Raw genomic sequence first — 66369 nt, forward strand, 5'->3', positions numbered from 1 at the left:
TTCACTTCTTAATGTTGGCATTCGTAATGTAATAGAATAATGGTCCTTATGTCTTTGCATGATTGGATTTCAAATGTTGCATAAAAAGTTTTGTTCCAAAGGGTTCTATGTCGAAAAGGGCCGTAACTTTCGTACGTAACCGGATCGCCTCGATATGCTCGATATGCTCGAGAGAGAGAGAGAGAGAGAGAGAGAGAGATAGATGACTCTAACTTTCATAGTGCTGTGGGCCTGATTGGTTTGATACTTCGCCCGTGGGCCCCCGAGACTTTCCTTTGTGTAGTTCTAACGACTTTGAAAGAACTTAGCATGACTATCGTCTTAACCCTCTAGCGTCGATTGCTTACCTATCGAGTCGGTAATGACGATTATGTTCTTGATTTCCATAAGCTACTTCATATGGTTTTGATACGTATCTATGATTTCTAAAGTTCTATTTGATATGTTCCCAAGTGATATTCTGGGAAACTTGGTTTGACTATTCTTCGGTTTTAAATGATAGTTCGTTTTGACTATTCTCGGAGTTTTTGAAAATGTTTTAAACCGCATATAGTTCCTCATGCCACTCGCTTTCGTGCATATGGTTGTTACATCTTTCGCCGAGTCCCAAGCCGGTTATGTTATCGTGCGCACTATGTTATATTCCGGAAAGACGACGTGTTACATGTGTTCGCCGAGCGTCTCGCTATAGTGTCGGTTCCGTATATATTGCGGTGTTATCGTGTTATGGCGTTATGACGTGTTACGGGATGTGTCGGTTACGAGATATGAAATCTTCTGGTATTATGCTATGTTATGGCGCCATTGACGGGTGGGCGACCATATTCCCTGAGCCCCATGCATGATTTGTGTTTTAAAAGTAAGCAATTTGATATTCTGGGTATTGAACTTATTTTTTTTGTACTTCTTGTTCTGATTATGATCCTGTTTTCTGTATTTCATGCTTTGCATACTTAGTACATATTTCGTACTGACCCCCTTTCTTCGGGGGTCGTATTTTCATGCCCGGCAGTGCGCACACCCACTTTGGTGATCCGTCGCCAGGATATCTCTGCTCGCCATTTTGGAGCGCTCCTTGTTCGAGCTATATATTTTGGTGCAGACACTTCCACTGTATATATGTGTATATGTATATGTCTATTTAGGGGTACGGCGGGCCCCGTCCCGTCATATGATTCCGTTGTTACCTAGAAGTCCGTGTACATACGCGTGGGCCGTGTAATCACCGGCCGCGTGTCTCGTGTGATTCGGAGATCCGGACGTCCCCCCTATATCGTGATAGCCTCACGTCGCTTATGCGCGATATCATCCGGGCCGACAAAGGTGGTTGATATGCATATATGTATTGGATGTATTTTCGGGGCGACGTCTTCACTTCTTTCGTATGTATAAGATCCGGTTATGCCACCATGATCCGACGTCCGACCTTTGTATATGTATAAGCCTTTTTGTACGTCGATTATGGTTAACAAGGTATACGGGTGCTCACTTCGAAACACTAGTCGCGGCCACGGGTCGGGTCGTGATAGTGCAAGTGATAGAATAGTTGAACGGAAAGGTGTGTAAGGCTAACCCTTCTCTCATACGGTTCTTTGGCCAAATATTTATCCTTCCATGAGCCTACGATATTCTCCAATGATCCCATCTCTAAAAGCTACTAAGCTTAAGATTCTCGATATGATATAATTGTACAAAGTTCCTTATACGACGAGTAATCCTCTAAGGATAGAATGTAATGAATGACGATAGTAAAAAGGCTAAAGATGCACACGAGCTTATATGTATACGTGCCCATGCGACACATATTGCGAAACCCCGAGCTTATATGGCCGGTAGAATATAGTAGATATGTATATATGAAACGCGCGAGCACCATTGCAGTTGAATGATTTTATGGATAACACCGAGCCTTGGTAGTAAGTATATATGACATCGAGCCTTATAGGCTGTGTATGTGAAACACCGAACCTTCGTGGTCGGGTATGCTATATAAATGCTATGTATATGACATCAATATGAGTCCGAATATGCTAAGTATATGTAAATGTTATGTAAAGGCTATGTATACGCAATGCATATGAGATGTAAATGATATGCATATGATTATGAATGGAAATATGAATACGAATACGAATGCGAAAATGGATACGAAAGGTAAATGAGTACGGATATGGATGTATGTACACGGATACGCAATAGAAACGGAATGTCCCTATGGAAAGCAAGTAAGTGCAAGGCGACGATGATACTATTATCTCCCATCCTATATTATTTCATATGTTGTCCGTCGTGCTTTCATATTGATATTGATCATGCTTTACATACTCGACATTCTTCGTACCGACGTCCTTTTGTTTGCGGACGCCGTGTCATGCCCGCAGTGGTCAGGAGATGTGCTTGATCCATAGCTATATTTCTAGACTACATAGCGAGCTCCATTTCATTCGGAGCCATAGCTTTTGGTATAGATTCTTTTTGTGTACATACTTATGGGCACGGCGGGGGTCCCGTCCCGCCTATACGATATGACACGTTCTTTTGTGAGGCTCGTAGACATGTGTATATGGGTAGATGTGTTTGGCCTTGTCGGCCTATATTCTGGATATTATTTTGTTAGCCTCGTCGGCTTACGTACATTTATACGGGCATAGTTGTTAATGATGATATAGATGTGTTGTCGCCTAATGGGATTAATACGAATGATTAATGAGAGTATAATTTAGCTACGTGGCTCACCTAGATGTGATGTAAGAGTATGTTAAGAGGTGCCCGGGTGGGTTAGCACCGGGTGCCCGTCGCGGCCCTCCGGTTGGGTCGTGACAGTTACAGACCTGTATAGCTTTCTCAGATGGTCCAAGTTCATTAAATCAAGTGCCATTATCAGAATGCTTTAGGCAGAGAGCAAATTCTACATTCATATTGTGAAAGTTTTGGCTTTAATCACTCGTGAAACGCAATAGGAAAGCCGTTGATGTTGCCTATAATTTGTGGCTACTAGACTTGCTCTAATTTCCATATAGGTAAGGTAACTTTTGATACCGTAGCATGTATGTTTACACTTTCAGATTTAAGTACTTCATAAAATTGTACTATTCTTAGCTATTATGCTTTATATGTGAATTAAAGCTCAATTTTATAGCACACTGTACTATTACCAAGATATATTTTGTTATGTGAGTTTATCTACTAAGATTGAGGAAAACCAAAACAAGGATGGTTTCGCATGATTATTATGGAGTGTATTTGGTAGCTACAACATGGTATAACTTTGTTTTTTTCTTTACTTATGTGTCTTTGTAATTGAATATGATGTATTACAGATTGATGCATTTATAAGAAAAGATGCAAATTTATGTAAAAGCAATGCCAAGAACAAACTAAAAGTTTGAGAAAGGAAAACATGTTACCTAGGTTGAGTGCATTTCAAACATGAGTTACTCTTGCAGACGGATGTACAAAAAATGGTCATTAATGTTGCTAGGCTGATGAAGAATTAGAAGTTCATTGATAACTTCTGATTAAAAGGTTCCAAATTAAGCACCATGTTGAGCCAAGTATATCGTATGTCTGATTATATCAATCGTCATTAATGTTGCTAGGCTGATCAAGCATTAGAAGTTCATTGATAACTTACGTCTGATTATATATTCTCCAGTATTTCGGGAGAATTCTAAATTGTTTTTATTTGTTGATTTTGGTAGAAACTAATATTCATCAAGGAGAAGTTCAAAAAGAGCCCCATGATTGAGGTATGTATTGGGTCTTTAGCACTACCAGTTCACTGAACATATCCAGATATCAAGAATGTGCTATGTTGCAATAACGTCCTGAAAAGTTTGTACTCAAATTAAACTACATATTTGGTTAGTGTTATGTGATAAATACAATTAATAAATAATTTTATTAGTAATTACCCCAACAAAAAGAACTTTATTACAGTTTTGCAACAAAGAAGAAACTCTCTAATTAAGGTTTAGGAAAAAAGTGAAAAAAGCAAAGTCTCATTTTCAATTTTCAATTTGTGACGATTAATCATAAAATTTATTATTTGACAAAGTCCCACACTATCCTCTCTACCCCATAGAGGTAGGTGAAAGGTCTGCGTACATCTTACCTAACCCAGACTCCACTTGTGGGATTACACTGGGTTTTTGTCGTTGTTATCCCACACTAAGATAATGTTGTGATGATGTAAAAGAAATGTCAATATTAGCTCATATTTATTCTTTTAGTGATGTCATGAATTTTTTCTATGTATCTACTTCATTATCATGTATTTTCTTTATAACTAAAGCACTTTCTACGTCATTTGGTGGTCATATGATTGAACTTATTTCTTTTTTCTACTTGAGGGCAAGTAAAATCTTCCATTAAATTTTTGGCATATCCATATAGTTGTCACTTGTCCGCATTGTCTTATCAGAGAAAAAACTAGGCTTAGCATTTCTTCGATTTTTTATAATTATTAACTGGTTTATTCTTAAAGATAGGGGTTCCTATATTGTTTTGAGAAAGAATTCTATTTGTGATGCATATTTAGATTGTAGTAACGGTGGTTGGCCTTTTGCTGACTTTGTGTGCCCCCCTCTTCAAAGGGGTATAACTCGACTCTTGAGTAAATTAGTTTTTTTCTATTTTTTGCGCAAATCCTTGATTTGTGTATATGCTCTCCCTCTCACACACGCACCCCTCTTTATACCATAGTGTTTTCTAAATATTGCTATGAGACTTTTAGCAATTTAATGTTTTCTATTTCAAAATGTTTAATTTCTTAATCTCTTTTTGGAATAGGGCAAGAAGCTCTTTGAAGAACATACGAAGGAGTGGATGTTTCCGGCAATGCCCCATTTTTGCCATACTCTATATGACTCTTAATTGGACTATGTGATTTCTGCATTCATGCTGCATTAAAGTGCAAACATTGATAGCACCGTGATACATCTGTTTGATCTTGTGGCATAAGATGGTGCGTAGGCAAAGAGCAAACGAACATATGCTTAGGTTTGATGTTGCAAGTGTATTAAAGGAAGTACTGGAAAAGAAAATATTTCAACTCTAGATAAGTGTGGAGAGGTAAATTACAATGTTCTTTATCAAGGATATTGTTAATTAGTCTTTCAGTCATATGTGAATGCAAGGTTACACACAAGCAAATGACATCATTTTCAGATTGTTGGGCCCGTGCATCTAGTTGAAGGTATAAGCCATGTGGAAGTTTAGCTGGAACTAAAAGTTTTAGTTTTAGTTTATGATTTTGGATTGTAATGTTCCATCAAAAATTTTGTTGGATTGAGTAATAACTTTAGTAGAATGAGTAAGATTACAAGTCAGTACAATAATCTAGTAAAGTTTATAATCTAAGTTGTATTTTAATTGGTCTTTATAACTTTTAGTGTCTGTGTGGTGTTCTTATGTCACGACCCAAATCACTAGTCGTGGGGGTACCTACCCTTTCCTACCTGGTAGGCGAACCCGTCTCTTAACCATTTGTCCAAAATATAATATAATAAATAAAAGTAATAGAAGTCTAAATCATACATAGATACAAGTTTGGAATCTAAATACAACCCCCATATCTAGTCTGAATCATACAAGAGCATCTACGTAAAATGTCCAGAAATAGAAGTCCAACAGTGAAAATCTATGTCTAAATTGAAGTAAATAAAGACAGAAGATAGACGAGTCTCCGAGCAGGGGGCTCGCCGGATGCTCACCCTGGACACTCGAACACTGGTCCTGGGGATCACTCGCCAGGGGTAGTGTGGAGCCTGTCACGAACTCTGCACTCTAATCAAAAAAGTACAAAGAAGGTAGTATCAGTACAAACACTATGTAATAGTAGGTATCATAGGCCGACAACAGTTAGATAACATATATAAAGAAAGGAACTGAAGATAGACATGCTGACAATCAAGTACAAGCACAACACAGTCCAAGAATCAAGTAACACAAGTGAGAGGAATATCAAAATAGAATGAATGTAATGTATGAATGAAGTAATGAGTGCATATGCAATGCAATGATATGCACTTGCCAAATGTCTGTCTCCGTACACACAGGCTACGGACGGATAGCCTCCATGTCTCGATAGTCATGACCTATAGGAGACCCGCGAAGTCTATGTGTCACACCCCCAACAAGGAATATGACGGGCTCTGACCCGTAGGCCGAAAACTACCTGACTTAACAGTTACTTTGAACATCATATACCATAACTCAAAGAACACCTGCACGCAGAAATGGCCCAACATAGAAATATCCGATCATTCAACACATATGTATATATGCAGACCGATAAGGTCGCCACAACATAACATATATCATAAAGCCAGCAAGGCTAACAAGAAAGAATCGTGCTGCACCAAAACAATGCCAACATGACGATATACCATGCTTACATACCCCCACTATGTCTATAAGCCTCTAAGAGTGTACATATGAACATATATTACACTAGCAGAAAAGTACCAAAAGATAGAAAGTCCGGAGTAGTGGCACTTGCTAACACCACTGAGCTGGAAAATCCCATCGCGGTCGCTCCTCAATAACCCTCGTTAGAGCTCATAAAGACGAAATGCAAAGCCGTCCCCAGCAATGGGACGTCAATACAGATAAAAGTACTGAGTATGTAAGGCTGGAAGTAATAACATAAGTGGGATGGAAATATAAATAGAGTAAAGGTAACCTGTCAACTGAGAACATACAATATGCCATGCATGAATCTTCAAAATCATATATAAGTAAGCACATATGTGTATATGTATATCATATAAGTATTAGTGTTGCGGAACGTGCAGCATGACCCATGTATGTTAGTGCCGAGGAACGTACGACCCGATCCATAAATATAATATGTTAGTAACATACGACCCGATCCATAAATATAATATGTTAGTGCCGGGGAACTTACGGGCTGATCCATAAATATAATATGTTAGTACCGAGGAACGTTCGGCCCGATCCATAAATATGTTATGTTAGTGCCGAGGAACATATGGCTAAATCCATAAATATAATATATTTGGTGCCAAGGAACGTCGGGGCTTGATAAGCAACTAAAATTTTATCTCATTATATAGCGACGGATTAGCAACGAACACCTGAATTTCGTCACTAATGATTAGCGCGAAATTTTGGCGCCTTAGATTTCACTCAAAATCCTCACTTTTATGTGATTTAGCATATGTTTGATGATATTTGTAGAGAATTTGGGAAATTTTTGTGAAGAAAAAAGGCGCGACAAATTTTATTTTTATGTAGCGACGGATTCAGCAACGCAAAATCCGTCGCTAGTCCTTTTTATTTTTCTAAAAAATATATATATATTTGCAGCAACGGAAAAATTTGTCGCAATATTAATCATTAAAAGAAATCAATGTATTATTTAGCGACGGAATATAAAATCCGTCGCTATTCCGTCGTTAAGTGTTAAAAAAAAAGATATATCCCAGTGCACACATTTATTTCATTTCACTTCAAACACACCCAACACAGATATAGAGAGAGAGAGTATGCGAAATTGCTAACATAGAGAGAGAGAGAGCACAACATAGATCAAAATAATGTGAATCTAGGGTTTCTATTGTGTTTTTCTCTTCTTGTGCTGCATCTTTTATCTAAAGGAACGGTATGTTTTGATTTTTCTATGTTTTATGAGCAGTTTCTTTCTTCTTTATCTCCTTCTTTGTGTTTTCTGACATTAAATCTAAAATAGAAATTAAGAAATCTGTGTTTTTTTGCTTATTATCTAAAGGACAGAGCGTCTTTAAGTGTTTTTTTGGCTAAAATCGAAGTTGGGTGTCTTGAAAACTGTTGGGTTTATAATTTATTTGAAGGTTAAGTGTTGGGAATCTCTATTTGGGCCAAAATCTGATGAAAATGGAAATTCGACCTTTGTTTGTGCTAAACCTTGTAGGATAATATTATTTGGTGGTTAAAGTTTGTTTTAATTCATTGCATGAAGAACTCAACATTCTTTATATTCTGTGATTTGAAATCAGTGTTAGTGAACTGGGTTTCTTACTCGATTTTTTTTGTATTCTGTGATTTGAAATTAGTGTTAGTGAACTGGGTTTGTTACTCAATTTTTTTTGTTTCTGTTTCAGTTTCAGTTTTGTTTCAATTTGTCATTTTTTTTTAACTAAAAGGTGAATGATATGTTCTGTTTCACTAAGTTATTTCAGCTTGTTCTTCCATTTAGAGGTCATTCGGTTGTATTAATGATATAAAGACAGAACATTAATTTGATTGCTTTGTTTATGTCAACATTAATAGGAACATGAATAATCTAGAGCGTGATTGGATGTACGATAGGTTGGATGGCCGAGGGGGTATAAACTCTAGCTTTGTAACCGGTGTAGATAATTTTATCCAATTTGCACTTTCTCAACGAAATTACATGAGCGGTAACAAGGTTAGATGTCCATGTAAAAAATGTCACAACATTAAATACATGGATGTTGAAATCGTTGAATATCACCTTTTTAATTTTGGATTTGTTGAGGACTATTTTGTTTGGGAGTATCAAGGGGAAAAAGATGTGATCGGTGAGATAGCTTCTGGTAATGATTTGCACGGTGGTTCTCAACCTGAATCGGGATTCGATAATCCATACCGACAAATGGTCTTGGATGCAGCTGGTCCCAACTTTGGTCAGGGTTCGAGTTCGCAATCTTATAGCAATATTGAAGTTGATTCTTCTCATCCTTATGAATCTTCAATGGAGGAGGAGCCTAATCCTTCAATGGAGGAGGAGCCTAATCCCGAGTCCCAAAGATTTTACAATTTGCTACAAGCTGCTGATGAAAAATTATATCCCGGTTCTTCTCTCTCTCAACTTGCAGTAGTCTCCAGAATGTTAAATATTAAAATGGAGAATACTTTGTCACAGAGAGGTTATAACCAAATGATACAATTGTTGAAAGAGGCTTTACCTGAAGATAACAAAGTGCTTGATAGCTATTATCAGACTAAGAAACTAGTGCGTAGTTTGGGTTTGCCAATTGAAAATATTAATTGTTGTGATTCAAGATGTATGTTGTATTGGGGTGATGATGAACACCTTACATCTTGTAAATTCTCGTGGTAACCAGAGGTATAAGCGTCGTGTCGGCTCGCGTAAGAGGAAATTGGTCCCTTACAAGAAAATGTATTATTTTCCTTTGATTCCTAGATTGCAAAGATTATATGCATCCCATGCTACGGTACCGCCGACACGAGATGGCACCATGAGCATACACAAGAGGATGGGGTAATGCGTCATCCATCGACTCGAGGCTTGGAAGAACTTCAATGAAACTCATTCTTTTTTTTTCTTTGAACCAAGGAATGTAAGGTTGGGGTTATGTACTGATGGTTTCCAACCGTTTAGTCAATCTGGGAGGAAATACTCTTCGTGGCCAGTGATTGTCACCCCATACAATTTGCCTCCAGGAATGTGCATGAAAGAGGCATATATGTTCCTAACTGTCATTGTTCCTGGGCCAAACAATCCCAAGCATAAAATTGATGTTTATCTGCAACCTCTAATAAAGGAATTGACCTTGTTGTGGGAGACAGGTGTAGAAGCATTTGACATCTCGAAAAAGCAAAACTTTCAACTGAGGGCAGCTTTGATGTGGACAATCATTGACTTCCCAGCATATTCTATGTTATCAGGATGGAGTACTGCGGGCAAGTTAGCATGTCCTTATTGTATGGAGGAAACACAATCCTTTAGATTACAACATGGCAGGAAAACATCTTGGTTTGATAGTCACAGAATGTTCCTTGACCAACATCATCCTTTTAGGAGAGATCGTAAAAACTTTCTCAAAGGTAAGACTGTCAAAAGACTATCACCACCCTATAGAACAAAGAGAGGAAATTTTGAACCAAATTTTTGACTTGGGGATAAGGAAAGTAACGAGAGTTAGATGCACAGAAGTTAATCAGAGAATATGTAAGTCTTGTGGGTGGAAAAAGCGAAGCATATTTTGGGATTTGCCTTATTGGAGTTCTAACATGATTCGACATAATCTTGACGTCATGCATATTGAAAAAAATGTCTTTGATAATGTATTTAATACAGTTCTTAATATTGATAACAAAACCAAAGACAATCTACAATCACGTCAAGATATGATAAATTACTGCGATCGACCGCAGTTGGCAAAGGACACTAGTGGAAAATATCCAAAAGCTATATATACAATGGATAAGGAAGAAAGAGCTATCTTGTTCAATTGGGTGAAGGGTTTGAAGTTTCCAGATGGGTATGTTTCGAATTTGGGTAGATGTCCAGACACAAACGCGAAAAGATTATTTGGCATGAAAAGTCATGATTGCCATGTGTTCATGCAACGACTAATGCCTATTGCTTTTCGTGAACTGCTTCCTAGTAATGTGTGGCAAGCACTTACAGAATTGAGCTTATTTTTTAAAGATCTTACTTCGACCACTCTACGAGTGGATGACATGGAAAGATTAGAGGCAGACATCCCGCAAATCTTGTGTAAGTTAGAACGTATATTTCCCCCTGGGTTCTTCGACTCAATGGAACATCTGCCGTGCACCGCCATATGAAGCAAAGATTGCTTGGACCCGTACAATATCGATGGATGTATCCTTTTGAAAGGTAAATTTGAAACTTTATGTTCAAATTGTGACAAGTATGCTAAACATAACTTTTCTAATATAACGGTCCATCCATTTATGTATTTAGGTACCTCGGAACTCTTAAAAGAATGATTGGGAATAAAGCTAGTGTTGAGGGTTCCATTTGTGAAGCATACTTGATGAAGGAGTCAACACATTTGTTTTCTCATTATTTTGAACCTCATGTCATGACACGTAATCACGATGTGGACCGTAATGATGATGGTGGTGCAGTAGAAGACCTTGAAGGAAATTTATCAATATTCACCCATCCCGGTCGACTATGGGGAGAAGCAAAAAAAAGGAATTTATCCCTTGAAGAAATCAAGGCTGCCCAAACTTACATTTTACTAAATTGTAAAGAGGTTGAACCGTTTGTGAGGTAGCATTTGAATGTTAAACTCTCTTATTATTATAAATATATCCATATATATCATGACTTTCTATTGAACTTATTTTGTTGCAATGAAGTATGTACGTGCAACGTTTGCAAGGAGAATTCCCGAATCTATCTCAAGGTCAAATAGATGAGAGCCTTGAAGCATATTTCTCTATATGGTTCAAGGAATATGTAAGTTTCAACAATCATTAATTTTTATACAAGATGTTATTAAATTCTCAAAATTTAACTAAGTCTTACATTTTTCCAAATAGGTCCGCTGCAACCATATTGAGAATAAATTCTTGCGTAGTCTTGCTCATGGACCACTAATAGGCGCTACATGTCATTCTGTGTATTTTACTAATGGATACAAATTTCACACAGACAGTCATGGTAGCGCAAGATCAACAATGAACAGTGGAGTTTGTATCTCGGATCCAAATTTTGGTGATTACTATGGGCGGATAAAAGAGATTATACAAGTGGAATTTCGTGAAGAGCCTTTAAAGCAACCGTGTTATTCAAGCGTGAATGGTTTGATCCAACTATGGATGTTGGTGTTAAAAAGCATAATCAGTACAAATTGGTTGATGTTAATCATCGTCGCCGATATAAAAAATATGAACCTTTTATTCTTGCGATGCAAGCAACTCAAGTGTGTTATGTGTCGTATCCTAGCAAGAAAAAGGATAAGGATGATTGGGGCCTGTGTTGAAGGTCAAACCTCGGAATGTTGTTGAATTACCCGATGAGGAAGTAATGGTGACAGCTCCAGATTTGAATGTTCCATTCCAAGTTGAAGAAGTTGAAGTCCACGAGATAGATATGAATGTTTCGATTGATGAAAATATACTCTTATATGATCCAAACGGGAATGCAATTGAAATGGATGAACCCATCGATGATAGGTTATTGCCAGAGCATCATGAAATCCAAGATGAATCTACAGAAGAAGAGTATGAAAGGCGAAGAAGAGTATGAAACAGAGGAAACTACGGAGGATGAAGAAGAGTTCGAAGAGGGAACAGATAGTGACTAATGCTTAGTAACATGTGTTGTTGTATCTTTATTGTATTTTGCTTAAGATTTGGGTGTAAAAATTTCTGATGGATGGTTGAGTGTTTTGATTTGCACCACAGTTTTTCTTTATCGTTTTCTTTAACCTATTTTACCACTTTCATCATTACTTACTGAATCTTGTAGTGTACTATGCGACTATGTTGTTTGATATATGCCTTCTTATTTATTGGCTACTTATTTGGGGTTACGTGCTTAAGTTCGTAGCCAAAATACTTGCTTGGGATAAAGTAACATGTAACTAAAACCATTAAATCCTCTATTAGACTTTTATATTCCATTATAGTTTTAGTTCAACCTTTGATAGAATCCTCCTGATGTTATTTATATTACAGATACGTAGTGGACAGCTGGTCAGAATTCATTGACGTGCTACTCATTGAAGGTTCTGTATTTTAGCTGCTGTTGTTGAGGTATTGTTGCCTGCTATTGAAGTTCTTCTAACTTAAGTTTATTCATCTCCTCTCTCTCTGTACAATAACTTGACTATTGATTTGTATAAAATGATAAATAGCAGTTGTTGACGACAAAGAACTGCTACATTTTTTCTACAACTAATGAGCAAGTATGGCCAAAATTGAATTTGATGAAAACTACTGCTTGTGTTGTCATGTATTCTGCATTTTCTGAAATTCTGCAAACTGTTAACTGATCATGTGTGTCATACCATGTATAATTTTCCCTTTTATTAGAATTCAACAATGTTTCTTGTAATTACTAATACATAGAAGAGGCTTGGAAGTAGTTGGCTGTTATCTTGCCGGCTTGCCGACCAAGGCCTACTTTTGTAATTTCAATCTTAATTTTGGTCTTCGTGTCTAACACGTGTTGACTCAGATAATAGTTGTTGCACATGCGCAGTCCTAAATTGCCCTTCAGCTATGTTGACGATGAAGTGGCCGCTTCAAATTGTGTGTAATTTGTGTGCTTTAACTCTCTTTTCTTTTTCTGCTCTGCTGTTTCCGGATAATCTACCTTTGTTTGGTTGTTTGATTTCTGAGCTTCTTCATCTGAGGTGATGAGCAATCTGTTACCGCTAATTTCTGCACAATTATTGGGTCCTTTTCCGCTATAATTTTGATTCTCTTATTCTTCTTTGTACTTATAATCTTTCGCAAGTTTCTGCAGTTCGTTGGTGTTGAACGTCTTTTCTTTTTCCAGTTCGTTTGAAAGCTCTGTTGAAGATTGCTGATCACCACGACAAGGAGATTGCCTACGCTTTTAGTACCAATTTTGAGGATAAAAGGTAGTTTTCCAGATCTACGTTTAAAAGTTTTGTTTGCTTTTTAGTTGAAATAAATTAGTGGTTGGTCGATATCATACATGAATCAGTTTACAACTTGTATTATGAGCAGTTATTTTTCTTTATTTTGATTAATTACAGCTTGTTCATGGCTGAAGAAATTCTTAATGTGCCCCATGCATACTTGCTTGCATTTTTCTTCGTCCACCCTTAATAGTTAGTATAACAGTGTATTACATATAAAGAGCTTGAGAGGTTGTTAATAACTATCAAGGATTAGAGAACTTAAAGAGGTGGCTAATAAAATGGAATCTAGTTTACCAACTGTTAGTGCAAACAAACAAACTAAACAAAGCAACGAATAAGCAAAAGAGTTGGTTGTTCTCTATAATTTGTTGGATTTTAATAATGTTATGACTATTCCAGTTAGTAGAGGAAGTGTCGTAGTCTGCTAAATTAGCTTCTCACTGGTGTGTCGAAACCACGTTCACTATACTTTTCAGCTGACTTGCCAAAACTTGTACTCAAACAATTAACCGTTGTAGCTACAATACTGAAATTTTAAGAATAAAGTGTTAGTTTCACTTCAAACTATCTTTGCATGTTTCACAATGTAACAAGAGGACGATAATGCAGGATTTGTTTGCTATAGCAACTGATCAACCATTCCATTTCCCTTCAACCTTTACATTTGTGATCAGGGCATTTTCCACGCTAGAAGGTGCTCTCTCTCTCTCTCTCTCTCTCTCTCTCTCTCTCTCACATTCTGAAAAGCAAGGAAACTTACATTAGTTAAATATACATGTCAAGATCCTTGACTTTTTACAGTCTAGATATGATGTTATATCTTCTTACAGGTCACTGAACTGAATGTTTCCATCTCTTGTACATACTTTGAAGTGTAACTCTCTTTGTATGTTTGTATAACTTTGTACATGTAAAAATCATTGTCCATGTGAAGCTTCTACAAACTATTCAAATTCTACAGATTTCTAAGGTAAGAAAAAATAGCATGACGTTGCTGCCTGAAACAAAAAGCGTCGGTCCTTGGCAGAAACAAACTCTAAAATCAAGCTCAAGAGAGCTAATTTATATAAACAGTTGTTCACTTTCTGTAAAAACATGGTTTAGTGGCATTAATTTCTACGGTATTGGTGGTTGTTTGTCTTAAATTTATTGAGTTAGTGGCATTTATTATGGTAGGTATCAAAATGTGGTTTTTACTTATATTTTCCTATGGTCATTCATCATTAACTTCAGGGAAATTCACATTAGTCAATGTGGGACCTGGGACAACCTACCGATTTAGCTGTTCAATGAGTATTTTTGTTTTCCTTGAGCTTGCTTTCGGTTATACCTCTGTTCATAGAGTTTGAGTCGTTATGATGTCAATTCCACTAACTTTTGCTTCCTAAATCGAGAGGGCTTAGACGAATTCGTGATAACAAAAAACTCGTGTTTCTTCTACATCTGTCTACAAATGAATAATTGTTTATATCATTTGTTGTTTTGTATTGCCTGAAACCCAAAAAATAGAAGAGCACTCCTTGTTAGTAGTTGTTTAAGTTGTCATGGGCAACTGAAACGAAATACCTCGTAAGCCCGCTACTGCATAATGTAGCTACTCATTTACCACATTTTCGATCTCTTTATTTGGTGTTTAATGATGCGTACAGAGAGTTTTAACATTCATGGTTGGCAGGGAGACAAAAGGTTTAGGAGGTGGTACCGTTGTGTCTCTGCTTTTGTTTTTCCAGTTGCACATAGATTTCTGCTGCTTCAAGTATCAGAATAACCTCACATAATTCTACGAAAATAGAATAGTTCTATTGGCCAAAAAATATCTTACTATATGTAACTTTAGTTTTTATGTAGCTAATTTTAGATGGAGCAGGGATTACCCGAAAAAAAGATGGAAGTAGTTGCAGAAAAATGAAGATAAAATATGTGGTTGATTAGATTTAGATTGCTGTGCAGGGGAAAAAAAATATATTCCTTCTTTTCCCGTATAGCTGCTGTCTTGTACTGCATAAGTTTTCCTGCTATGCTAAAGACTCATTACCAACTTGGGGACCAAATGCTAAATTATGCAATACGCGTAGTATAAAAAGCTCTTTACTAGCAGCCTGCTTGCATTTTACTGGTTACTTTTTTACTGATGGTTGCTTTAATTTCCTCATGTCCACATTTTTTTGTAGATATGGCTCGAGGCAGAGGTCGAGGTAGCGGAGGTCGTGTAGGAAAGTCCTCATTTAGGGGTGATTCTACTGGTCGTGCAAACATGCCTACCATTCCCATTCCCACCACAGTTAGTCCTCAACAAGGTGGTACGAGTTTCATAGGTGGGCCAGATCCTATAAACCAAGTTCAAACTTTAGGTACACCACCGGTTCCAGCCTCAGGTCTGTTTATTGATCCTTGTGACTTTTTCTTTCTTCTTGGCTGTGGTGACAAAAGTGTTCCTGCAAGATGGGTGGGGAAGGGGTAGTTTTTCTAGTTAATTTGGTTCTTAAGGATAGAGAGTGACAATAATAATAAAAGATCATAAAAGGGGGCACTGAGTTCAGCCCACTCTAATGCAAAATGATATTAAGGATAGATATGATATGATAGTAATAATGTAATGCACCATAGATCTTACGCCCGGTCAAGTAAAAGGATATCGAACCTGCGAGTTTAGGAGTAGAGACAAGTCTTATATGGTAGGTTGAAGGGCTATCTCTCATCCAGCCAAATAAGCTATAGACCACCTCAAGACCATCCCCATGCTTTTCAACAAATTCTGAAGTACTGTTGTAAACAAGCAACTAGCCTTATCATTACCAGAGGGACAAACCAAAACATACTTTACAAAGAATTCATTAAAAACTGTCACCTCTTTGCAGAATCTGATGACACCAAAAAATTTCGACTCAGCCATTTGTATGAAACCTGCAGCCCAGTAAATATAGAACTTAAGATGATTACTCTATCTTGTTACCCGTCACTGCCTCGATTTCAGGGAAGAAGTTGGAAATATTTTCTTCATCTGTACGGCTGAGTTGGCCCATCTCTAAGTCCCTTTCTGTTTCAAGATCCAAATGGGCTTGTTTTTTCAGTTCAACATAACTTAAGAACGATTTTTTCAGATTTTGTAAATCATGATTAGTCATATTTGTAGAGTCACAAACAGCTTGTATAAAAACCTCTTTACTAGCAGCCTACTTGCATGTTACTAGTTACCTTTTTTTTACTGATGGTTGCTTTAATTTCCTCACGTCCACATTTTTTTTGTAGATATCGCTCGAGGAAAAGGTCGAGATAGCGGAGGTCGTGTAGGAAAGTCCTCATTTAGGGGTGATTCTACTGGTCGTGCAAACATGCCTACCATTCCCATTCCCACCACAGTTAGTCCTCAACAAGGTGGTACGAGTTTCATAGGTGGGCCAGATCCTATAAACCAAGTTCAAACTTTAGGTACACCACCGGTTCCAGCCTCAGGTCTGTTTATTGATCCTCGTGACTTTTTCTTTCTTCTTGGCTGTGGTGACAAAAGTGTTCCTGCAAGATGGGTGGGGAAGGGGTAGTTTTTCTAGTTAATTTGGTTCTTGCAGGATCAATAGACTCAAAGCTACTTAGGGCTCTAGATGTATCAGAATGCTGATATTCTCATTAGCATGAGCTGAAACCAAGTACGAAGCTTCTCAATGTCAAATATTTCTTTCACTGTAACTAATCAAGGTGAATAAGAACGCGGTTATATTAAAGAGAAATCTTAGCTTGCATGTAATGTTACATGAGCTATGTTTCTCTATGGAGAAAACCTTATTTAATTAAAATAACTAACAGAGATTTTTAGTATGAAACAGAGAAGGCACCGAGAAGATACATATTAGTCTTTAGACATATGGCAAAACAATGAAGCAACTAACGGGAATTTTGTTATAGTTAGGATACCCCCAATACTGGCTTGAGAAAGTTTTGAAGTTGATAGATGAGGAACATCCTCCATATGATTCCAACTACAGTGCTAAAATGGTCAGAGAGTGACAATAATAATAAAAGATCATAAAAGGGGGCACTGAGTTCAGCCCACTCTAATGCAAAATGATATTAAGGATAGATATGATATGATAGTAATAATGTAATGCACCATAGATCTTACGCCGGTCAAGTAAAAGGATATCGAACTGCGAGTTTAGGAGTAGAGACAAGTCTTATATGGTAGGTTGAAGGGCTATATCTCATCCGGCCCGGACAAGCTATAGACCACCTCAAGACCATCCCCATGCTTTTCAACAAATTCTGAAGCGATTTGTTGTAAACAAGCAACTAGCCTTATCATTACCGGAGGGACAAACCAAAACATACTTTACGAAGAATTCATTAAAAGCTGTCACCTCTTTGCGAGAACCGATGACACCAAAAAATTTCGACTTACCATTTGTATGAAAACCTACCCAAGTAAATATAGAACTTAAGATGATTACTCTATCTTGTTACCCGTCACTGCCTCGATTTTAGGGAAGAAGTTGGAAAGATTTTCTTTATCTGTACGGCTGAGTTGGCCCGTCTCTAAGTCCCTTTCTGTTTCAAGATCCAAATGGGCTTGTTTTTTCAGTTCAACATAACTTAAGAACGATTTTTTCAGATTTTGTAAATCATGATTAGTCATATTTGTAGAGTCACAAACTAATGTATAAAAACCTCTTTACTAGCAGCCTACTTGCATGTTACTAGTTACCTTTTTTTTACTGATGGTTGCTTTAATTTCCTCACGTCCACATTTTTTTTGTAGATATCGCTCGAGGAAAAGGTCGAGGTAGCGAAGGTCGTGTAGGAAAGTCCTCACTTAGGGGTGATTCTGCTCGTCATGCAAACATGCCTACCATTCCTATTCCTACCACAGTTAGTCCTCAACAAGGTGGTACGAGTTCCATAGGTGGGCCAGATCCTATAAACCATGTTCAAACTTTAGGTACGCCACCGGTTCAAGCGTCAGATCACGGTAGTAACCCAAGCATCCCTGAATTATCTCCCATTACACCTGATCTGAGCAGCCCAATAGATGAGGGTACATCAAACCAGAGCAACACTATCAGCGAAGAAGAGTCCAGTAGTCGTCGTAGGCAGCGGACACTTACACTTGTTACTCTTACTCCTGCAGGGTTAGTCCATGCTTGTATTTTTTTTTCTTCTTTAAATATATAATTTGTGGTAGGCCTTGAAATAATATTTTCAAATTTATGCAGGTTGGAACCTTCTAAAGAATGCTCTAATACCATATCCGCATCTTTCAAAAATCAACTTGATCCTAATGGAATCAATTGGAAAGGTGTCTCAGAAGATACTAGAGATTTTTATTTTGGGGAATTTAAGGTATAACTTTCATCATAATTCGTTTTATAAGTGTATTAGCTTTTATAGTTAGGATACTAATAATATTAGTTTGCAAACTGTTTTCAGAAGACATACCATTGGGACTCTTCGATTCCTGAGAGTGTAATCAGAAAACATTGGAATACTAAGGCAGCAACAAAGTATAGGAATTTCATTAGCAAAATTAAACAAAAAAGGATTAAGCCGGATTATGTGTCTGATAATGTGTGGGAACGTTGGTTGCAACTTTGGGCGGATCCTAAGTGTGTTGAAAAGTCAGAAATAAATGCAAAGAATCGTTGTGGAGGGAAAGAAGTTGCTGCCGGGACTCACACAGGTGGCTCGATCTGCATTGGGGAGCATCGCAAGAGACTTGTAAGTATATATTTTTTCATACACTCTTAAATTTTTTATATTGACTACTTGAAAAATACTACTTGAAAATTGGTATTTCAAGGTGTTTTTTGCAGTTCTTGATTCTGGTTTACCTAGGTATATATATTGCTATTTTCTTGATTACTATGTTGTTGTCTTTCTTGAATTATTTAGGTTTTTCTATTGTTGGTTATACTGCTATTGTTCTTGGTGTAATTTTCTGAAATGAGTAACTTTTGCATAGGCTGTTGCAAAGGGTCGAGATCCAACACTGTGTGTGAGGTACATTTGCACGTCCATACACATGATCATGATGGAGAATCTTTTGTTGATGAGCGTGCCCGAGCTGTCCATGTAAGTTCAAAATTTTATAATTTCAGAACTAAACTAATGAAAAACTTAAGCCTTATATGATGACTTTAGTAAATAGCCCGGTTGCAAATATGCAGACAGTATTTTCTGGTACTGTGCCCTCAGCTTGAGATAACACTCTTTAGCAACTTACTGCAAGGAAATCCTTAGTAAAACCAATTGAACTTCACTTTATAGTTAGATCATTAACACAGCTGATTATTTTTGTGATAGTATAATCCATGCATTGCTTGCGTTTTTACCTAGGTACCGTATGCCTTGAGCGGTGTTTTTAAGCAGCAAGATCGCCCATTCTTTATCTGATCTGCACAAATGATGCACTGATTCCTCCATACTAGTGTGTTTAGACGAAAGTCGAATATTGTTGGCTGGTAGGAATGGTGTAAATGAATTGATTGTCTCTTGTAGATAACAGTTGGTGTAAACATGTAGTGTCATGCTGATTCAGTTTGTTTTCTGGTTCTAGTCCTCCAGAAGTGGGGCTTTACTTAACAACTGAGTATTATACGAAAGTGAAGTTTTATACAAAATATGTTGTGAGTAGTACCTATTGAGCAATAGCATAAGTGCATAACTAGTGTTGGTTTTTTATCCCCTTTATTTTGAAAGTTTCATGCCATGTTGGTAAAGGGTTGAGAAATCAAGTAGAGCTACAAATTAATCCTGATCATACTTTCAAGTAAATAAAGAAAATGAGAAGATTATATATATATATATATATATATCAATATTGTGTTTTAATATATATATATATATGATTGAGAACTCTTGGGCCCTTTAGCATTTTCCATGCATAGGATCTTGACCGTACCAAAGTATGCCATTAATAGACACATAACTAAAAGTATGCCCGTGTGGTGCGGTGGAAAGTAGAAAAGTGACTATCTCCATGCCAATGTATCTTTCCATTTGCTGTATATTGATCATTTATACTTGAAAAACCAGTTTGTCACCTCAACTTGCATTATTTCCCATGTCATTGTAAAAAAAAAATAGCTGCTTCCTAAACGTTGTTTTGATTCCGCCTTCCATGCAGACTAAGTACCTGCTGTCCATTGATATTTCCTCTGTGCATTTGACCTAAGATCAGTGATACCTGCAAAAAAGAAAACTTTATTAGTGAATAAAAGTATCACCATGTTCTCCTCCAAAAAGACTTGAACATGATGATATTATGTCTTTTTCAGTCCAACACCAACAAACTTGTTGTTTAGCAATGAATATCCTCCTGGTCTTCATATGAGCCAGTTCTAATCAATCTCCACCTCTTCAAACCAAACCAGTCCCACAATATACACCTGCCTTGAATATAGTACCCTCCTCCTGCTTAGTGTCAAGCTTTCAGACTAGTATGTCAATAAGCTTTTAAGCATACCACTTCCATCTGAACATGACACCACTCCTTGCAGTCTATATTTCATGATATGCACTGTAAAAATTGTTCTTATATCACATCCTGTGCACCTAGGATCAAGAGAACAAAGACAGAAATCCACCATGAACCACCCTTGCACCAGCAAAAAAAAAAAACTGATACAAGCAGTAGACTTTATCTGCGCTGGTTTTCCTATCACACCAGCAATTTCAGCAGACACCAGCAATTTCACCAAAAGCTAACCTCCAAGCCTAAATCCTTATTTCTCCATGGATCAGTAATATCAAGCTTCTGGTGTTTATTCCTTGCTGCAAACCAGCAAACACCTCCAACCTTGTCTGCACAGTTTTTTTTTTAATCCTTGTGTTCCCCTCCTGACTCACAGCAGCAGCAACTAGTGTTGCATTTATGCAACCTTGTGCCTGTTAGTCTCTACAACTTGTACACCAACATCAACCAACCAGTTCCCAATTTTACTTTTTATTTATGAAGCTGCATATCCTATTGATGTTGGTCAATTTACTTTTGCTTGATATAAACAGTCTACTAGACAGGAAGAACTGAAAAGTAGTATCAGTAATGACTTAAATCAGTAGGAAATAGCCTGAAATTGTCCTTCTATTTGTTGTTTAGGAACTCTAATTGTCTTTGTTTTCATGTTCTGTTACTTGACTATGAGATAGTGTATATGATCATTTATATCCAAGTTGTATGAAACTCTTTTTTGTTGGTCATTATGAGACTTCAATTCCAACGAAAAATGGATAAATATCTGCTCCCTTATCTTTGGAATTCATTTCTCTTTTTATTTGTTAAAATTGAATGGTTAGTATTCTTGATGTTTTAATTTCACTACTTATTACAGGAACGATATCAAGAAATATTACGGGAAAAATCACAGTCTCAGTCTGATATTGATCAATGTGAAGCATATTACGAAGCCGGGGGAACAAGGAAGAGAAGAATATATGGTCTTGGATCTCAAGCACAAAGTTATTATGGGCCAAATCTTTGCGTCAATTCGGCTTTAATGCTTCAAAGATCAAAAAGCACCTTCAACTTCTCAATCAACACCGATAGAAAATATGGAGGAGTTAGTGATGCGATTGATTCCTACACTGACTGATCGCTTGCTTCCTTTATTTATTGAGAAGGCACGCGGAGTGATTTCTTCACCATCACATCATCCAAATACTCCTATCGACATAGTGCCTCCTCCTGCTACTGCTAACGTTGACGATGTTGATCCTTTAGTTTCTGATGATGATCGTAGTCCTTCACCCATGCATTAGTTTTTTATGTTTTCTACTTTTTGTTGGAAAGAACAAAATTATGCACTAACAATACTTGATGGATGTGTGGGTTCTTTTGGTAGTTGATAGCTTGGTGTTGTCGGTGTTTTGGACTTAACGATTAGGATTCCGCTATCTATTTTGAATCTTTTTTGTAAATATTATTTTATGTGAATGTCAGTTATTTTTAAGGGTATTTATTAATTTGTATTTAGTATGTTTCAACAGGTGTATTTATAATTAAAAAAAAATAAAAAATGCAAAGAAAAATATTTGTGACAGATTTGCGACGGATTTTGGTCGTTGCTAGAGGGAAAACAGTAGGCTACAAACTGCGACAAACATTTTATTGTCGCTAAATGCAGGCACAAATAATTCAAATATTTTGCGACGGATTAGCGACAATGGTTTTCGTCGCTAATTTACTAAAACGACGAAATGAAATATGAAATTAGTCACGGAATTCATAATAATAGCAACAAATTATTCCGTTGCTATAATGTGGAACGGATCTCATACGTCGCTACTCTGTCGCTAAGTTTGCTACGGATTTCATTTTTCCGTCGCTAATAGGTTAGCAACGCGGAAAATCGTAAGTGGTTAGAGCTCTTTTTTTCACTCCATCACGACATTCCGTCGCTAATCCGTTGCAACACATGTTTAGCAACCGATATAGAAAATGAGATCGATTAGCGAGGGGTGAGAGAGAATACGTCTGGACCAACTCCACCTTTGAGTATCGAGTGGCGAATCCAATTTTTTGAGTTAGTGTTGACAAGATCCGTATTTGGTAAAGGTATAATTATATAATATACAATTCAAATACAATATGTACTTATAATTGTTAAAGGTATATCTTCCATGCGTATGGTTGGTGGAAAAGGGAGAGAAATTGGTGAGAGAAAGTTGAAGCCAATTTAGGACAACTCCTAAGAAAAATGTGGCCACAGAATCAGACTCCAACAAGGAAAAACAAAACTGTTTATAAAAAAGTATTTAAATAGTATATATTGACAGTGTAAAGTTTCTTCTTTTTAGATTAACAATTAATTCTATATGTGATAGTGAATTATCAATTAGTATTTGTGATAACAAGTTTATCAATTAATATTTATTGTAGATTATTATTTATAATTTTATAATCAATTTAATTATATTTTTAATCTTTTACACCATTAATACATAGAACACAACTTAAAATAATATGGGAATAAAATCATATGGGAGAGATCAGAATTTGAGTGCTAAGAAGTTAGCCAACCAGAAAGCACTTACAGCACCCCTTAATTCGTCTCATTATTCTTTCCACAATATTTTGGTACAACTAAGGAAGAAAGCCAACCTTAACACTACTAATTTAATGCAAAGCCGTTTTAATTTCTTCCCTTTTATCTTCATTAATTAAACTAAATCATCATCGGGTTGTTACTTATTGGGACCTAATTAAACACAAACTCCAACCATGCATCCACTCCCAACCCCATCTCATCTCTGGGTATATAGTTAAGGGTGTGTATATATATAGTTAAATCTAGATGCAATATTGATATTGTAAAAAATATTATACAATTAGATCACTTATAAAATAATTAAGGATAAATTTTTAATATGACTTTATCTTTTATTTTGTTTAATAATGTGAGTGTCGCTTTTTCCAGTCTCAAAATCTCATGCCCCCTATCTGAATTACCAAATACTTTGTGGCTGCTGATAAATTAGACCCTCTCCCGAAATCTTTCCTAGATTGATCTCTTCAATTGGCCTTAATTCATGTCACCGGCTAGCACATCATGTTTATTCTCTGCGGCGATTTTTCTTTCTTTCTAGAAGATCAGTAGAACGGAGAGGTAAGTCCCTCATCTTTCGAAACATGACACATTAATTGATAATTCGATAAAAGTAATAATTAACTTGCTACCATATGCATGTTAAACTACACTATGTAGAACTTATTTTTACATTATTAGTGTATATAACTTTAGCGTATATAACTTATAAAATCCTACACGTATATATATATATATATGATGTGACTACAAAGGTAGCAAAGTTTAACAACTTGATTAATAGCCAATTTGATCCTTACACGCTATTATAATAAGATTAATTAACAGTGGCATATATGTGCTACCTCTTAATGGCCTATGCTCACCTAAAATGGAATTACTTATATTTCCTTGGTTTTGGTGAAGTTTATTTTAATAATTTTGGCCTTTTTCAGTGGAGTTCAACTGAGCACATTGCTTCAGCAAATTAGGTCTATGAAAATGTTGATCTCTTAGCTTAATTGGCTTATTAGTCTACATTGTCCAACTTCCAGCCCACAAGAAAGTACATTACTTTATAATATTAAGATATTAAGACTAACTAATTGATACGAACAGATGACTTATAAAGATTTTAAGGGTCTCCAAATTTCGGAGGGGTAAAATATATATATATATATATATATATATAAATCGATGATGTGGTGCGAAAATTTAAGTCAACCTACATAATATTTAGCAAGTCATAAAAGCACTTATTATAGCACTAACAATTGTGTATGTTAAAACTAAACATAAAAGACCCTCTTTCTGGAATCTTTCCAAATATATTATTGAATCCTACGAGAGAAGATTTATATCTTGAAATATTCTTGTATAGACTCATTAAAAAAGTACTAAATATCTCTTTTTTAAATTAGGCACTACAAAATCACCTTTTCATTATTTATTGTAGATCATATTAACTATAAGACTGTTTTTTGGGTACTTAAGATAGTTCTCTATCTAAACTTCAAATGTATAAAGAGGTATTGTAATTAGAAAAAATTACAAGACTTAATAATCCAAACAAAAGAAAGAAAAAAAAAAAGCAAAACATAACAAAGACACTATGGAATTCTCACCAAAATATTTACGAATAATAAAAAAGGCGTTTATATAACTTTTCCTACTAATTAATACTCTATTTGTTTCAATTTATGTGAACTTTAGTTCGAGATTCAAGTTGACTAATTTTTAAAGTTAAATTGAATTAAATCAACTCAATATTCTAAATTTAAAATTTAAATATCTAAAAATTATATGAAAATACTTTACATTGTAATTCTTCTCATGTCAATATGATTAAAAAGCACATCTAAAAATGTTGATGCAAGTTTTTAAAGTTATGAATTTTGAGAAGTAAAAAGCATCATATAAATTGAAAAAGAATTTTCTTTTTTCTTATTTAGATAGAATATTTCTCTTATTGCATTCTTGCAATAACAACACAAGAAGATGTTGACAAGATGTTTTTATAGCACAGAATACGCCCTTAACAAGGACACTTTTATATTAGTGGAGAAGCTCCATTATTTATTCAATTTTGCTTAGGAAAAAATTAATTACAAAAATTTGGAAGCCGCAAGGTTTGAATCTCTGGATAGACCACTTTGACTGGTATCGGCGTTGGATTTGTCAAGGTTGTTCATGATTCCAACCCAACATAAACGATATTTGACCTATATACCCGATAATATTAAGATGTTAATGAACACCCTCAAACTAATTGATGTGTGTGAAGGCTCGTATAAAATGTTGGAGTGCAATGGATTTTTATATTACCAATATTGAACGGAATAGAAGTGTTGAAGGGTAAATGTGTGACCATTTCTCTTAGAACTTAAGTTGCTAAATGAGAGCACAATTATATTTACTTAATTATGATTTCAATATGTTCTCTCATTCGTGAGATTGACTTTTGTTTAAGGAGCCAAACAAGTAGAAATTTTTTTTTATTTTGTTTTATAACGGATGGTGCTGAAACTCTTAACATGGGGCGACCTTCGCCTACTCTGATACCATGCGTATAGAAATGTGTGACTATCTGATAAAAAATTTCAAGTTATTTCCTGATTAGAAGAAAAGACACTTGTATGTACTTAATTATGTATCTTCAACCTGAAAGAATCTAAACGTTATCAGCATACGGTGTTTACACCTAATAAATAAATGCATGTCATGTGTTTTAATATACACTTCTAGCACTTAACCATGATTAGCTATATACATTCTCACCTTATTAAATTACTTAACTATACTATAAGTTAGTATGATTTGGTGACTATCCGACCGATAAGTATTTTCTGAAATTTAAACCGTACGTGAAAATAAAGTATGAGAGAGTACACCATTATACTGCATGACACTTATGAGCTAGATGACATGTTAGTTGAGAAATAAGTAGTAAAATTATATTGAACTATTTAGTCTAAGCATATAGGAAGTTCGCCATTTTATAAAGTTGTGGCATGCATATAGTCAACAAGAAATTTAGTGTCGATGCATTGAATTTCTCCGTTTTTTATATTTATAATATAATATAACTATATATATATACACATAACACATGGCCTTAAAAGACCATTAGTTAACAATTATTTCGTTATCACGGAAAATTACTATACTTTAATTTAGTAACTTATTCAGTCATGATAAAATAATAATATTTACAGTAATTTACTTGGATCATTTGGTTCGATTATGTTTTTGGATGAAACCGATGCATTGAATTTCTCCTTTTGCATATATAGTGGCAACAAATAATTCAAACTATTTACTATCTTAAGACGACACATCACACATGGCCTTAAAAGACCACCACTTAAGAATTATTTTGTTATCATGAATGATTACTATAACTTGATTAGTCATTTATCACTCATGATAAAATAATGAAATTTATAGTAGTAATTTTCTTGGATCATTTGGTTCGATTATATTTTCGGATGAAACCGATGCCTTGAATTTCTCCTTTCACATATACAGTAAGTATCAACAAATAATCCAAATTTTCAACAAACTTGGCCTTCTGTTAAGGAATTAACGTTATCATGTCTGATTACCATACTTTGATTTAGTAACTTATCACTCATGATAAAATAATAAAATTTATAGTAATTCACTTGGATCATTTGGTCCGATTATATTTTTGGATGAAACTAACCAAACCAACCCGTATTGTTTGAAGTAGTTTTACCTAACTAAATATGGTTATTTGATTTAATATTTTTCGAAAACTGATAATCTGAATTATAAAACTTAATTACTAGGTAAAATGCTCTTCATTGCATTATAATGAAGGAACGTTTTTAGTATTTCGAGTCTGTAAAATTGATGAGAATTAAAAATGGAACTGCTGAAGAGCTATGTGGACAATATGTGTATGGATGTTAATTTAATACGAAGTGGAAATGATCTCATAAGCACACTTACAATCTAAAAAGAGAAAATAATCTTATAAATTTTTATGTTTTATTAAGGATCTCTTGTTTATGTTTCTTTGATTATAACAAGATTTTTTTTTTAGTGTTTTAGACAGGTGTGAAATTGACGAGAATAAAGCAAAAAAAGAAGAAATAAAAAATGGAATCACAAAAGAAATATATGAACCATAAAGTATATGTTTTTTTTTTAATGTTACTTTTTTTTTTTAATGTCTACTACCTAATTGAATGTCCTATATCTCTGTTAATTTTCACATTGTTAGCAATTACATTGGAAGTCACCTAAAGCAACCAAAATTGATGCCAACTCAATTAAATTGGACTCATGTTGATTTAATAATAAATTGTGGATTCTTAAAAATTTTTTAGAAGTTGGATGTGTGAATTTAAGTGAGTTTATAATATAAATTCTAAGTAGGAATACGAAGTGAATATAACATTGGTAAAAACTTAATACTACGAAGTGGAAGACTACGGATTGACTCTTCTCTACTTCCCTTCTCTCCATTTTTACCAAGTTCTACCTTAGAACCAATTTAAATTAATGGCTAAGATTTAATTGACTAAAATGAATAACATATATTAATAACTTATCCATAAATATATTAAAATATTCTCTCTCTTCCTATTTACTTATTCTTTTTTCCTACGCAAAATTAGACTCATTATTCATTGATGATATAAAATATTACAAATTTATATATTAATTCCATTACTAATTCACATACATGATGTCACCATTATATTTTTGGATGAAACTAACCAATTTCCTCTCAATCCAAAATTAATAAGTATCTGCTTTGTAAAATCTTCTTTATCAATTCCACATTATTCAGATTCATTATACTCTAAGATAAGAGGATTCTCTAACATTTTTATAATGGTCGTCAACGTCCACATTTCTTCTCCTTTATCCGGGGCTTGGAATGGATATGCTTTGTGAAACTCTTCTATCAATTAAAACACTATGAATAAGGAGAGAGAAGACGTTTAAGGAGAAAGGGATTTTCGAGTCTGTAAAATTGATCGAAAATCAAATATATGGAACTGTCCTGAAGAGTTATATTTGGTACAAATATACTCTGCTAAAGTGTATGGATGCATTAATATTTTAATAAAATAAATATTATGTGGCATGCCACCCACTTAATGATCTCTATTACTAGCACACTTATGCCAATCTAAAACCCACCAAATAATGGGTTTTTTTTTTTTTAATAATTTTTAAAAATTAAACATCTCTTTTTAAAAAGCATGAAATATATTTTTAAAAACTATGATACAAGAATCAGCTTTTTTCAAAATGTTTTAGAATCTATGGATCAAAATTGACGACATTATATATAAAGCAAAAAAAAAAAACCAAAGAGCAAAATATGGAACGTGAAAAGATACGCTAGAGAAATATTTTCTAGATCAAAAATCAAATTAACTTCTTCAGTAGTATATAGAATGATAGAAGTAACCCGTCTTTGCGTCTTTTTAGTATAACATCATTATTATCACAACAAATTAAATTACGAAGTAGAGAAGAAGATGAAAGGGGTAGGTGTTTGGAAGAAGATAGAAAGGGAGGGGTAAAATTGGGTTTGTAATGAGGTATGGCATGCCACATAATATTTATTTATTAAAATATTAATGTCACGTAGGATTGGGGTTTTATTCTGGAGGGGTATATTTGAAAGAAGTATAATGACAGGGGTATATTTGAACCCAAAGTATAACGAAGGGTATATTTGATCCTTTTTTGATAGTTCAGGGGTATATTTGGCCCTTTTCCGTTTTGGATTTTACTGCTAGGAAACTAAAATAGGAAGAGACATAATATTTTAATATATTTATGGATAAGTTATTAATTATGTAAATCATAGTTAAAGACTTGTTTTAGTCAATTAAATCTTAGCCATTAATTCTAACCCACATCATGTGTCCCTAATCTAAGGTAGAACTTGGGGAAAGTGGAGATAATGGAAACGGAGAGGAGCCAATCCTACCTTCTTTATCTACAATTCTTTTTTCCTTTAATTTCGGATCTATGTGCATTGGATTTAAGTTATATAGTCAAATCCTCTCTATAACAATCATTATTTATAACAATATTTTACTATAACAACTAAGTCTTTTTTTAGAACCGTTTTTCATGTTATGTTATATTATATGTTCTTTATAACAATACTTAGCTGTAGCAACCACAAGATATCCAAACAAACAACGCCGTTATAAAAAGGATTGATTTTATACGCTAATCGATGAATAATTTTTTTGATGATTACTCAACTTTTTTTTATTGTAAACCGAATTAAAGTATCTTATTTTAGCATAAAAGTCATTTATCTTTCTCTGGTTATTATAGAAAATTCTCATATTTCTCCTAATGATTTTTCATGATTTTTAGATAAATCTGAGTGACTTTTTTGTTACAAAACATAATTAATTCACTGACTTTCGTTATACTGAGATAAAGTTGGGTAACTTGTTCGTCACACACAAAATTAATTCTAATGACTTTAGGTGCAATAGCATTAAAGTTAATAAAGTGATCATTCATCAAATTAACTCCAATATTGACATGATGTAAATATTTTTTACACAATCAGCGTATATAGAACTTAGACTCTAACTATATATATATATATATATATATATATATATATATATGTTGCTTGCTAGCTCATAAACCCATTCAAGTAGAAAGGAGAAAATAAGTCCTCCTCTCAACTTCCACAAGAAAAAAAAAAGGGGGGAAACCACACACATATTAAAGAGAGAAATTAACACAGTGTGTGAAAAGAAAAGAAGAGAAAATGGAATGGAGGAAATGTTATTTGGATGTGATATTAGTTCCATTAGGGTTTATGATAAGCATGGCATATCATGCTTGGTTATGGCATAAGGTTAAGACACAACCTCATTCAACTATTATTGGAACCAATGGTAGTGGCAGACGTTTATGGGTTTCTGCTATAATGAAGGTAACAAATACTTCTTCATCTTTTGTCTTTTTTCTTTTTTTAAAATAAAAATAAAAATTAGAGTTATACTATTATATAGTCCCTTATGTTAGTTTTTTCTTTTGTGTTTATGAAGATGTATCAAAAAAATGTTTTCATTGCTAGAACATTTTTTTCAAAGGTTTTATCATACATATAGGGGGAGGGGAATATGAGATTATAAGGTAAGGAAGCAAACTCTCACCGAATAACTTGAAAATTTAGGTAGTCAACCAACTACCAAGATTCACCGCTAGGACATGTTTGAAGGTGGAGGTGAAGACTTTGTTTTTCTGCTTGAATTTCATATATATATACATTAATAGTGTAAAAAAGAACTCTCACAAAAGTAATTACTTGAAAAATAAGGCAGTCGTCAATCTGCTACAACATATTGTACAGTATAGAAGTTGTATCCTCTTGTTTTCACACTTCTTAGCTCTCTGTTAAGAAGCTTTCTTACAACAAATTGGATGAGGATTAAGTTTTCTCTGGAATTATACAAAGGCTTGGTGCATAGAGGGATATATTCAAGACTGTTTAATAGGATAGTTTAAAGTTTTTGTTTACGTTATACTAGGTTCATGTCAAGTTTATTTGATGTTTTTCTCACCTAAACTTGATCATGGTTAAGTTTTTTAACCATGGTCTTGGGTATCCTAAGTTCACCATTAAAAAACGCAATTTTTTGATGAAATTTTTTTCAAAAATTTCATAACGTTAGCGTTCTGACAAAAACAAATGTTCTCATTTTTATTATTCGACATATTTTTTGTCTAAAATTGTATATTTACGTTAGCATTCTGATAAAAACGTTCGTCGGAAATTCACTTTTTTTTTTATTTAAAGTAGTGTTCTCATTTTTATTATTTAGATGGCAAAAATTTTTTCTTGAAGGACAATCCGTGCAAAAAAATGGAGCTTTTTTTTTTTTTTTATTTTTTTTGGGTCGGGGTGGTGGTGGGAGGGGTTTGAGAAGTTTCTTTGTAGTGGGCCATATATGTAGCCTTATTTTAGTGGCCATTTTGCATTCATCGCATTTGCATGTGAATGCACTTGGGAGACAACATTTGTTTTCTCAAAATCATTTTCTACCTACTTTGAGAAAGTTGATTGAAACTCAAAAAAGACAAAAGTACTATCATTTGCTCAAATCATTCTAATGAATTCCTCAAATGATAGAGAAAAAAGAAAGAAATTTATTCTAAATTGTCTGCATATGACGTTTTGATTTTATTTTCCTTTGGGAAAAGAGTGTTTGTTAGGGTTGTTACATGATATATAAAAGTATAACGTCTCTCTAATATCTTAAATGGATGAAATTAATGAAACTCTCTAAATACTCTTTGTGTGTTTTAGAAATTTTAAGTTAAACAAACACATGCTATGAACCACTTTCCTATTTTTGCATGTGCTCACTTAACAAAAGAGGAATGAGGAAAAATAGGTTTCAACTTTAGTGCACGAATCCAAAATTTGATTAGAGATACCTTCTTTACTTCCACTTACCAAATGGCTTCAATATTTCTTTTTAATTCGCCATTTCGCAAATGCAATCCAACAACCTCATTTCTGATTCACCAGTCAAACTTGTCAAAAGTCCACCTTTTCCCTCTTTGGGTATACTAATCAATTTTGGACTATTCTTTTAAAATAGATTTAATTATATATATCTTGTCTTTTACTTATCAGTACAGTTAAAAGTACAGTTAAATTTGTGATCACAGGTTTAATTTACTTATAATTACCTACACATTTGACTTAAATATGTCGATATATCACAGGTTTAATACATTTTTAGTTATTAAATAAACGAAGTTTCCTATAATTATTAAATAGGATAATGTGATATACATTGATTAAACTCATTAATAACATCACTACAAAAAAAAAAAAAAAAATTAAATTAAATTAAATGCAAATTAAATTCAACTCTAATCTATCGCTAGATAGCCTGTAGTTAACATGATTTTTGATAATCCATTGTTAAATAGGATTAGCGAGGTGTCTTTGATATTTAGTGTGTGTAATTAACTTAACTCCTTTTTTTGTAGTGCATAATTATTGAATTTTTTTTTTAAATTTTTGCAGGATAATGAAAAGAAAAACATCTTGGCTGTTCAAACATTCAGAAACACCATAATGGGAACAACCCTAATGGCCACAACCGCAATCCTTTTATGTTCTGGCCTAGCTGCTGTGATAAGTAGCACTTATAGTGTCAAGAAACCATTGAACGATGCCGTTTATGGGGGCCATGGAGAATTTATGGTGGCACTAAAATATGTGACACTATTGCTATTTTTCCTCTTCTCATTCATTTGTTATTCCATATCAATTAGGTTCATCAACCAAGTGAATTTCCTCATCAATTGTCCACCAGACCATTTGGGAATATTGAGCACTGAATATATTTCAGAGTTACTTGAAAAAGCCTTCATTTTGAATACTGTGGCTAATAGGTTGTTCTATGCTGCATTAACACTTGTACTTTGGATCTTTGGGCCTGTGTTAGTTTTCTTGAGTTCTGTTAGTCTTGTAACAGTGCTTTACAATCTTGATTTTGTGATTTCTCATGATGAAAAGGGAAAAATGATACATCATCATCATGAGAATGGAAATGGTGATGAATTTGTAATATCTGTCTGATGGAAAATAATGAGAAACTTGACTATGGAATATTATCAATAAGAATGTGGTTTATCCATTTTTTTGTACTTGAATTTAGACTTCATTGATGTACCTTTCTTTTTCTCGTATAAATCGCAAATAGAGTCGGGTTATACCTTTGTTTGATAGGGTTGGGCTATAATTTTTCGAACCTAGTTAAAATTGAGACTTTTTAACTCGGCTCAAGTAAGCCCGCAAGCCCTTGAGGCTTGATCGAGGTACCTGTGGGACAAATGATTTCTTTAGTTAAATCAAAAGTATAAAAGTCAAAAGGAAGTAATTAAGGAACTAATTAACATGACGAGAATAGGAGACCAAACTTACTTGAAATAGATTGCACGGCTTTACCAAACTCAAACTGGTAATGTTTTTATGTCAATTTAAATATTGTTAGTTCTTTAAATTAATTATTATCAGGGGCGGACCCATGTGGTGCCAAGTGAATTCAATTGAACCCACTTCGTCGGTAAATTTACTATTTATGTAAGGAAAATCATCGTTACATATCAAACCTTTTGAATCAGCTTGACACAAAGCTTGGCTCTGGTGCAGCGGTTGGGTTTAATTGCACCTTCAGAATGCGGGATCGAATCTCCTTGGACATGCTGCATGCTGTGTTTTGTTACTTTTGGCCAATTTCTCTCCAAACCAATGCCACTAGAAGAACAAAAATTGGCCAACAAAAGTCAGTTAATTTTGATTGGTAGTCAACTAGCTTGCCTTTATATTGTCTTTCTTTTTTCCTATGTCACCTTTTATATTTTGTTTTCTTACCCAAATTCAATAAAAATTAATTATATAAAATCTATTTTACTTTAAAGAAATTAAAATTTTATAAAATGAATTTGGTTACTCTCTTTTATAGTTTTTTGCTAAAAGATGCAACTATATTTGTTTAAATTATATATAGTTTGTTTTAATATAGTTAATCAGTTTATATTAGGCTTTTAGTTTACAACTTTTTTTTGTATCGTCTTTTGTTCGTAAATAACAACATTGGTCATTATAAATGAATTTTGTTAAATTACATAGAGTTAATAGATTTTTAAATTCTTGTTGAAGTAAAACTCTTTTAATTAGATAGTTTTTTCTTTTAAAAAAAAAATGTAATAGGTTCTTTGTAATTTTTTCTCAAGTTGTTTTAAAAAAAATTGAGGGTTGAGTTTAAAATAAGTCTATTTTGAGATTACATTATTAACCCAAAAAAAGGGGGGGATAGCTTGTTCTGCTTAACGCTACTTAAACTATTGGTTATCACCAATGATCCTCATTTATTGCCGAATTTTTTTTTTTGTATAAAATTTTATCCGTCACTGATTATTAGGTAATGTATAACTAATTTACATTACATATGAATTGTAGATGTAGATGAAAATGAAAATGTTAAGATAATCTTATTACAAGCGGATTCTAATGTGCTTGATGAATATGATGTGTAATAGTTGAATATATAAGTGGCGTGGAAGACTTTTTGAGGAGTTTGTTCTGGCGTTTAATGAATGAAATGTTTGTCCTCCTTTTTTTGGATAATTTAATTGTGGGCGTGAGGCTTTGCTAGCAATACTATAAAACATTGTCGTGTGAAATTTATGTTTTTACAACTTTTAGGTTAGAATTTTCATTGATTTAAAAAAAAAAAAAAATTATGAAGGGCTTATAGCAGATTTAAGCTTGATAAGGGAAATGTTATAGTTGAATATGATATAAGTGCCGTGGAAGACTTTTTGATGAGTTTGTTCTGACTTTTAATCAATGAAATGTTTGTCCTCCTTTTTTTGGATAATATAATTGTCGGCGTGAGGCTTTGTTAGCAATACTATAAAACATTGTCGTGTGAAATTTATGTTTTTACAACTTTTAGGTTAGAATTTTAATTGAATTTTTTTATTTATTTTTAATTATGAATTCGCAAGCAAGCGACAGTTTTCACCGTTTGGAAATCTGTTTCTCGCGTTCATTAATGTATTTGAAACTATGTTTTTTCCATTATTCTTAAAATTATGTTGTAGAGTGTAAAACTTGTTGTAACGGTTATATAACCATGAAAAAGCCCAAATTTTGTAACGATGGATATCATGTTAGTATTTTAGTTACCCCCACCCACCTCCAAGACTCCACCCCTAACCCCAACCCCACTCCTACCACCCCACCAATCCCTAAACCCTGTCACCCACCCCCACCATCCCACCACCACACTATACCCCCACGCCCACGCCCACCATCCGCCACCCACCACCAAACTCCCCACCCACCACCGAATCCAAACATCTACCCCTACCCCTAACCCCACCCACCACTTACTTATTTTTTAAAGTCCTATTTTATTCTTTATCTTAGTTTTATTAATATATATAATATAAACTAGTTTGTAATTAAGGGTTAAGGGTATTTTAGTAAACTTCATGTTATTATACAACACCATACAGTCACATTAAATAATAAAAATGTTATTAAACCACAAGGACATAAAAATTAAATCCAAACATCAGTATTTATTTTGAAGGGGAATCCACACAAAAAAATGAGCTGATAACTTCTTAGGGTCTAGTTGGCTTGACCATTTTAAGGCACATCTAAACGGTGTGCTAGCTCGTCCCAGCCTATCAAATCCCAAGGCCAGGGCGGGCTGGGCTAACCCAACCACATTGACAACTTTAATTGACCTCGGAGCCTAATTTTACTTGTCGAAAGCTAGGATAATGTTGCCAAAGGTTCCTAAAAAAATAGTTTTGTAACTGTATTGTCATTGTGAGTCAACCTTTGTAATCATACGTGAGATTAACTCACTACATTTGATGTAATGTATCTATTTTACTGAGTATGTTTCTTTAATTTGACTTCCATATATATATTTTATTTTTTGGTGAAAATTTCTCTACCACTTCTTGGCCACACTTTCTAATGTGGTACTAAATATCCTATATATCGCATGCTATTTAGTATTTAGCTCGTAGGCACTAGCAATTTGGCTTTAGATGCTCATATATATAACCAGGCATTGAAAATTTAACTTTCTAATCCTTTCTATTCTATGAACACTTCACAAACTGCTCAATTATTTGAATGTGACAAAAAATAATTTTATAATTATAATATTATAGTGAGTAAATGTCAGTGATAATACGTAAGATTAATCCTCACCATATCCGATGATCTATTTTATTACATTTCTTTCATTTGATTTCAGTTTTTTGTGGTGCGAATTATTTATCTAGCACTACTTTGCCACAGTTTCTAGTGGTGAGATAAATATCCAATATAAATAGTTCAAGATAGGCACTTAGCAATTTGGCTTGACTTGACCTAACAAAATATTTGGCCTTAGACAGTTGACAACCACTCACAACTGACAACTTGTACATCACTATCAAGCATATATATAGGTGACAAAATTAACCTATAATAACATGACTTGTTCAATTCACTCAAATTGACAGATTAATGAATTCTCTCATTTATTAATTCGGTCATTTTGGCCTTTTAATTTAGATCATCTAAAAGTTGGATTGATATATAGCCTAAATTGATCCATAAGAAATCTTGTAAATTCTTTTTACAAACATTCTTTTTTGTTTGATATGTTATATATAGTTATAAAGAAAAAGAAAAAGGCATTTAAACACACTATAAGAAAATAAATAAATAAATAAAGTAAAACGTGATAGAGTTGAGTGTGTTAAGTTATGACAAATTGTTTAGTCCAATTTGACTCAGTCCATTTTAGTCCAATTAACCTTTGGGTGAATTAATAAGGAAAAAAACATAATTGTGCATTATTTTAAAAATATTTACAAAAGTTTAGCAGCATTATTGAAATTACAAATCGTGTCAGCTATAATTTGATTCCCTATTATAATCCTTCTAAAAGATAAACTAGAATTATTTTATAAATATAGAATTGATTCCATTATTAAACTTTTTATAAAATTAAATACCACTTGTTAATTATGGGAGGGGGGCAGTCGTATGATTGATAGAGAATATAAGAAGAGTTTGGGGGGAAATTAGAAACCTTTAGTATATTGCAAATTTAATTATACAAATGGTATAATATATATGTGTTTATGTTTATTTATGCATTTTTATTTAGGGAAATATTCATGGTATATTTGAATGGGTAAAAACACATAAGATATATTATTTATGCATTTTTATTTAGGGAAATATTCATGGTATATTTGAATGGGTAAAAACACATAAGATATATGTCTACTTTTTATATTCTTGGTATATTTAATAGGTAAAAGTACATAAGATATATATCTACATTAAATATTCTTGGTATATTTAATAGGTAAAATGCATCAGATATATATCTACATTAAATATTCATGGTCTATTGAAAGCAAAGCAATTTTCTAGTTACAAGATGTATCGACATCAAATATTTTTTCTGGTTACACAATAAATTTTTTTCAAAAAACATTTCTTGCCTATGACACATTTATACCATGAATATACATGGTATGTTTTATATAGAAGAAACTTATATTGATACATTAGCATACAAATGTGTTTTACATGTAAGTGATTTGCAGGTAATACACACACACTATATGCAACATTACTGAAAGCTGCAGATCATTGTTGACAGGAAGATTTCAAGGAGGAGTTTGACCAACAATTTAAAATTTTATTTGTACTTGAATCTGTTACTATTCAACGTCTATTCCATGTGTGGTATTAACTTCATGTTCAACCTATTGAAAGAATTTCCCTAGTGATAGAGGATAAGTACAGATAAACTGCTTCATTGAAGAGGTTGACATCAAGAACAATGTGACTCAGTTTTTATACAGTTTTTGGCAAGTATTTCAGGCCTGATTTTGCACAGTTTCAAGTTGGAAGGATCCTTCTGTTGGCACTTGATTTCATAGCATCTGGTGAGAGCTTGAGGTGACTTGAAGTGGAATCAAACCAAGACTTCAAAATTAGATGCATATGTTAGGCTAGATAGAGTTGCTTAAACTGTTTACACTTTGCTTTAGTCACTTTTGGCCTTGTAATTTTCGCTGCTCTTTTCTTTTCTTTCTCTGTACAGAACTAATTTGATTTTATGAATTCACAGCTAGCCTAGTGCTAGCTGTTTTGATTTAAAAAAATTAGTAGATATTATTAGACTCATATAAAATTACTAGTATAATGGGTAATATATATTATACTCATAATATTACTGGTATATCAATAATATACATTTAGATATATACATGAGATCAGAAAGAACATAAAAACAAGTACCAAGATACAATAATCAATTGGGAAAAAATGAAGAATTAGGAGAAATCAAATGCAACAACTTAAGATTTAAACATGCAAACTGCGATTTCTTTTTAACTCTCCTTGCCTTCTTCCATTTCACACAAAATTCTCATTTTATCCATGTCAATGGTAAAAGCATAGAAGAATTTATGACTTCTAGGATACTTATTTTAGCGAGAGAAAAGGGTTTAGGGTGGTTGGGGAGGGATTAATTCCTTATAATTGTCGTTGTTCATAAATTTTTCTCGCCCAACCGATTAAAACTCCACCAAACTCACCATCAATTTTTATCCTACAGTATATAGAGGTAGTGGGTTTGAGGGGGAGAGAGTGAATTTGAGGATGAAAGAGAAAGTCAGCTTGAAAGCTACAAACGGTTGAATTTTGGAGTTATAGTGATGAGAGAGAAAGTATAATAAATATATTTAAGGACAAAATTAATTCATTAATTTATGGTGTTATTTTGAAGATCTTTAAAAGTTGGGCTATTTATGTGCTTAACTTTAAAAGCTTGACCTATGATGTAATTTTCTCAATTAATAATGGGTCATTGACACTTTTGTCCCTATTTTGTGCTGGTCTTTAATTTTTGCCCCTCATAACAGACAACTTTTTTGCGGGACATGAATTTATATTTTCGCATCATAATATCTCATAAGTTATGCTCCACATTATTTTTTCCCTTTTAGAACTTACACCACCCTAGGCATAATTCAATTGCTGCATAAATTAACGACTAGCCCATTTGAAGGGCAATTCGAGCAATTTCTTCATTAATAACCCATACATTTATTAAATAAATCCATTTTCACCTGTTCAACTCAACCCGTTCATTTGACCCCTAAGCATATAATCCCTCCGTGTGACCATAACGACTACTTACATTACTTCATAAATAAAATTTTGGATATTGCGTCGGCTAAAAGAGCAACAGACAAGAATAAGTGAAATATATTAGTATTAGATAAAGGCTTATAATTTTGAATTTATTATTCGATACTTTTGTTCAAACAAGTGCACATATCAAATTTACTTTGAGAAATCAAAGTTTAATGAAAATTGAAAAATCATCTTGCATGTTCACTTTAGATTGTTTTTACACGCTATTCTAAATTCCCTCAACGTACAAAAGCATATATAGACTGGTTTATTGGTGGAATGACACATAAAAGTCAATCCGGATAAAATTATGAGCACTAACATAAGAAATAAACATGTCTTGACAGGGGGATGAATTTTTCGTGATACGTATTTGACAGAATTTAATAATTTTAGTTTATATACATATTTATCTTAAAAATATTATTTTACATATACAAATTACTATAAATCTAGAATTCATTAATCGCAAAGGATTAAAATCATGACTAATAAATTTCAAATTTTAAATTTGTGTCTATGTACCTTGTCACCTCAAGTAAATCTCCTTATCTTTCTCTTTGTTACTGCTAGTGCACGGTGATGACACAGTTTAAATATATATACAACCTTCGGCAATAAGAAAAACAAAAGAAGCTAAACAAAAAAAATAAAGATCTTTTTCCTTCTCTTTTCCCCCTTTATATAACGTAACATAATTTGAAGATTGGTGCATTATTATAAAAAGGTAAATTCAGGATATAAAATTTGATTGGTTAAATTTTTAGGTTCTTACTATCAAGCCTATTACGCTTTTAAAATTATAGGTTCAAAATTAATTATTTATAAAAAAAATACTAGTGTATATATGTATATATCGAGGATGTTTGGTTTAGTTGAACTCATTGTCTATACGCTAGATCATCCATGACTACTAATTTTAATATACATATTTGGTTTAGTTGCATAAATTCTTTCGGTGCAAAAGAAAAATATTTTCAAAGTACAGATTTGAAAATTATGAAAGAATAAACTTCTTAACTTCACTCAGAATGGTGCACCCAATAACCATCACATTATAAGATACTTTCAATTTAAGTGTGTATATATGAATAATATTTAAAACACATAACAATGTTATACATAATCTAGATAAGTGAATATGGGTTCACGTGAACTCAGGAACACCCTACATACGCAACTAACGGGCAGGGCCGGCTGAAAGGGTAGGCAGGTAAGGCAATGGCCTAGGGCCCCACCTTTTGGGGGGGCCCACTTTTTTTTTTTTAAACACCCTATATGTATATATTTATTACTACTTTAAAAAAAATGTACATTGAATTGGAAGTTTGAAGAGATATTGGGAAGAAGTACAACAGTTATTTCTTCCTTTTATTATGGGGGGTGGGGTCCGTATTGGGGATATTTTTGGGGAGAGGATGGTAACTTCTTCCCTTTTATGGGGGAGTGGATACGTTGAACATAATTGGGAGAATGGGATAACTATTCTTGATAATTGTATATTTGTAGTATCCTTATTTGTTTGGATAAGTAATTTATTGTCTATATTTACTTATTTTCTTGTTCATTTCATCATTCTTGTGCTCTTATAATTCTTGAAAATTCTCAGTTCTCTTAAACACCTAAACATTTTGCTGCAAAACTTAGCACTTACGAAAAATTAAAATTTACTTTTCGGCGTCTTTTTCAAATAATCAAGCGTTGCAACAAGCAATCATTATATTGAAGCACCGCAACACTATTTCGATATCATTATATCAACTTATCAAATTCTTGAACCAGGTTTTATTGTTCTTACTTTCTCTTATATTTCATTGAATATTTGTCATTGTTGATTTCATAAGTAAATATTTTGTTTTAGTTATTATTAAAATTTATTCAATTTAAATATGTCAACTAGAAAATATGAATCCGGTTATGCAAAAAGAGAGATTGAATGGATTAGCTATATTATCAATTGAAAAAGAATGGTTAGAACAAATAGATTATAAAACAATAATTAATGAGTTTGCATCTAAAAAAGCTAGAAAAGTAAACTTTAAATAAAAATATTATTGACGATCTTTTAATTTTTTTTAAAAAAAAATTAGGACCTCTCTATGAAGTTTGGCATGAGGCTCCCAATCTTGTTGAGACGACCCTGCTAACGGGTAAATCAACCTAAAGGTAATCATTAAATTGAAGGGGAAATTTCATAAATGACTACATTTTGAGGGTTAAAAATTTGGCATAGCTACACTTTAGCTAATTACCTTTCGTAACTACAGTAGATTGTATTCACGCGCTACAGTAGCTTGTATTCACAATTCGAATTGTATTCAAAATTCAACTGAGTCAGATTTCGCTGTATTCAAGTTCAGATTTCGCTATATTCAAGTCGGATTTCGATATATTCAAGTCAGATGTATTCAAGTCAAATGTATTTAACTCAACTGTATTCATTTGTAGCTACTTTTACACTGTATTCACGTTATTATATTTAAAATCAGTTATATGCAAAAAAAAGTCCTTCAAAATACACCCCAAAACATTGAATTTTGCACTAAAACAAATAACGAATACACTTAAAAACTGAACACAAGAAATAAAATTCACTCTATTCATTTGTATACACTTCAAATTCACTATATTCATTTGTATACAAAAATATCTTCAAAATACGGGCGAAAAACATTGTATACACTGTGTGTATACAACAAATCAGTGCATTTTGTATTTTTCGGTCAAATTCAGGTCAGATCTGACTGTTTTCGGTCAGATTCTGTCCAGATCTGACTGTTTCCGTCTAGATCTGACCGTCGTCACCATCATCGTCTTCAATAACCGGATTGTATTAAAAATAGAAAGCCGCTTCCTGCCAGATCTGACTGTTTCCGTCTAGATTTGACCGGAATCTGGACAATAATGAAGTTTGTTTACCGGCTAACCTTTGACGGAAAAGAAGAAGAAATCGCCGGAGAAAGGCGGCGAGCGAACAACGCCGGCGGAAAACAATGTTGTCAATAACAACGGCGGCACAGGAAGGCGGAGCTCCTTCTTTCATGGTAGCCGGCGGCGGCGGGAGGGAGAAGTAGCATCTCAAAGCTAGCCTTAAAATTCTTAGTCAAGATAAAAATAATAAAAATAGGGTATTCTACTTTAAATATATAATGTAGTTATGATAAGTAATTCAAATACAACTTTAGCTATGGAAAGTAATTAATGCAAACTATAGCTACTAAACATAATTAGGTACTAATAGTTTGCCAAACGATGTAGATTTGTGATTTGCATAATTCAAGTCCATGGCCCTTCTTTTTGTCAAAGAGATCAAATGATTAAACTTTGAAGTATGGAATTTGGTTTTGTAGTTTACAAATGTTACTTTAATTACATATCCCTGTTCAGGAGATTAATAGGAAAAAAAAAAATAGGAGATCCTTTTATAAATAAAATATATAAGATCTTTCTAAGGTTATTTTTTCTATTCAAATTAAAAGGGGGCATAAGAAATTATTTCCTTAAATTGTTCACCACGGACTCCTATTTGAACTCACTGGGTTAAGGGTAACCCATTTATCCAGTCCACAAATTTGATCTCATTGACGGAAGTTGACTTTGACTTAAGATTAATTATGAGATTGAGTTCCATAAATAAAAGAGTGGTCAGAGTAATATTTGATCATTGCTAGTTTTCGACAACTTCACCAGTATATGAAGTAATTTTCTTATTTTATTTTCTATTGGATACACACGCATGTAAAAATACATAAACCTTGGAGATTGAGTTGTGTATTCTTCTCCACTATATATATATACACTAGTGAAAATGTCCATGCTTCTCGCGGCTATAAAAATATTAATAATTTTAAAAATAATAATTTTATTAAGTTAGTTGAGATAAAATGGATAATTTTAATTTTAGTAGATTGATTAAATAAAAAAGATGATATTTTTATTGGAGTTGGAGTTTAGATGAACTGTATTTGAGCCCGTTAGGATTAGCTGGAAAAAAGTGACTTTTAAGCATAAGTGCTTAAAGTTATTTTATAAATAAACAGTTACGTGTTTGAATAAAAGTGCTTAAAGGTTTTTTAGAAGTAAGGATAGTATTTGAATTAATAGAAAATATAAGGGATAAAAGGGTAAAGTTGTTGATTAAACCAAAATGGCTTTTAAGCCAAAAAAAATAAGTTGGGGTTGAGCAACTTCTTGGTTTTGGCTTATTTTAAGCACTTTTTAACTTAATTTAAGCTGTTTTCTATTTTACCAAACGCCCAAATAAATTAAAAATGACTTATAAGTTGGTTTGACCAACTTATAAGCCAATCCAAACGGGCTCTTTGTTTATTACCGAATTTTCTACTAAAGATAACTAATTTTAAAATTCAAATAAAAGAAACACAAATAAAAACTAACAAAACTAAAAACATAAAGAAAACAAAACAACCAACTTTTTTTATTTTTTTTTTTTTTTTTTTATATTAAGCCAATTCCACAGACTACAACTGTCTGTGGCCATTGGGGGGTTTGGCATTGACCCCTACCTTGTTAATAGCTTAGCAAAAAATATACATGGGAGGAGGGCTACACCATGACTCCCTTTTTACATTTGCGAGGGATCCCCTCTCTAATAAATCTGCATCTAGTTAACATAGAGAACACTGCTAATTAGTTATAAGCCTAATTAGTTATGTTCTCCTTACAAAAGACCCATGTACTTATGGGACATCATAACTAAAATAAGCAAAAATCCTACTCTTTTCACATTGGACTTGTAGCACATTCAAACAGAAGGTGCTACCAGTTGTCCAGCAAAAAATTGCTATCCTTTTGTACAAAAAATCACGCTCCTTGTTGATGCAGCTACTCCTTTTCTTTTTCTTTCTCTTCTTCTGCATGCAGCTTTTCCACATCATCCTATATTTCTGCTTCATGTACACCTTTTGACTCTTATTCTGAAATTTGCCATCTGGGCTTTGTCCATCTTGTATGCTCCCCTTGCTTCTCTAGGCATTTCCTGCGTAGAAGTAAACAAGTTAACAATCAAACTCTGATTTGAATTGCTTCCCAATTTGGCCAAACTATCAGCTACTGTGTTTGCTATCTGAAACAGTGTAGGATTTTAAGACTTCTCTTGTCAATGATCCTCTTCATGTGCTCCATTTACTGTAGGAATTCCCATGGTACAACATATGATTCATCGATCCATTTGATTAGCAGCATCGAATCAACTTCCACAGTCGCACCATTGATGCCTTTAAAGTCTAGCCAATTGATCCCAAAACTTGCAGCTTTGATCTCTGCACTATTATTAGAACAGAATTGTAGGGACTTAGAGAATGCCATGATGAGATTCCCTCTATAGTCCCTTGCAATTCCTCCCATACCAGCTTTATTGCACATAGCCATACTACTCCCATCAGTGTTAATTTTAATGTCATTCTCAGAAGGTTTGCTCCATACGATTGGAGTACTGATTAGCTTAGCTTTATAATCCTCCATGATGCTGCAAACTTTGCTCCAATTACTGCTTGAATCTATTCTATAACCATTCTTATTCATAATACCAATTACATGTTGATTGACCTCATAGCAGATTTTGGACATTGAGTACTTCTTATGTCCATATTTAACTGAGCTCCATGCCTTCCACACTTCCCAGCAAATAAAGATTGGAATACTTTGATAAACCACTCTCAACATAGCATTCTTTGTCTTGTGATTCCACCAGTTTAGAATTCTAGCTTGAATATTCTGATTTTGCATGCTCACTCCCATATAATATCCAAAATAATTCCAAACTTTACTGGCCACATCCCCATTTATGAAAACATGACAGATGGTTTCCTCCTCAGGGTGATCACAGCAGATGCACATAGGGTCTGCACTCCTAGCATATTTTTTTATTCTATCATACATAAGGAGCTTCATTTTTATGGCTCTCCAGATAATGAATGGCATCTTGAAAGGGATTCCTTTTTTCCAAATGCATTTCCATATAGGAATCTCAGGCTTTTTTTTTCAGGCTTTTTTTTTTCTAGGCTTTGATATGCACTGGCATAGGTGAATTCTCCTGAGGAGTTATGAGTCCAAATAGGCTGATCTTTCTTGTTTCTGGATCCAATCTCCACTCTCTGGATTATATGACAAATATCAGGAGGGAGAAGATTATTAATGTACTCCATATCCCATTTATCACCATCTATACAGTCTGCTACATTGAGATTCCCAGGATTACTGTCTGTATGATGGTATAAAGCTAGAGGTCCAATGCCTGTCCAGTTGTCCCACCAGAAGGAGATTTGGGCCTCATTGATTTTCCACAGAATATGAGGTTCACTTTCAGCTTTGATTCTCAATAGTTCTTTCCAGATAAAGGAGTGATTTCCTTGCACCTTCCTAGCCACCACATGGCCCCTTTGACAGTATTTAGCCATCATGAATTGAGACCATAGGTTGTCCCCAGTTCTCATCCTCCACCATCTTTTAGCAGCAAAGACTCTGCAAATATCCTCCACTCTTTTGAAACCTGTTCCCCCTTCATTCTGTGGGTAGCACATATTACCCCAAGAACTCCAGTGATATCTCTTTTTATTATCTGTTTGCCCCCAGAAAAAGTCAACAAAATATCCCTCTAGCTGTTTGATAATGCCTTTGGAAGGGGACATAGCAGCTAGAGTATGCAAAGCTTGTGACTGCAGGACACGCTTGATGATGACAGCTCTTCCTCCTGATGATAAAATACTCCCTTGCCAACCTTGAGCCTTATTCATGATACTCTTTGCAATATCAGCAAAATATGCTAGTCTCTTTCTACCAGGAAAAATAGGATAGCCTAGGTATTTCGTGGGGAAAAACTGATGTTTATACCCAGTGATCCTGCTGATCATCTTTCTTCTACCTTCAGAAGAGTGAGTTGCAGTAAGGAAAATACTCTTATGAGTGTTGATTTCCTGGCCAGACCATATTGCCTCAGAGTTTTATTGATCATTTTAATAGATCTCTTGTTACCAGAGGAGAAAATCACAATATCATCTGCATAGCTCAGATGATTAATCAAAGGTCCCTTTTGATTCATGTTATAACCATAATATCCCTCCTTGTTGTGAAGTAGATTCAAAGCCTTAGATAAGGTCTCAGCTGCTAACACAAATAATCCAGGAGATAGAGGGTCTCCTTGCTTAAGACCTCTTGTAGAATGGAAAAAACCATGTCTCAAGCCATTCACCATTACTGAATACCAAACCTCAGAAATAAGCCTATGAATGAGGTCAATAAAAATCTCAAAGAAGCCCATTTTCCTGATAGCCTCCTTGAGGAAGAGCCAGGAAACCTTGTCATAAGCTTTTGACATATCAAGCTTCATGACAATGTTCCCACATTTGCTCTTTTTCTTTATGTCCTGCACTAGTTCCTGAGTGAGGAGTATGTTCTCGGTAATCAATCTTCCTTTGATGAACCCTATCTGATTTTGAGAAATAAGCTTGGGCAAGATATTGGATAACCTGTTGGATATGATTTTGGACAATATCTTGTTTAAGAAATTGCTCAAATTGATAAGTCTCAGTTGAAAAATATTACTAGGAGCTTCTACTTTAGGTATCAGAATCAGGCATGTGTGAGTGTAGAACTTGGTTAGCTTTCCTCCTCTAAAGAAGTCTCTAACCATATTGTACACATCTTCTTTGATCACCTCCCAAGTTGCTTGATAAAACTTGCCATTATACCAATCAGGGCCTGGAGCACTATCAGGATCCAAGGAGATGATAGACTGATAGGTTTCCTCAACACTAGGGATTTTAGTAAGGTTCATATCCTCCTCAGTGCTGACAATTTTTTCAATATTGTTCAGGATGTTGAAATTCATTTGTTGATCAGGCTGAGAAAAAAGAGTATTGTAATGTCTAATGGCAGCTTCAGCAATTCTCTCATCCCCTTGAATCCATACTCCATTTTCATCCTTGATCATGTGCATATGAGCTTTCTTCCTCTTTTGTCCAATAATGTTGTGGAAATACCTTGTATTGCTATCACCCTCAGTTTTCCATTTAATCATGGCCTTTTGTCTAATCATAGAAGCTTCTTTGTTCATCCAATGAATTTGCTCAGCATATTTCTGATGGAGCAAACTTCTGTTAAGGTCAGTATTCTGAGAACTATATATAGCCTCAGCATTTTCAACTTGCTCTTCCAATTCCTTGATCTTGTCATACACATTGCCAATTGAATTTTTGGACCAGTGACTCAGGTTATTGCTTAATCTTTTCAACTTTTGCTGTAATATCCACATTGGATTACCTCTTACCTCAACCTTCCATGTTTCCTTTACTGTATCCATGAAATCTTCTTGCTCAATCTAAGAGTTAAGAAATTTGAAATACTTAACTTTAGGTGGATCAGCTATACCACATTTCATCAGGAGTAATCTATGGTCAGAACCTGTCCTTGGTAGGTGTCTAACATTGACAAGTTGGAACTTTTGGGACCATAGATTATTATAAAAAACTCTGTCCAATCTCATAAGGATCCTTTTCCTCTGTCTTCTAGCATTAGTCCATGTAAACTTATCACCTAAATATCCAGCATCCATCATGTTGCAATCTTCCATGCATCCCACAAATTCCAGGCTCCTGCTTAACCTGTGCTGTTTTCCACCTTGTTTTTCATCAGCTTCTAGGATAGAATTAAAATCTCCCATTATAGCCCAAGCCTTGTTAATATGACTATTGAGAGTCCTGAGATTTTCCCACAGTCTTTTCCTTTTTCTAGGAGTGGTTTTAGCATATACAATAGTCACAAAAAATGCCTCAGTACTTGTACAGTGATGAACCTCCATAGTGATCTGTTGGTTGTGATCACTGATCACTTTGCAGTTGAAATCATCTTTCCAAAACACCCAGATTTTTCCATTCTTGTTTGTCACGGCATTGTCAAAACCCAATTTCTTCTGTAATTCTGAATCTTGACTTTGTTGATAATAGCATTATGTATATAAGGTTCTTGAACAGCCACAAAAGTGACCTTATGAATTTGAGTAATTTTTTTGAGTCTGTCTAAAGCCCCTTTGGAGCTTATTCCCCTTATATTCCATATGATTGTATTAATCATAAGGAATATTCATTGATGTTTCTTTAGTCCTCTTCCCCTGCCTCTGGTAAGTATTGCAGGAGTAGAAGAGCTTGGGTTTTTATTGTTCTTTCCTTTAAGGAACTTGGTTCCTTTAGGAGACAGATTCCCTTTATGAATAACTTGTTTAATCTGATTTTCCACTTCTAAAGTTGTTTCAGGTTCTTGGATGCAGGTGTTCAACAAACTATCAGCAACTTCTTCCTCAGATAAGCTGTCCTCTTATGGTTGGTCTGCCACCCTCTCTTCTTTGGAGTGGCCTTCATCATCATCATCTTGTTTGTGATTGTTAGAGTCTGTACTAGATTTCCCTGATGAGGCTCTACCACTATTTGTATCAATTAGATCCTTCTGCATAATTAAGGCCTGATTTTCCCCTGAGACCATTTCTTCTGATATAGTATTCTCAGTGTCATGAGTTTTCCCTATATCACTCTCCAATTGCTCATCATCATTGTCAATACTTTGAAATATGTTGTGAGTCTCTATTGGAGGATTAATAGGATCACTAATATCATGAATATTATCCTCCTCATTTTCACTAGTAGTTACCACAACCAATGTTCTTTGTATTTCCTGTTGATCCTTAATGGACCTTGAGTTCTTTTCTTCTAGTCTTTCCTCCCTTTGATTATCTTCTTCCACTGAAACATTATGGTGTCCTTCAGTTCCAGCTTGAACATTCTCATTACTGGTCTGAGGGACTTCCTCATTACTCACTTGGTGAGTTTGATCATTTCCTTTCTCTGCTTGGTTCTTTTCTCCCTTTTTGCTGTTGCCGTTGCCCTTATTTCTCACCACTTTTAGAGCATTTCTCCTTCTCCTTTGTTTCCTCTTCTCCCTGTGTTTTTCTCCCTTGGTTTTAGCAGCTTGTACTTCAGCTACTTTTTCCTCAAGCTGAACATTTTCCTCCTCTTCTTCAAACTTGTCATTTTCCCCTGTGTCTTTATTTTTTTCAGGATCAGTGTCATTTTTCTCAGGATTGACTTCCTCATTTTTAGGGGCTTTTTTCTTGTTGGCAAATCGACATTGGACTAAGGAGTGTCCTAGTTTTTTGCAGTGGGTACAAAATTTTGGAACATTCTCATATTCCAATTTCTGATGGAATCCTTTGAGGGGATGAGACTCATCTTCCAATCCCACCCAAATTTTATCTGGAAATGGTCTTGTGAGATCAATATCAACTCTAACCTTAGCCATTCCTGGTCTAGTTCTACTAGCAGTAGCAACATCCATATTTAGGGGATTCCCAACAGGAGCTACTATTTGTTTGACATAGTGCCAAGCATGGCAATGAAAAGGAAGTTTAGGAAGAAGTACCCAAATTGGAACAATTGGAGAATCTTCTTCAGGCTTGAAATCTGGGTGCCACATTTGTAGCCACATCTGCATACCGTTAATCTCGACTGATCTTCTGAAATAAGTCCTTTTACAATCATCTTCATTCTTGAATTCAATGAACACAGAGTTGTGATCATTGGCCCCAATAACAGCAGTTTCCTTGAGGGTGATTTTTTCATAGAAAGCCGATCGAACAACCTCAATCTTTGGTCGACCCTTCAGAAATTTCCCAATTAGTGTGTACTTGCATTCTTTAGCCATAATTCCATAATAATCCTTTGATTTAAAAATAACAGCATGGACTCCATTGTGGTAGGTCCTTCTTGTGGTAACTGATGGACATCCAAATCGATTATCCACAGTTGGGGTTTGGGAGGGGGAGGGGGGGTGGTGCCACAATTGCATTCACATAATTAGGTTTTCGTGTAGATTCTTCCATAGATGGTGTCGCCCCTTTGTTAGGGTCATGATTCCCCACCGGACGCGTCGTATTAGGGCCGCCGGAAGGTTCCATGGAGGTTGCGCGTGGAGTTCACACGGTTAGGAGTTTGAGAGAGAAATAGTCGTCAGGAAGTTATCGTTTTACGGTATCTAACATTAAACAACGAACTTATTGTTGGTTATATTCACTCATGTCGTCAAATTTCAGTTTTTTTTTTTTTTTTTGCCAAGTAAACTATATATCCACAACTCCACATACAACTAACCTACAATTTGTGTGCTACAATTTCAAATATTTGGTTGATAAATAAAATTCAACTCAAATGCTCATTTATAGATATATGTATGAGCATTATAAATATATGTATAATATCAGTTGCTCATGGTCTTAATTTAAAAAATATATTTGTACAATATTTGAATTTCGAGTGCAGAAAAACCTTTAACGTTCAACAGAACGTCAAATGCCTCGCACCAAGTGACTATGAACCTTTTTAATTCAATTTTAAATTAAATCCTATTCAAATACTAATTCAGAGATATGTACAATAGCAGTTGCTTGCAAGCCTCATTCAAAATAGATATATGTACATTATTCGGATTTCGAGCATAAAAGAAATCTTTAACTTTAAGAAAATGCCAAAATACGTCGTATCAATTGGACTATGAACGTTAATTTGAAAGATTAGAAATGTACTGCCAATAATAGAAAATAGAAATCTATATTCAAGTGAATTTTCTCGTAGAGGTCCATAAAAGCCGCCGGAATGAATCATCCTTGATGAAAAAACTTTCCTTTCTTAACTGAACAACTTATCTTTGGACTCGTTTTCCTTTATTTCCCTAGAAAAATTACAAGCAAACATGAGTCAAAATAAACATTAGAACAACTATGGATATATTGCACTGTGGAGTAAAACACATGGTAAAAACATATATCTTATGTAACTTGATTTTTAGATGAATATTCAGAATTTAGATAAGCTTCGTCAGCCTTTTATACTCGTCATTCAAAATAGTACAATTTATGTGTCATAATTCTAACTTTTAGAATCAAAATTCTTAATTGTGACAGTAAATTCGGACATAGAATCTTAAAATTTTTGGAATAAAATTTATATATTTAAAAACTACGTAAAAGGTGCTCAAACTCACAATAATTTATAATTTAAAAGGCATTCAAGAGAATACGGTCAAAGATAAACTCGTTTAATTCTCGAAATCCGATCATCACCAAATAAATTGGGGAGGAGGGAGTATTTGCATCAAACAACACCTTCACCTAAAAATTTACAATACTATTAGTCTATTACTAACGCCATATGAAAAGTCAAACAGTTAGATAACAGAAATTAAGGAAGATAAATGAATTAAGATATAGCAAAATAAAAATTGTCAAGAAGGAAAAATTGTTATGAATTGAGAAAACAAAAAGAACAGATACTATCATGTAATCATCCTTGCGAAGCTAAGTGTAAATAATGGCATAAACAGAAAGCGCAAAATGCAGCAAATGCTTACAAGGATGTAGAAACAATTAATTCATTCCTAGCCTCTATTTATTTATAATATGGTTGCTTGGAAAATGTAGAGACCTACATAGAATATGGAACCACACATTTACAGGTTATTAAAGCATGTTTAATTTGGAATATGCATAACCTACATAGTGGAGGGAAAGTAAATTAACCACCCATATATAGGTTATTTACATCACTCATTTACAGGTTAGTTAAGAGCACTTTTAAAATATAATTTAATGAAACATTTCAGTATGATAAGCATTAAGCATATACATAACAACATTTGATGCAATATTTGATTATTAGGAAAATAAAGGTAAAATAGAGAAAAATTCAAAAAAGAAGAAAAAAGATAAATGCAATTGGTGGCTATAGAGAGGTGCCACATCACCTTGTTTATGCCTAACTTTATATTATATATAGATGTTTATCCTAAAAAAGAGAGAACAGTTAAATTTGTTTATTGGTTCAAAGGATACGTGATTTGATTTGTTATAAATAACAAAATAAAACTAATTTATAGAAATTAAATCAATAATAGACAAATCGAGTGACTAAAATAAATAATAATAAAGCTATTGAGCTTGCGCTTAGTTGATCTTGGGAGCAAATCCTTTGGTAGGTTTCCTCCGGTGGAACAGCTAAAAGCTTACACGTTCGGAAGCAAAAGAGCAATTTAAGAGAATAAATGTAAATAGATAAGCTTGCAAGAATAGTATGTAATCAGTGTTATTCGATGATCTTTTTTTAGTGCTGTTAGCTCCTTTTATAGTATAAGTACATGAACTCTTAAACCAGTAATTTAATCAGGGCAATTTGCAGGATTACCCTTCGCTGGGGGTGTTCTTTAATTTTTGGCCCTCAAAATGGTGGTCTTTAATTTTTGGCCCTCAAAATGGTGGTCTTTAGCTTTTGCCCTTCAGGCTGAATTTTTACATGGGCAGACTTTGCAAATTTCTGCCCATGCAAATTCTGCCTTGGCCAGATTTACAAAATTTTGCCTTACGATTTTTTTTTTTTTTTACTGAGCTGGGGTTTGAACCCACAATCTCGGGGTATTAGGTGAAGGGCAAAAACTTAAAGACCACCAATTTGAAGGGCAAAAATTAAAGACCACCCCAAAAAAAAAAATACTTAATCCTAATAATGAACAATAATGGGCAATGAATATTGCCTTAATACTGAATCGTAATGTTTGGTTCATATCTGGTCCAGTCTTGTAACGTTATTCCGCTATTAATTACCCGATACAATTTCCTTCGCGGATTAGGTCCGGATATTACCGGAGGCTTCCTACTCGCATTCAATGCCACAATTCTCAACGTTGCATCTTCCATTACCACATGTTTCAGTATTATTCCGAGACATGCCAAGCTGTATTTTGGCATGTGTACGATACAAACTTTTGGTAAGCATCAAAGATATATATATAAAGAGAAAATATCAATATTTTACATGATTTAGTACTTTTTTCCTATTTTAATACATGTACTACTTTCACTTTGAACATTTTACTTTAAATTTAATCGATTCTCCCTTTTAGTACATAGTTGATGTAATGTATATCAGCTTTCTATGTACATAATTGATGAAATATCTATTAGATTTCTTTCAACTTGCTCAATTAAGAATAATAGGGAGCTTCTTTTTTTTTTTTTTTTTTTTTTTTTTTTTTTGTCTAATAGTCCTATATGAGAAAGGTCGCAGTTGACCTTAGTGTAAAAAGGCCATATTTGAAACTACTTGGCCAGTACTATGTTAAGTAATTTTTAAAAATAATAATAATAAAAGAAAAAATCAAATGCACAAGTGTTTATAAAATGACATAAACCATAGAGATAAAGCTATATATCTTTATCCACTATACAAAGGGAAAAGGGTTCAAAACACACTCAAACTATGGCCAAAGTTGCCATAACACACCTGAACTTTGCGGAGGTCCTATGACCCCCCTGTACTTATTTTTTGTGTATTTTGTACGCTTTTATATGGTGACGTGTACAAGCGATTGTATCTACTCTCTTTGAGCGCGTAAGATTCCATATAAAAGTGTAAATAATACATAAAAAATAAGTCCGAGTGTCATAGGACCCCCGCAAAGTTCAGGTGTGTTATAAACTTTGGCAAAATACGTCAAAGAAATTATCGTTCATCTTCTTCATAGAGAACCGAACCGAAATTTGATCCTAATGCACTTTAAATCTCAACCAAACATCACCAAATTTCGATTCGAATTCCTCTCGACGTTTCGGTTCTTTTGATATATCACCCACTCGAAATGAAGCTCATTTGCGACAACCGAAAATTCGAGTTTGAAGCTTCAAGCTTTGTTCATGGCGTCATGGAGTCGTTCGATTTCTTCTTCACGTTCCGGACGTCTTCTAAGCTTCGAGTTCTACTTCAAACAATCGACAATCAAGAATTTTATTCATCAAATCCGAATTTGAAGACCCGGTCATCCGAAAGCTTCAAGTCGAAACTCGACGTCCCTAATGGAGTTTTTGTTTCATCGGTTCTACTATCTTAATCCACTATGATTAATCATGTTTTCAATGTCGACAATGTCACAAATCCTATATAATATCGAAAAAGACCCGTTTGATTTGGTCGTTACAATGGAGTTTTTTTGGGTTTGAAATTTTGGAAAAAATACCCAATTGAAGAATAATTAAATCTTTTAAACTCAACACAAAGGAAAGCAAAAAGGCACAAATTCTTGAACAACACAAACTCAACACAAAAGGCACGAAGCAAAAGGCACGATAATTGAAAGAAAAATTAGCTCTAATAACTTGAAAAAATTTGGTCACTATAAGTGCACTTATAACGACCGGATTTATCTCCCTTCGTTAAAAAGTGGTCGCTAAATATCAAATTTCGTAGTGGAGCGCGCGTGCATACACTCAAATGAGTTTGGGTGACTTTGTCCATTCGAAAGCATAGATAATACACAAAAAATAAGTCCGGGGGGTCATAGACCCCGCAAAGTTTAGGTGTGTTATGGCAACTTTGGCCATAGTTTAAGTGTGTTTTGAACACTTTTCCCCTATACAAACTTCTAATAAGAATCAAATAGATAAGGAAAATGACAATTGCTACATAAATTACTGTTTCATTTTTATTTCGCTTCATGTATTATTTCACTTATAAGATTTGACTTTCAATTTAACCAATGTGTCATTTTAGTCCCTGAACATCATCTTTTAAGTACGTATATATATAACTGGTGCAATATCTATTAGCTTTATTTCAACTTAATTAAGAGATAGCAATTGGCAATTACTTGTTTGCAAACACATGGTGATGGAGAGCTTGTTATTATCATATGAACCTAAACCTTTATTTTTTTATTTTTTTTTTATTTTTTTTTTGTTGTCTAATGGTCCAATAATCACGACTCTCTCTCTTTTGTTGCTTCTCGTTTTCTTATTGTTTTGTTATGCTTGTCCTTATCTGACCTTTTTTCTTGTTCTTGTTCTTGTTCTCTCTTGAGCCGAGGGTCTTTCGGAAACAGCCTCCTCACCTCAAGGTGAGGGTAAGGTCTGCGTAGACTCTATCCTCCCCAAACCCCACATTGTGGGAATTTACTGGGTATGTTGTTGTTGTTGTTGTTTAATGGTCCAATAAGAGAGGGGTCAGGGTTATAGGGGAACCTTAGTGTGAAAATACAATGTTTGATTATTGCTTAATTTCAACACCTTTGGCCAATATGTCAAGTAGTTTTCTACAAAAAAGGAAATCAAATACACACGTGTTTATAAAACGGGATCTCTACACAAATATCCAGCCAGATTCACTATTTACTTTTCCGAGGCAGTTGATAGAGATTATACACTGATTATACATAATTAGACATATACTGTACATGGATTATGCCTACATTATAATTTGTCAGTTGTTTTTAATTTAAAGAGTTGGGTGGATAGCTATTTAGGTTAATTCTTCTTGATTATTAAAATTATACGTAAACTATAGAGACTGAACTATATATTTTAATACAATATAAGGGTGTAGAATTTACCGCACAATAAGTTTGGGTTTAATTATCACAAATATTACTAGACTATAAGCCTCAAAGTGGCTGAAACAGTCAAATTTGATGATCCAGGGGAATTGAGAATCTAGACTCTCTTCACCAACACTTTTGGTAGATGATTTTTCCTAAAGTTATTATTTCGCCATAAAATATGGAGAAGATGGTGGAATTGTGTTATGATCATTGTTGCACATAATTTAGTTAGAATTTTATTTTTCTGTCATAAGTAACTTGGAAGTAATTCTTTTAGTTAGGTCGTAACTCGTAAGTAATGTTATGAAATTGTTTGGACGCTTATTTTTGTTGATGCATTGATATAATATATTGGTAAACTGATTGGTCATTTGGAGGAAAGAAATGTAAGTTTAAAAGGAGAAAATGTCGTCGAAAGTCGAACCACGCAAAACCATGCATTTTTTCATTTATGGTCTTTATTCTCAGACGAGAAAAAAAAAAAGAAAAAAAAAAAAGAAAGAGAAATTGCAGTAACCATATCTGCAACTGCAAAAGAATTAGTTAACGTTATAGGGAAAAATTATTGATGTAATATAAGATTCAACTAGAACTGCATATTTAGTTCATGAAAATATAACATGTTCAAGTCGATTAGATTTGAGCATCTTGGGTCAACCATGTACATTATTTTTTTTGCACGGATTGTCCTTCATTTGGGGTGGTCTTTAATTTTTATCCTTCAAATTGGTGGTCTTTAATTTTTGCCTTTCGCCTAATACCCCGATGTTTTGGGTTCGAACTCCAGCTCAGTAAAAAAAAAGAAGGAATTTTCGCAAAGTAGATATTTGGATTCGCAAGGCAGAGTTTTGCATTGGGAATCCAAACTCTATTTTGTGAATTTTTTTAAAATTTTTGACTGAGCAGGAGTTCGAACACGAAATCAATTTTTTTTAGCGAAGGTCAAAAAGTAAAGACCACCAATTTGAGGGACAAAAATTAAAGACCAAACCCAACGAAGGACAATCCTGCAAATAGTCATTTAGTATGGCCCAAGTTAGTGCTCATCTGAACGTTTGGACAAGTGGCTGCATGGATAGCCTGATCGTTTTTTAGCGCAGATTGGCCTTCTTTTGGGGTGGTCTTTGATTTTTTGCCCTCAAAATGGTGGTCTTTAATTTTTGTCCTTCACCTAATATTTTGAGATTCTGAATTCGAACCCCAGCTCAGTAAAAAAAAAAAAAAAAAATTACGCAAGGCAGATGTTTGGATTCACAAGGCAGAATTTTGAAGGCCTGAAGGAGGCAAAATTCTGCCTGCAGGCCTAACTTTTGCCCGAATAGGCCTAACTTTACTACAAAACTCTACGTTGTGATTTTTTTATTGACAGAACCGGGGTTCAAATCCCGAACCTCATGGTATTAGGCGAAGGGCAAAAATTAAAAACCACTAATTTAAGGGACAAAAATTAAAGACCACCCCAAAAATAGGGGCATTTAAAGACCACCCCAAAATAGGGGCAGTCCTGCGAATTTGACCCATTTTTTTAAAGGATATAAAAATGTCGATTTTTTTTTTCTGTTAGATTTATTTGATATAGTCATGATAATTAAAAACAGTACTAATTTAATATGAATACTAAACAAATTATAGAAGAACAAAGACAAATAAAAAATGATTTTGACTTGGCAAAATTGAATTGGGTATGGCTCGTTGCTTAGCCCAAAGGGATCGGTCCATCCTCGACCAAAACAAACCAGCAAACAAATGAAGAGGCCAATATATTTATTAGTGTCACTAGATACATTTTTCTTTTTGTGCGGAGGGCCCTTCAAATGCAATGTTCTTTAATTTTTTCCCCTCAAATTGGTGGTCTTTAATTTTTGTCCCTTTCGCGTAATGCCATGAGGTTTGAGGTTCGAACCTTGGCTCATTAAAAAAAAAAAAAAAAAAAAAGACAATTTCGCAAAGTAGAGTTTTGCGGCAGAGTTAGGCCTGTTCGGGTCAAAGTTAAGCCTTAAGGTAGAGTTTTGCTTTCAGGTATAAGGCAAAACTCTGCCTTAAGGAAAAGTTTTGGCATGCCTGAAGTTGCATCAAAGCAAACTCTACCTGATAAGGCAGAGTTTGGTAGCAAAATTCTGCCTGAGACAGAGTTTTGCATGCAAATCTCTGCCTTGCGAATCCAAACTCTATCTTGCGATTTTTAAAAAAAATTTTGACTCAGCGGAATTCGAACCCGAAACCAAGGGGTTTTAACGAAGGACAAAAATCAAAGACCACCAATTAAATGGCCAAAAATTAAATACCACCCCAAAATAAGGACATTCCTGCGAATTGCCCCACTAGATATGAAAAAGGCCCGTTTACGGGACAAACGGGCCCAATATTTCAATCTTAAATTGTGTTTGTACATGTTCAATTATTTAAAAACAAAAAAAACAAACTATGAGTGTCATTTATATTAACAATATTTTATACAATTAGATGAAGCAAAAAACATATCAATCTATCTCTAAATTAGTCTTGAATAAACGCAAATTTTACAAGTGTTTAACCAATAAAAATAATCATCTGCTTGATGAAAATTAAAGCAATCGAATTATTCTTTATAACACGATAAAGAATGAAAAGATAGAAAGAAACTATGGCTTTACTTCGTATTTTATACACAACAAAACCAAAAGAACGATTATCAGCAAAGAGAGATCCCAAAAGGATTTGCATATACTATGAGACAATGAACTACCACAAACAAAGAGAGTTAAAAGACACTAACAAAAATTAATTAACGTGATATAAATTGTAGAATTCATTGAGGTGGTAAAAATTATGTTTTAGATAACTCGCTCAAAATGACATATGATAAAATAATAAACATTTTAATATTACTCAGCACAAAATACATATTCTAGAGCTTTTTCAATATAAAGGAAGTATAATCTACTTACCTAATATAACCTACAAGTAAAAGTAAATTAAATAATGCATTTTAAGAAGATAAGATAACTGTTTTTTTTTATGTAAAATTATCATTTATTAATTTTCATAATGAAACAATATAGAATTACAAATATAAATTTTGAGATTTATTAATAGTTGAAAATTATTCAAGGAAGAAGGGAACAAAAAATATATATTAATGATTTTATGTCATTTAGACACTAATAATGTAAAAAAAATTGCATTATCAAAGTTTCATCTATTTACAAATCTCATTTTATATGAAAACTTACTCATAGATATCATTATGTGACATGATAATAAAAAGTTCTTTACTTGACATTGTATAATTAAATTCTCACATTAATTAAGCGTAAAAATTACAATATCATAATATAATATGATCAAAACTCATCACTTAAATTAACTTTTTAGGTTTAACAAACCATACTATTAAAATTGTAAGAGGTCAAGAGATCTTATTTCCTCCAAAGTTTTCAATTTCAAATTGCTTTCAAATAATCTGGATGGATGAATATTTTTAAATCTCTATAAATCTCTTTTTTCCGATTATATAGTAATGTTTGTACAATAATCAAGTGTGAATAAAAAGCAATTCTTGTTATAAAACTATATATATAATTGCAAATAAATAAAAGAAGCAAATCAATAACTTTGTAGAGAGAAGGGAGAGATTGTATTATCACTTTTCTTGGTGTTACAAATGAGAAGACAAAACTCCTTATTTATAGAAGAAGTTTGCCCCTCAACCTACAACATACAACTTGTGCAAGTTGATGGATTCAACTTGGTACAACTAAGCAACAACTAAGATACAACTTGCAAGTGCAAGTTGTATTTACCACTTTAAGTCAAGTGGTACAATTTGCACTTTTAGTTGTATAATCATTAATAATACATCCAAAATACAACTTGACAAATGGTTTATAACACTCCCCCTTGGATGTTTATTAATAGATAATGTGTCTCATTAAAACCTTACTAGGAAAAACCCAGTGGGAAAAATCCTAGTGAAGGACAAAGAGTACACATATCTGGTAATACGCATTTCCAGCTGCCTCATTAAAAACCTTACCAGGAAAACCTAATGGGACAAAACCTTGGTTAAGGGAAAAAGAGTACAACACGTATTTTACTCCCCCTGACGAAGACCAAAATTCAGATGTCGGAGTCTTCACATTCCAATCTTGAATAACATCTTCTCAAGAGTTGAAGTTGGCAAAGATTTGGTGAACAAATCTACAGGATTATCAATATCACCATTCTTTTGGAGATCATGTACTCCAATCTTATATACAAATGTATCATATGTCGATGTTGGTAGTGTCTTTGTGATCATATCTGTCAAATGATCATTTGATGAACTGATTGAGCATCTGCATCTTCATTCCTTAGATAGATATGTTTCATCGTCATACAATATTGTTACAATCACATCAAGTACATTCTTGACTTGGTTTATAAACCGTTGCTATCTTCTACAATTTGACTGTCATGTAAAACAACATTGTATGACTGTAATCCTTCATGGAAATAGATAACATATCTGGATAGAACTTTTATGTCGATCAGATGAATGCCATGTATATCCAAAACACTTGACAATATTTGTTAGCATAAACACATTCATGTCAGACTTTCATTTGCAGTATGCAATTAATCTTATTTCAATATCTCCATATAGGAGTAAACTATATCATGCTCGTAGTTATAGCAAGATATATAAATGCATCAATTGCATAAAGATATGGTACTTCAGGACCAATTCAATTTTCTCATTTCAACTTCTTTCAGCTGATAATGTACTGCTTTTGGAAACTCTCCAAGAGCTCCAATAATATTCAAGTCATCAATCTGATTAAATCCATATCAGGATTATGAATAAGTTTCCCAACAACTTGTATATGCTTCAGACATTCTAAATCCTTCAAAAAAATTCATATAAATTTTGTCAAGAAAGACATATAGATTGTGACAACTTCCGTTTAGTATTTAAACGATGTGACATCTTCTGATGCCTGGACTGTAGGTCTAATAAGCTTTACGCTTACCAAGATATATCATTCCACTTGGTAATTTTTTTTTCTAAGTCAACATGCTTTAAGAGACGTAAAATTCAGATCCTCACAACCTTATACAATATTACGCGCTATATTGTATCAAAGATATCGTCGACGAGATATCATTTGTATGGGTTCTCAATTCGACATAACTTACTAAGATCTCATCACTTCATTATTTTCAGGTACCTGAACCTACCATAAGGTTTCATAAAGTGTTATGTCGTAGGATCTTCAGGAACACCTTTGCGTCCTTATTATGATCCTTCAAATCATTTGATCCTCACCCTTTTCAAAGTCATTGCATTTGGAACCGATTCATATACCATGCTTCATGCATGTTGTAGACTTGTCCTTCAGGGACATTCAATAGGATCATTTGGAGCAGAAATATGAGATTAAATTTGGGTCAACAAATGCTTCCGACATTTGACTTGAATTATCTTTTGAATGAGGATCATACTGATGATAATTCACAAAATATTTCTTAGTTGCTTATATATCTCCCCCTCATGTTAGAAAAACTAACATATATCCCACGTCATTCGGAGAACCATCTGTGTGGATTGTGGTAGATCCATTAATCACATACCACACATCAAAACTTATTAGATGGACAATCACGGTTCCTGACCCTGAACTAATTGAGAGGGGGTAATTAATCATAATTTATTGATCTATTGTATATAAGTGTTGTTGTATGCAATATATCATTTTCTCAAACCAACACATGAAATTATGTTCTCATAAGCAATGGTTTAGCCATTTATTAGAGGTATTCAACACCAAACCAGCTTTGATATAAACCAACATTATCAAGATGAATTGTCTTGATTACATAATCTGGAAATTGTGCTCTGAACTCAATTATTCTGAGCAAGCAACTTTGCAAATGTCAAACTGTCGGTTGACGATAAACGCACATGCGACCGTCTCATAGACGCATCTATTTAATACATCACATTGCAGGTGAATGGGCCCATATTCACCTTTTATATTTTTCAGAATTTAGGTGATTCAGTCCCAGCATTAGCTGGTGTAATCAACTTATCATGAGAACCAGCAACACAAATACATTCTTGAAAAATCTTCTAGTTCTTCAATATATTTTGAATACTCAATTAGCATATCAGATTTAAATCAGGACGACCAAAATGGTCTTGTCAACTGATAAAATTATTTATACCCGTAAACTTCAAGTTTACCATGACGAGTGCTATTTATTTTAGTAAACTTCTGGTTTACTATTGCATCAGATTTTATGTCATAAACTTCTAGTTTATTGTGACATGTGATCCATCATGCTCGGGTAACGTTTCATATATATATTTCTTACCCGTAGTAACTTAAAGATATTCAATTTTCCAATCATTTGTAGTCCTATTATGATAACCAATTTTATTGCTAGTAAACTTTAAGTTTACTATAATCTGTGTTCCGATCGTAACGATTACGAGCTAGGATAAATGATGCTATCATATATATCCTCTTCGAGAGACTTTAATTTATTTACCATAATCAGATACTATTTGGAAACTGTTGGTGTCATGATACTTATAAATAAACAATTAGCTCTTCTAGAGCCCTTGATCATTAGTTTCCACTACCAAATATTTTTAGATACTTCTGGTATCACGAAAGAAAATTTGGCTAGACACTACTGGAGTCATGAAGGAAAACAACAATCAAATGGAAATTTAAACACAATTTTAAAATGTAAATTATGAAAGTAAACGTTAAGCTCCAAACTTCTGTATTTCAAATATCTCCTTCAAGGAGATTAGCCATTAACATCTGGATATTTTCTATCAAAGCGGCAACCACATAATAATCACATCGTTCAGGAAGAGATACATTAATGTTTATTTCCTTCAAGGAAATCAACAACAACTACCATAATGTATCTATGTGGTTATAGTAGAAAGCATTCCATTATGTTCCCTTTTGCCTTAGAATGATCCTTTGATAAAATTATTTAATATGTTTCTACGTACGACAGGTAAGTGCTGCAACGTCTTAATTTCATACCACACAAATAAAATGTATATTCCTTGTATTTTATCTCTCCAAGAGATAGGTTTTGGTATTTCTTCATTCACTTTGGGAAATGAATCCTCATTATTCAAATGTGCTTACAATACGCGTTCATCAATAGCTCGTTATTTTGCACAAGCACAAGAAGACATTGCTTCAAAATATTTCTCAGATATTTTGCCAATTCTTTCTGCTTCAGGAGTAAAGTTTAAAGTTTTACCACTTCGGGAGTAAAGTTTAAATGTTTATTACTTCGAGACTAAATTTTAAGGTCTTACTACTTCAAGAGTAGATCTCGGAGTTATTTACTATTTCAAGAGTAAATTTCAGAATTCTACTACTTCGGGAGTAGATTTCAGAGTCCTACTATTTTGGGGTAGAGTTTAAAGTTCTAATACTTCGGGAGTAGAGTTCAAGTTCTACTACTTCGGGAGTAGAGTTCAAAGTTAGCTACTTCGGGAGCAAATTTCTGAGTTTACTACTTCCGGAGTATAGAATATTCAAAATATTTCTTCAATTATTCTACCTCTTCTGGGGATGAATCGTGATATTTTTACAACTAGATGCACGTTCATATTTATAGACTTTACTACATACTATCACTTTCACTTCATGGAATGAATCTATATATGCAACATTTATCAAAAGTTTTCATTTTTCAAGAATAAAATATAATTATCTAAACTTGTCTTAAGCATATCAAAATTGTGATAGCTTTGAACCTCTTTTAAGATATTACTACTTCAGGAGCAAATCGAGACCTATATATGATATAGAAAATTTTCTCGAACACATCTTCAGTTGTAACTACAACAAGCCTATAATGATATCACCACTTCCGGTTATTATAGGCATAACTGAAATATTATCATGTAAAAGCATAAATTAAATAATTTAAAATATTCATGGCATACTAACCTCCAGGCTGCAGAATATTGGTACTACTATGCTTCTGCCGATTTTGGTACCAAAGCACAAAACAGATTGAAGTGCATATTATACATTTAATTATCACATATCAATAGGACACATAGTAGCTACGGTAATGTTCAGTAATGAAATCTCCTTTATTGACAGGTATGGATACAGATAGTACTTAGTTGTATCCAAAAGGCCTTAAAGAAACTTATGGGAATATTGAAAGTCCTTGGACGGGTAGTAACATAAGCAATAAAATCCACTACACCGACTTGAGGTATGTATAGAAATAAAATTACGAGGCATAAACGTACTTACCTTTAACGGTAATTCAAACTTCTCTCAACCATAATTCTTTGCTTCTTTTCAGAGTAAATGCTTAAGATAGCAGAGTCTCGTATTGATAACGTGTTATAAAACTACACATAATTGCAAATAAATAAGAGAAGCAAATCAATAACTTTGTAGAGAGGAGTGAGAGATTGTATTATCACTTTTCTTGGTGTTACAAATGAGAAGACAAAACTCCTTATTTATAGAAGAAGTTTGCCTCTCAACCTACAATATACAACTTGTGCAAGTTGATGGATTCAACTTGGTACGATTAAGAAACAACTAAGATAAAACTTGCAAGTGCAAGTTGTATTTACCACTTTAAGTCAAGTGGTACAATTTACACTTTTAGTTGTATAGTCATTAATAATATATCCAAAATACAACTTGACAAATGGTTTATAACAATTCTAACTTTCTGTGGACACTTTTGCTACTCATTAGAATAAAACAAATTTGAAAATTTTACCTCATAAAAAAGGATTTGAAATGAATATTTTGCACGGAATGTAATGCAACACTCCCCACGGAAATGCAATGCAACACTCCCCACAAAAAAATCAATTGACACAAAACATTTAAGGAGAGTATTTGTGTTGGGGAGATGTGGGGTCCACGTGAGATATCACATCATTTGGAATCCACTTGGCTGTTATAAAAAGGGCTGATTCTTTTGTTATTAGAAACTTATGAACCGGGGTGTCTGTTAAACCGATAAATCGCACTAAATCGATAAATTGAGTCAAACCGAGAAAATAGCCCGATTAGTGATTTGGTTTGATTTGGTTTGGTGTTGGAAAAAAAAACGAACATAATTGGTTTGGTTTTAGTTAAAAAAAGTCAAACCGAACCAAACCAACCCGATATTATATATATATATATATATATATATATATTCAATTTTTAAAATATTTTATACATAAATTTTTTTAATTTGTAATGTAATTTATAAATATTTCTTAATTTTTTTATAGTTTTTTTTTTAATCTATTATCATATTATTCAAACTTAAACTTAGAATTTTGAATGTCGATAAGTTTTATATCCTATAGATGTTAGTAACTCATATAAAGTCTAAACCAAAACCAACTTAACACTAATACTAACAAAAGAAATTCAATTTACCACTAGGAATGACAATAATGTTAGATATCTATTATTTAGTTTTGCATAATTGGTTTAGAGAATGAAAATACATAACTTAAGTTTTTTTCTTGTTATTTAATTAATACTTATTAGTCGTACTTATTTTAGCATGACCTAGTATTTTTATTCTGACCATTTTCTTCATGGATTATTAATTAGCAATATTTATTTTAACCTATTTTATTATCTTTTGTTGAATATTTAAATACAATATCATCACTCTTCCACATTTTTGTGTTATTATCTTATGAAACACCTTAATTATACAGTTGTATCTTACTAGGACTAAAGAAATATTTGCAGTAAAAGTTACATGTTTTGTATCAAGACTATTCCGGAAAAAAACCCGAAAAATCCGAGAAAATCGAATAACCCAAGGTTGAAAAACCCGAATTTTATTGGTTTGATTTGGTGTATAAATTTAAAAACCCGATGGCATTGGTTTGGTTTGGTGTTTAAAAAATCTGAACCAACTCGATTCATATACACCCCTACTTATGGTCAAGCTTTGAGACTTAGGGGCCGTTTGGCTTAGCTTTAAAAAACAGCTTATAAGCCAAAAAAAAATAAGTTGGGGTTGGGCTACCCCAACTTATTTTTTTGGGCTTATTTTAAGCATAAAATGGCTTATAAGTTGGCCAGCCAAACACTCAAAAAAGCTGAAAACAGCTTATAAGCTAAGCCAAACGGGCTCTTACTGTATAAGCAATCAATGCAGGAATGTTTTTGAAGTTACTATGATGCCCTTGGTCATCCCATTCTTCACATTTCTATATAATACTAGATATTGAATGCCCGTGCTCAGCATGGGCCCAACAAGTTGAATTGGAGTGTAGATTTGATGTGCTCAATAATTCTTCTCCAGTGCATAATAGGATAACAGCTTCAAGGAAAGCCAGAGTAATCCAGTTAGGAATCTCCAAATCTGCAAAGATAAAAGATACAATTCAACCTCGATGAACATGACTTGCCTTACGTGATGGAATTGTGGCTAAAAACCTCTTGGAATAGGCCATTTGAATAATAGTTTTTGTTAATTGAATTTTGGCACCTGTTAGCAAATGCATTTGTAGATGGATAGAACTGCGTAAAATGATAATTTTGACTTGCTACTGAGCAGATATCTGGGCTAGTGCTTTGAATGGATGAAGGGTTTAAGGGGCATCGCTGGGCTGGCTTATGGGCAAAGAGAATGTGCCAAACTGGTGCTTGTAGTAGAAGGTTGTTATTCTTTTTCAGAAACTTTTATAAAAATAGGGGTTAATTCTTATGGTTCTTCCTGGCTTCAAAGCTCTGAAAGCCAAAGTATTTGCCATAGGTAATCTTACAAACACACAGATTAGCAGAATCTATTGCTT

At 33.7% G+C, this 66369-nt stretch overlaps 2 protein-coding genes, 1 long non-coding RNA gene and 1 pseudogene across 3 annotated transcripts; all 4 read left to right on the forward strand.

Annotated features, from left to right (window-relative positions):
* Nucleotides 1–2819: 2819 nt before the first annotated feature.
* On the forward strand, nt 2820–5120 carry LOC132044134 (uncharacterized). The gene is made up of 2 exons (XR_009412039.1): nt 2820–3749; nt 4792–5120. It is a non-coding gene; the product is annotated as an uncharacterized LOC132044134 (long non-coding RNA).
* Nucleotides 5121–8452: 3332 nt separating this feature from the next.
* LOC132044132 (uncharacterized) lies at nt 8453–10563 on the forward strand. The gene is made up of 4 exons (XM_059434622.1): nt 8453–8980; nt 9093–9250; nt 9371–9816; nt 10070–10563. The coding sequence occupies exons 1-4, from the start codon at nt 8453–8455 to the stop codon at nt 10561–10563; spliced, it is 1626 nt and encodes a 541-aa protein (XP_059290605.1).
* Nucleotides 10564–12843: 2280 nt separating this feature from the next.
* Nucleotides 12844–22109, forward strand: LOC132044137 (uncharacterized; annotated as a pseudogene).
* Nucleotides 22110–30020: 7911 nt separating this feature from the next.
* On the forward strand, nt 30021–33073 carry LOC132044133 (uncharacterized). The gene is made up of 2 exons (XM_059434623.1): nt 30021–30332; nt 32442–33073. Exons 1-2 carry the CDS (start codon nt 30165–30167, stop codon nt 32997–32999), a joined length of 726 nt encoding a protein of 241 aa, XP_059290606.1. The 5' UTR covers nt 30021–30164; the 3' UTR covers nt 33000–33073.
* The last annotated feature ends 33296 nt before the right edge of the window (nt 33074–66369 follow it).

This window comes from Lycium ferocissimum, unplaced genomic scaffold (genome assembly GCF_029784015.1).
Source record: "Lycium ferocissimum isolate CSIRO_LF1 unplaced genomic scaffold, AGI_CSIRO_Lferr_CH_V1 ctg3695, whole genome shotgun sequence".
Taxonomy (NCBI): Eukaryota; Viridiplantae; Streptophyta; class Magnoliopsida; order Solanales; family Solanaceae; genus Lycium; species Lycium ferocissimum.

Coding starts and splice junctions, on each gene's coding strand:
- LOC132044133 (XM_059434623.1), top strand. CDS start 30,165: ATGGAATGGAGGAAATGTTATTTGGATGTGATATTAGTTCCATTAGGG. Junction 30,333..32,441: donor GGGTTTCTGCTATAATGAAG/GTAACAAATACT, acceptor AAATTTTTGCAG/GATAATGAAAAGAAAAACAT.
- LOC132044132 (XM_059434622.1), top strand. CDS start 8,453: ATGGATGTTGAAATCGTTGAATATCACCTTTTTAATTTTGGATTTGTT. Junction 8,981..9,092: donor ATTATCAGACTAAGAAACTA/GTGCGTAGTTTG, acceptor CGTGGTAACCAG/AGGTATAAGCGTCGTGTCGG. Junction 9,251..9,370: donor AGCATACACAAGAGGATGGG/GTAATGCGTCAT, acceptor CCAACCGTTTAG/TCAATCTGGGAGGAAATACT.